The 71,806-nt window shown below is 32.9% G+C and overlaps 6 protein-coding genes, 1 long non-coding RNA gene and 1 pseudogene across 8 annotated transcripts; 5 read left to right on the forward strand and 3 right to left on the reverse strand.

Annotated features, from left to right (window-relative positions):
• The first annotated feature begins 11,155 nt into the window (after window positions 1-11,155).
• Window positions 11,156-12,164, forward strand: LOC112703697 (uncharacterized). Its single transcript, XR_011880647.1, has 2 exons — window positions 11,156-11,451; window positions 11,521-12,164. It is a non-coding gene; the product is annotated as an uncharacterized lncRNA (long non-coding RNA).
• A 2,324-nt stretch (window positions 12,165-14,488) lies between these two features.
• On the forward strand, window positions 14,489-16,132 carry LOC112703717 (epoxide hydrolase 2). Its single transcript, XM_025755293.3, has 3 exons — window positions 14,489-15,209; window positions 15,289-15,530; window positions 15,629-16,132. Exons 1-3 carry the CDS (start codon window positions 14,736-14,738, stop codon window positions 15,876-15,878), a joined length of 966 nt encoding a protein of 321 aa, XP_025611078.1. The 5' UTR covers window positions 14,489-14,735; the 3' UTR covers window positions 15,879-16,132.
• Window positions 16,133-16,342: 210 nt separating this feature from the next.
• On the reverse strand, window positions 16,343-18,902 carry LOC112703727 (oxaloacetate tautomerase FAHD1, mitochondrial). Its single transcript, XM_025755305.2, has 7 exons — window positions 18,610-18,902; window positions 18,284-18,449; window positions 18,100-18,152; window positions 17,631-17,693; window positions 17,329-17,379; window positions 17,092-17,209; window positions 16,343-16,806 (listed from the first exon to the last, which is right to left on the reverse strand). Exons 1-7 carry the CDS (start codon window positions 18,712-18,714, stop codon window positions 16,691-16,693), a joined length of 672 nt encoding a protein of 223 aa, XP_025611090.1. The 5' UTR covers window positions 18,715-18,902; the 3' UTR covers window positions 16,343-16,690.
• Window positions 18,903-19,412: 510 nt separating this feature from the next.
• On the reverse strand, window positions 19,413-23,218 carry LOC112703707 (lipoamide acyltransferase component of branched-chain alpha-keto acid dehydrogenase complex, mitochondrial). The gene is made up of 8 exons (XM_025755281.3): window positions 22,784-23,218; window positions 22,206-22,349; window positions 21,877-22,002; window positions 21,337-21,785; window positions 20,949-21,196; window positions 20,661-20,749; window positions 20,125-20,352; window positions 19,413-19,626 (listed from the first exon to the last, which is right to left on the reverse strand). Exons 1-8 carry the CDS (start codon window positions 22,949-22,951, stop codon window positions 19,513-19,515), a joined length of 1,566 nt encoding a protein of 521 aa, XP_025611066.1. The 5' UTR covers window positions 22,952-23,218; the 3' UTR covers window positions 19,413-19,512.
• Window positions 23,219-30,285: 7,067 nt separating this feature from the next.
• On the forward strand, window positions 30,286-32,192 carry LOC112758916 (inositol transporter 4-like; annotated as a pseudogene).
• A 15,559-nt stretch (window positions 32,193-47,751) lies between these two features.
• LOC112759000 (inositol transporter 4-like) lies at window positions 47,752-60,004 on the forward strand. The gene is made up of 5 exons (XM_025807840.1): window positions 47,752-48,291; window positions 48,375-49,088; window positions 49,215-49,679; window positions 57,894-58,676; window positions 59,909-60,004. Exons 1-5 carry the CDS (start codon window positions 47,752-47,754, stop codon window positions 60,002-60,004), a joined length of 2,598 nt encoding a protein of 865 aa, XP_025663625.1.
• A 1,844-nt stretch (window positions 60,005-61,848) lies between these two features.
• LOC112703743 (lipoamide acyltransferase component of branched-chain alpha-keto acid dehydrogenase complex, mitochondrial-like) lies at window positions 61,849-68,903 on the reverse strand. Of its 2 annotated transcripts, none has more exons than XM_072207048.1 (6): window positions 68,660-68,903; window positions 68,112-68,255; window positions 67,723-68,013; window positions 67,328-67,574; window positions 67,040-67,128; window positions 61,849-62,793 (listed from the first exon to the last, which is right to left on the reverse strand). In XM_072207048.1, exons 4-6 carry the CDS (start codon window positions 67,545-67,547, stop codon window positions 62,764-62,766), a joined length of 339 nt encoding a protein of 112 aa, XP_072063149.1. In that variant the 5' UTR covers window positions 67,548-67,574; window positions 67,723-68,013; window positions 68,112-68,255; window positions 68,660-68,903; the 3' UTR covers window positions 61,849-62,763. The 2 variants fall into 2 exon arrangements, with proteins under 2 accessions (XP_072063149.1, XP_072063180.1); XM_072207079.1 differs by lacking the exon at window positions 61,849-62,793 and adding an exon at window positions 65,626-66,218.
• Window positions 64,355-66,171, forward strand: LOC112703733 (inositol transporter 4-like). The gene is made up of 5 exons (XM_072203443.1): window positions 64,355-64,637; window positions 64,688-64,893; window positions 64,978-65,691; window positions 65,780-66,021; window positions 66,084-66,171. Exons 1-5 carry the CDS (start codon window positions 64,355-64,357, stop codon window positions 66,169-66,171), a joined length of 1,533 nt encoding a protein of 510 aa, XP_072059544.1.
• Window positions 68,904-71,806: the final 2,903 nt, after the last annotated feature.

Genomic DNA, 71,806 nt, shown 5'->3' on the forward strand with positions numbered 1-71,806 from the left:
TATTTTTTTTTCTAAAAAAATAAATTTACTGTTTTTTTTTCTTTTTCTACCTTTCTCTTCTTTCATCTTATTCTCTTTCACTTTCTCTTCTTTACTTTTTCCATGAAAATATGAACACCCATAATTTAATTTATTTAAAATTGTTTATTCGCATAAACATCCTAATAATAATACAATATAATTTTTGTATATAATTTTTTCTCAACAATAACATAATGATATACTAAAAAGAGAAATAAAATTACAATGATAATAATGTATATCTCTACTCTTTATTGATATACTAAAAAGATAAATAAAATTACAATAATAATAATAATGTATATTTTTACTTTCTATTAACTCTCCTAATAAATAAAAAATAAAAACTCTCAATCTAAATCTATATTAATTTATAAACTTCACTTGAATGATATCATTATATATGATGCCTATTTATATACTCGAATATGCTAATTATCTTAATTATTAAGTCATTCCTAATAACAACAACTAATATCTCTGTAAGATTCTAACACAAGAAATTGACGGTTTCTTTTACTACATGATAAGCATGCCAACATACGATGACATAATTGTGATAAATTCTAACAACAAATTTTGATTATCTTGTGTAATTGATAAAACTTCTAAAATCTTCTAGCAATTTGATAAACTTTTATTCATTCTTTCATAAAATTTCAATTCTTCACCATTGGTTATCAAATTGAATAAGTAACTTTGTTATTCATGAACATTCTAACCATCTTTAAGAATTTTAATTCAACTTAAATCTTTCAATTTGGTTATTGAAAATTAATAAGTTTAGTTTAATTTTCAACACTTTCTCTTAAATTAAATTTGACAAAAACTTTTTCTTTCTCTTTCGTCTTGATTTTCAATGTAACAATACTAATTATTTCTTTCTTCTCATATGTTGATCCTTCGATCTTTATGTGCAAAAGTCTTTTGGATATTAAAACATCTTTCAATTTCTAGTTCTTCTTTATAAATCTTTTTGTAATCTCTTCATCTGAAATTTCTTCATCCTCTACTTCAATAATAAAATCCATCTTCTCTTTTTATTTTGCTTCTATTATATTTTATTGTAGCCAACTTTTCCTTTCTCTTGAATTATTGTTACATGATATCTGTAACACCCTATTATCCTAAACTTTACCTCTAATCATAAAATGAAGAATAAAAAAATATCACGATAGTTCTAACACTCATATAGTAGTATATATAGAAAAAAATAGTAATATGAGAAGTTCGATGAAAAAATTAATAAAGCTCAAAATTTAGACACAAAAACACGAAACATTTACACGATAACTACAAACTTAAAGGAACAAGATACAACATGATAATGATACAAGATCTCAAAGTATATAGATATATATAAGTTTGATAGCCAAAAGAATACTAGCCGCAGTCTGCGGAATTTAGGCCGACTAGTTAAATATAGATATAATAGAATTTTTAGAAAGTTAAACAACAACATATGTCTCTCAAATAAGCCTCTAAGGCAACAAAGTATAAGATACAAAAGAGAGAGAGAACTACGACAAAATAGCCAAAATACAAAGAGATAACAAAAGATCTTCCACTCTGTCACCATCCCGCAACTCACCGAGGTGGGTTGCGACCTGCATCTAAAAAACAACAACATATGGTATGAGAATCGTAGGTTTTCAATATAGTAACAGTGTCCAGTAATGTAAGATATAAGGTTTCGGGATGCCAAAGACAATGCTAGAATTTCACATCAAGTATAAGATTCAAGCTTATAAAACAATTTAATAAAATCCTTAAATAGACCATTTATCTTATGGAATTTCTAAGCTAACATTTACGCTGCTGTCCCACAGTCTTCACCAGTCTAACCTCCATGCGATTCCATCGCCACCGCTTACCGAACCTCCTTAATCCCAATAAAAAACACAAGTAATTGCATACAAGTAATAATACACAAGTAATATTCATATATAGCGAGTAAATCAAGAAGCAATTAAGCATGTTATATAGTTAGGCATAGGATGCAAGTAATAAAGCAATCAAACACATAGAAAATACACATGATGAATGCCTGTCCTATTGGCTGTGATATCACATTGTTGGTTCAACTGCCAACTCGACATATTCCATAGAAATATCGCCTTTCGGTCACAAATAAAAATGGGTACCCCCAAGGATATAGTGCCCGGCTCACTTTCCTAGGGTTATAGTGCTCGGCTCACTTTTGTGACTCGAAAGGTTACGAGTGGGATATTCTGCCACAAACCTCACATCTCAACGTAAGCGGGATTAACCACCGTCCTTACGCCGACGCCACGACCTTGACAAGCGGGATTAACTACCGTCCTTGCCAGGCGCATAGCGACTTAACAGTCTCAGTATAAAACAGTATATATATCAATAGTTCTTAGTGATCACTTTCAGTACTCAATAAATTTCTCATTCAACTCCAAGTTCCAAACTCTACTTAAACATTATCAGTTCTCAAGTCCTCAAGTTCATCCTCAATATAATACTCCGTCACAATACCCAACTAGTCCGTCTTCAATACTTCAGAAATCTAAGTTTTTGTCTTCTAAACTCATAACAGAAAATCACTCATTTAATTCACTGACTCATTTTTACTAGTCTTAGAGTATAATTTACTAGTTAAGAGCCTTAAATAGAAGTTAAAAAAGTTTAGAAAATTAGAGAACCCTTGAAAATAAATAAAAAATTCACCAAAACAGGGGTCATGTGTATGCATGCCCCTGTTCCGCGTATGCACGAGCTCAAATTTGGGGGGCCGCGTACGCAGCACCATGCTTGTGTACGCGAGATTCCCAGACAATGAAGAATGTCCGTGTTGCGTGTTACAAGTCGCGTACGCAAGGGTTAAAAATGAGCTTCTGCGTACGCACGCTAGTGCCTGCGTATGTGAGATCACTTACAGAAGCCAACGTCTGCGTCGCGTGCACTGTTCTGCGTACGTAAGCACTTCCAAACTTAGAAAATTTTTGTAAAGTTGCAGAAATTAGATTTTTATACAAAACTTTAAATGCACATAACTTTTTCATTTCAAAATATTTTTCATTCATTCTTTGAACGTCTTAAAGCGCTCGAACCCAACTCTCATGTAAATTAAGTTTCATAAAAAATGGGAGTCCATCGGCTAAATTATGCCTCGCCAAATTTTGTCAAAAATAAAGTTTTACAAGATGTGACAAGTTCTCTAGTTTTTCCGAAACTTCAAACCACACTAAACCAAAACCATTCAAAACCATCCGAGTATCCATAATTGACACTCTCAATCCATCTTTTATTCATTCACTATCAAAACCACTTAATTCTTACCAATTTACTTAAATTCCTATCAACTTCATCATCATAAATCATCATCACTACAATCCAAATCCATAATTATTCTTATTCATCAATTCAATCAATAATCAAAACTCACCATTCACCACTATTTAATATCAATATCAACCACAAGGTTCAATATCCAATATCATCATCAATATTATTATCAAACATTAACAATCACCGTCATAATTCATCAAAATCATCACAATCATCAATAATCATCATACATCAACAACAATCCAAGCTTATCATAAGGTCCACTAGCCTAAGATTCATGAAATATTACTATTACATAGAAAAAACTAAAATCGTATCTTGGCCAATTTCCAATATGCACAAAACACCAAGATTTGAATCCAACAAGCTTTCAATCACCAACACCATTTTCAAACGTCACCAAATATCAAGCTATACATACCAATATCACCAACATCAATACCTAGAATTCACAATATATCAAACCACAAGAATTTTTAAGAAACCTTACTTTAACCATAGAAATTGGAAATGAAATCTAATAATTCCTCACTAATAGTTGGCACCTAAACAACCAAATCACAAAAATCACTCAAAAACCAAACTTAAAATTTGAAATTTACTTAGGACAGAAAAAGGGAATATAAAACTCAAAAACATACCAGCAAAGCTTAGTTAGAACTGACAAGCTCGGCAAGAGGTTTGCATGGCCGCAAACAGCATGCAAATTGGAGTACTGTAACTCGAGTTATGATTGATTTAAGATGGATGTGAATAGTGTTTGGTGGCTCTCTTCTCTTCTCACTTATCAGCTGCTAGGTTAGTGTGTTTGATGAGTTATGAGCTGAATTGGCTTTGTTTTTGAGTATTTACATGTTGGGCTTAGGTCCAACTTTGACCTGGTCCAATCTGTTAGTGTTTTTAGCTCGTTTGACTCAACTTTGGGCCAAACCTTTAAAATTAGCGCTCGGTTTTTAAATTTATATATTTTCTTAAATTTTTCTATAGTTTTTATTACTCTCATATAGTTCCAGACAGACTTAATCCAGTACTGGTGGCTAATTTATCGGTACGCATTTTTACGTAATTATCCATAGAAAATAATATTTTTCCACTCGAAAAAATTTACTGAATTCAAATCTCTCCTTTAAATTTTTAAATTAAGACTTCTAAATTTTAAACTTATTTCGAACAAATTTAAATTATTATTTTATTTTATTTTAATTAAATGATTAATTAAATCTTGGTTTTTATAGTATCTTTTCAAGACTTATTTTTTATACTATTTGATTGTATATATTGCTACAATCTCTTTTCAACAATCATGGCTTGATTAAACATCATGTCAATTTTTTTTACTCTATGAGATTGTTGTGATTGACAACGATTTCTTTTTTATTCAACAAATTTTAGGCCATCTTTTTTTGCATGTAACTCTGCATAAAGTATCTTTATATTTCTAATATGAGATTCTGATATTATAGTCACCATATTATTGTATTTTGTAAAATTTTGCAAAATACTAAATAAATAATTAATAACTAGTGAATAAATTAAATGAGAGCGAAAAAGAATTAGAGAATCAATATTTCTAATTTAGAAAAATAAAAATATTTAGGGTACAAATTAAAATGCTTATCTTAAAGGTTTTGGCTCAAAACTGAGTCGACGGACTAAAACAAGTGAACCGAATCCAAGTGGGCCCAAGCTCCCATATATACACCCATACTCACATTTCACCACTTCCTTCTCCATTTTATGAGAGAGATTCGAAATTGAGAGAAGTGAAAGAGAGAAGAGAAAACCCTAGCTACCCTTACCTTCAATCTATCATAACTTTTGTTACAGAATTCTGATCGCCGTACCGTTTGCAGCCACGCGAATTTTGTCTTCTCCTATTCAATTTTATTCGAATATTTTGGTGAGTAACTCAAAATCCCAGTTCCAATTTCTCTAACAATTCTGAATTCGTATTTTTGGCATGGATATTGAGAATTTTTTGTGATTTTGATGTTATAGGGGTTTTCTAACTTATGTTCTTAGTGGTATCTATCACTAATTTCAGAGGGTAAAGGTAAGGAACTCTTTTTCTCTCTTGGTTCATCAATTTATATAAACTCTAATTTTGATTTTGTGCCAAAATGTATAATATGGTGTTAGATTGATTAATTGGAAGCTTGAATTAGTAGAATTTTGGCAAAGAAAGCTTGGAAGCTTGGAATTGCGACATTAAGGTATGGATGGTAGTTTTTAATAGGTATTATGTAAGGTTATGTGAAAACCTAGGTTACTTACTCCTAAGGATAAGTTGAATGGAATTGATTGTTGATGTATTTGAATAATGGCTAGTATGAGTATCATGTTGGTTGATGTGTTTTTGACATGAAAATGAGAGTGAAAATAATGAGTTTTTGATGAATTGAGAGGTGCTATGTGATATTGTTGCAATTGGATATTGTGATGTATGTTGGTTCTATGTTGCATGAAAATGAGTATGTATGTTGAAGCTTTGATTGAGAATTGGGTGTATGAATTGTAATGTGTGTAAATTGGGTCAAAGACTATAATAGGGTGAGAAATTTTCTATAAGGTAAGTTGAGGTAATTGGTGTGAAATATTGTATGAGAATGAGATATTTGATGATGAATGTTTGTGAATTTTGTTTGTAGGAGTGTGTATGTTGAGGTTATCTTGAGAAATTGATTAAATGGATATTGAACAATCAGAAAGGGTAGAAAATTAATAAATGTATGTTGAGGGAGATTAGAAGTAGTATTGGAATATTTTTTGAACTGAATTAGAATTGGAACTGGTGAAAATTGTTATGAAAAAATCTTTGGGTAAAAACGGATTTTTGACGAAATTTGATAGGCCATAGCTTGGCTCTTGGACCTCTCAATTCTGTGAAACTTATTTTAGATAAAACTTGGGTTTGTCTATTTTATGGAGTTCGAAGAATGGACGAAAACTAATTTTTAACGAAAAAGTTATGAACATTTAAAAATCTGATTTTAAAATTGAATTTTTCAGAAGTTATAGAAAATTGAGGTCATGCGTATGCATGAGGGGGTAACAGAAGAGAAATGCTCTCATGCGAGTTTCATGCACACGCACAAAAACGAAGTTGTGTGTACACACGAGACATGCGTACGCACAACCCGCATTTCCAGAATTGAATGTTTTTCGTGCGTGTTCCGCATGTACGTGCAAAGGGGGACTTGTGCGTATGCACGAGGCATGCGTACACACAACTGTCCTGTTTTTTAAAGATGGCAGATGATTTTTAACTATTTTTGCCTATCCAATCCACTGTTTTGCTTTTGTAACTCCTATTTGAAATTCGATAGCTATTTTCTATGATTTGGAACGAATCTTATGTCTCTAAATCGTTTTCTTAACACTTTAAACTTCTGTAAATCCTATAACGATTATAGAGGATAATGAGAATGAGATGATATGATTGAATGACGAGACTGAGTTGATTCGAGAGGATAATGAGAATGAGATGATATGATTGAATGATTGAATGATGAGATTGAGTTTAGGTTTAATTACTCTGTTGGTCCCTATAGTTTCACAAAATTTTTAATTAGGTCCCTATACTTTTTTCCTTTCAATTGAGTTCTTGCACCAAAATTTTTTTAATTGGGTTTCTGCACTTTTTTTCCTTTTATTTGGGTCCCTGCACTAATTTTTTTTTAATTGGGCCCCTATAAAATTAAGTCAATTACTACTAAGAGGAACCTAATTGAAAAAAAAATTAGTACAAGGACCCAATTAAAAGAAAAAAGTATAGGGACCTAATTGAAAATTTTGCGAAATTATAGGGACCAATAGAGTAATTAAATCTTGAGTTTATTCGAGAAGATAATGAGAATGAGATTATATGATTGAATGATGAGATTGAGTTGATTCGAGAGGATAATGAGAATGAGCTTGATTAGTATTTGAGCTTCTGGGGTAGATGCAAGGATTATGGTATTGTCTCGCTTGCTCCCAGTCAATATTTGAGCTTCTAGAGTAGATGCAAAGATTGTGTGTTTGTTCCGCCTGCTCCCGGTCGGTATTTCAGCTTCTGGGATAGATGCAAGGATTGTGGTTTTGTCCCGCTTGTACCTAGTCAGTATTTGAGTTTCTGGGGTAATATTCATTGATTGTGGTTTTGTCCTGCTTGCTCCCAGTCAAAATTGAGACTTTGTTGATCCTCCGTCGTAAGATATGGCTGGGCACTTACTTTTCCAGATATTTTTTCCATGGATATTGATCAATGAATATGAGTTTGAACTTGGGGATACACACACCGAGAGACTGTCAAGGGTTAGCTATCGGACATGTCAGGTTTAGCTGTATAATCGACAGATGAGCTCATTGGCCATAGGATAGGCATACGCCTTTTGCATTTGTGTGTATTGTTTGGGTGTGCATCTTATATCTGGCTTGCCTTTTTTAATAATTGTATCTATATGCTAATTGAACTAGTTACTTTACATGTTCTCTCCATTTGTGTATTCTTTGTATTGTCTTGTATGTGTTTGCACAATTGAGAGTTCTGGTGACGCTGAAGGTTGTTCTTGATGAAAGGTGGTGATTGAGGTTTGTGGAAAAACTGAGAATGAATTAATATTAAAATTAAATTTTAATATTAGATTATTAAATGAGTTGGGAATCTATGATATTGAGAGAAGATGATGACTTGTTAAGAGAAAATTGAGATTTAAAGATCACTAATATAGTTGAGATTTAGTTTATCTACCTTGATCGGATTAGTAAGAACCCTAAACTTGAACTTTGTGAGATTGGAGATTAGGATTTCCTAGCGGGTTCATGTGGTTTTACATAGTCTCTATTTAAAATTATTGTCCTGCTGAGAATCCCGTAAGGAATGATGTTCTCACCCATTTCGGAAATTATTACTTTTCAGATGTTGGTCCCAGCTCTTCCCCGTGAGCAAGAGGTTTAATTAGAAGGATAGCGAAGAAGACTTTTTATTCTATTTTAATTTTTAGACTCTCTCCTTTATACACTTGTTTTGAAGACTTGCCTTTAGAGGCTTATGATATATTTTGGAGAGATAGATTATGTTTATCCAACTGTTTTAATATTGTAACTCTAGCCGGTCTAATCTTCGCGAGGTGAGACTAGTTGATACTTATATATATGTATATGTCTCTTTACTCATATTCTTTCTTCAAGTTTTTAATGATCTACTTTTCTTCCGACGCGCTTATATATATACATTATCGAGTGTGAACAATCGACAAATTGTCTTCTTCTTGAATGTTAAATCCTTTCACAGGCTTCTAGTATAATATTACTTTCTATATATACATATTTATATCTTAATCTTGTGTCGTAGTACCAAACCATAATTAAATTATGACTTAACATAAAACAATAATGGCAGAGTGTTACATACCTTATTGACATCATGTGAAGAACTCTCTCCCAGTCTCCCCCGTCATTTTTATACAGCCTTAATTGAACATTTTTTTAAGTTGCAGCGTGAGCTCCTTTTCATAAAGTTGTATGTCAACAAAATTTTAAAATTATAAGTTTTTTAGTGGATAGATATTATCTTCCAATTACTTTGATTTTCTATTGATTTGAAAAGATCATTATAATGACTATAATAAATCAACATGAGAATATAATATTTTTTATTTTCATCGCCTCTCAAAAAAAAATTTCGTTTACTTGACAACTTCTCTAAGAAAAATATTCTTGTTTTCACAAACACTTTAAATAAAAAAATTATTCTTACAAAATTTTTCAACTTTTCATTAATTGATGCTAAATTGAACTGATTCGATAAATAAATAACTGTGAGAGAATTCTTTCATAACTTACAAATTCTAAAATAATTGGCTTGAATTAAATAAGTTATGATACCAAATGAAAATATGAACGCCCACAATTTAATTCATCTAAGATTTTTTACTTACATAAACACCTCAAGAACAATATAATATAATCTTAATATAATTTTCTCTTAACAATAACATAATAATATACTAAAAAGAGGAACAAAACTACCATAATAATATATATCTTTGCTCTTTATTAACTCTCCTAATAAAAAAAATGAATACTCTCAATCTAAATTCGTATTAACTTAGGAACTTCACTTGAATGATATCATTACATATAATATTTATTTATAAATTTGAATATACTCATTTTCTTAATTACCGATGGTCATTTTTAACAACTCCATCTAATATCTCAACAAGATTATAGCACAAGAAGTTAACAACTTGTTTTACTCATAGTTTTGAAAACTAAATCAGATAAGTTAGTTGAATAGATTGAATCGTGAACAAAAAACTTTAATATAAATGTCAATATATAATAATATAATTGTGATAAATTTTATTCATAAATTTTGACTATATTTTTTAATAATTTGATCAATTTCAACTTGTCAAATTTAATACAACATATATTATCTTTTAGTAATTTAATCAATTCTTATTTTTTTCATGAAACTTTTATTTTTTATCATTAATTATCAATTTGAATAATTAATATGTGTCATTTATAATTTTTTAAATATTATTTATACACTAAAAATAATTATTAAAATTAATTATTATTTATTTATATATAAATATATACATATTTTAATTTATTTTTAATATATATTTTATATTTAAACTCCAGATAATAAAATCTTGACAATGTGTACAATAAGATAATTTATTGGCCCACGATGGATTAAAAAATAAAAACACCTCTTAAACTCTAATAACTAAAAACTTTTACTCCCATTTTTAAATTTTAACAATTTCCTATCCACTAGACCACTACCAAACCCCTCAAAATATATGACAAAATAAACATCATATTTCAAATTTTAATCCCCTAATTTTAAATTTTAAATTTTAACAATGTAACACCTTGTAGTCCACAGCTGCACCGTGCCTTTTTCACCCATGCTTTTTTCTTACGTGTCCATTGATAGATGTTCAGTTCAATAGGTTAACAGATGATTATTGTAATTCTTACGAAAATGATTAGTTTAAGTATATATAATTAATAAATGTTGAATGTTCATTTGATTAAATAGCCAGATGGTTATTTTAATTATTAAAAGTTATGAAAAAGATTAAGCTTCTTGGAAAGATTTAAAGTTATAAAAATCTTAATAGTGATTTATAAATAATGTAGCCACTCAAACAAATTTTTCGAATTTTGTTCTGTAATATAGAAGCTTTTAAGCAAAGAAAGTGAAATGTTTAATTACTAATCCTAATTATTATTGTTCTCCATTAACGTGGTTGTGAGGAGTGATCTACGTATGATACGGCTAGCTACTTCTATCCATTTGTTTGTGACAGATAAAAACGAAGTGATGATGAAACACGCCGGTTGTGGGAGGGGGCCGCACGGCCGGCACCTTGAGATGCTTCTAGTGAGTGATGTGACGCAAAGTGCGTGACGGTACTGCTCGTACGTTAGCGGTATGGTCCGATGCTCTGGCGGCGACGACTGATGTTGCTGTCGAAGCTTTTACCAATGAGAAGGGAAGAGAGTAAACAAGAAAGAATTCACATCACATGAAAGAGAAAAAAGACGTTTTTGTGACGTACGTAACTATAAATTTTTATTTGTTTTGAATTTTAAATTAAAAATTATTAATAATTAATTAACTTAATTATCATTTGATGTTAATTTTAATTTTATTCATATTATACACATTATACACTATATTTATTAGCTCTCTATATTTTTTTTTTATATTTTAATATATATTTTACATTACTAACTAATTTTAATAAGTCTTTTGGGTTAGCAATGACATTGGGAATATAAAAGATATGAAACACGAAACGCATTTAGTGGATTTACCAAGAAGGCAACAACCCCAACTGCCTTTCCACCCTTGAGCCCCAAATCGAAACCGAAACCCAAAATAAAACAACATAAACCATTTTCTCCCTTTCTCACTAGTCACTACTACACACGAATGAAGAACAAGTGATTTCAACCTAACTTTTTCCCTTCAATTTCTGCCTCTAATTACAAATCTACCACAAACCCTTCATAATGACCACTAAATCCCCAATTTTTCCCATGCCAGACCCCCAGCACTTCAGTGACTACGGCTTCGACCCTCAACTCAACTATTTTCAGGTCTCTTTATTCTTTTTGTTTCCATTTTCTATTATTATTTTTATTTATTATTATTATCATTAAAAGCAGGTATTGGAAGAAGCCATGAAGCACAAGAGGCACCCAGAAAGATCCATAGACTCCATACGCTTCAAGCTTCACAAGCCTGACATTCCAAACGAACTCCATTCCATTTCTACCACGAAGAAGCCATGGTGGAAGAACTTGTTCAAATGGAAGTGGACCCACCGTCACCGTCACCGTCACCACCAAGGCCTTCAGCAGCAACCCCATCAACCTTCCAGGGCCTCCATCTCTGGCCCCGTCTACTTCACCCACACCAGAACCGGACCCACCACCTCCCCCTACCGAACCACCGCACGTCCATGTTCTGGTCCACTCGCCGGCGCCGGAACCTTGATGCCGACGGCCAAGGGTGTGGGTCACGTTGGTGTACCCTATCCGGGTCTCAGGGAGCTTAACATGGAGCAGCAGAGGATGTCTACCTCTGCCTTGCCAGTTTACTTGGTCACTTGAATAAACATGGCAAAGTTTGGATTTTTAATTTGTCGTGAATGTCTTTTTTTCTTTTTTTGGTTATCTGAATTATCTATCACTATTTCCTTTTTCACTTGGGAACTTGAAAAAGGGATCATGCGTGCGGTTTAAAGCCAGAAATGTTTAGGTGTCTTACTTTGCAATAATAAGAGAAATTTCTTCTTGTGTTGTTTGAATATAGTAGTATTTCTGCATTAGTAAGAAATAATCAATAAGACCACATAATCATGAATCAGTATATCTGCATGGTAGCAATAGCCGTAGAGTATTAATATTAAGGACCGGTCAAAACTCTGCAAAAATAAAGCATCAAGTGACAATGGTAGTGGGCAGTGCCACTGTCATTCTGTCAAGGTGGTAAATAGCATTCATGTGAAGCAATAAAGCAATATATATTTGTGGGCTGTGCCTGTGGGGACAAAAGCTGGCAACTGAAACAAGGTGGGAAACAAAATTTCTTAACAAAACCTTTGGAAAATTTTTTTCTAAAAGTGAAAATCTTGATAAAGTAAGTAAGTAATATTTTAATCACTTTTGAATTTATTGTATTCATTGTTTTTGAGTTTTATTATCTTAATTTTAGAATGATTAAAATATTAATTTATAAATATTTTTGTTGTAGAAGAGTTTTGATTTAAAATCTTTTAAATTTATAAAGATACTTTCATATAAATATTTTTATATAAAGATAATATTTTAAATTGTTAGATGAATTAATTAAATATATTCAATTAAATATGTTAAATTATTTAATAATTTGTAATATTATTATTATATAAAATTATTATCATGTAAATATCTACCTTAATTTTAAGATAATTCACATTAATAAACCGTTTGAGATTTGAGATTTAAAATTATGCAAATATCCTAAATACAATTTAATTACACGTCTGTCTTATTTACATATTTATGTAAATCGAATTAATTTGATTTGATTTACGCTATTTTACATATAAATCAAATCAACTTGATATTTATGTTTTAAAGTTAACATAGAATAAGTAAATATTAACTTAAAAGTAGAAAATGTCAGCAATTTGTATCAATAGTAAATCGAATAAAGCTGATTTAATTTATTATATATGTGTTGTTTAATAGTAAATCGAATCGAGTACATTGAAAAAACATTAATCGAATTTAATTAATTCGATTTATATAGAATTACTTTAGGATATGCATATAAGCTAATTTATTTTAAGATATTTGTGTAATAGTAATCTTCATTTAATTTGTTTGTGTGATTTACTCTTAATTTTATGTGTAGTAGAACTCCAAAAACAACCAGTAGTAAGGTAATTTTTTTAAAAAAAAGTGGACCTTAGGTAGCGTTTGGTGAAGAGATAGAGACAGAAAGACTGAGACTGAGAGACAGAGACTAAGAGACAGGAATTGAAATAAATCTCAGTATTCTGTTTGGTGTAAAATGGGAGACAGGAATTAAAACAAGAATGAAACTCTAATTTAATTTGCACAAAGGGTAAAATTGGAATTAATTAATTAAAATGAAAGTATTTTAGGTATAAAATGTTATTAAAGTTTCAGTCTCCATCTCTAAAAATTTCAGTCTCCTATGTCCCTACTTTTTGGAGGTACTGAAATACTGAAATTTTAAAGACAGAGACAAAAATTTTAGTACCAGTCTCTGAACTAACAAATACGATACTGAGTCTCAGTCTCTCAGTCTCTGTCTCAATACCTCAAAACAAACGCTACTTTACAGATGAATGAATAGTACCATGCAAAAGACAAATATTAGACAGTGGTGATGATATTCAGATTAGCGATTAGAGAGGATTGTACAATAACAAAGTCATTTTTCTTTTGAAATCGAGAAAGGGCTCTGCATGTGCCATTGTGCCTTGCAAAACACTGTTACCTTCCCTGGAGATTTTTTTATTTTTTTGTTCAAGTTCCCTGGAGATTGTATCATTTTTGCTTTCTTTTATGTTTTGGGGCTGGGCTTCCTAAAAGAGGCAATGCAATACGAGCACAAGGCCAAGCAGAAACAACAAATTTTGGTGGGCAACTGGGCTGGGCACTACAGGCTTAACTTAACTGGGCCGCTCCTGGTATTGCATTTCCTCTTGTAATGATTTATACAGTCATTGCAGTAGCGATGAAAGTGAAACACGCTTAAGTATATAATTAAAAATCTGAGTTTAAAAACAAGTTGGCACGTATGGATGAGGGTCTGTATTTCTTAATCATTTTTTTTGAATTTGATATTTACTAGAGAATAGAAATAAAATTTGCTTATTTGGGAGGATCGCCCATTTTAACTCTGCAGTATCTAAGGAATTAGTCATTGGACTTCCAGCCTACTCAAAAATCTGAGTAGAAAAAACAAAAAATGCTAATTTTGCACAAAAAAAAATCTTGAGTCTAGAAAGCAATGCGAGTCAAATGCTAAGGGGCAGAAAAAACAAAATGGAAACGTGCTTCACGTAATCACATAACATCCAACGTATAAATTAAATTAAAAAGCCACAAAGCAGAAGCGACACGCTAGAAATTGATATTATAATCAGTTATAATAACAAGGAAGGTCGAGCAAACTCAAAAAATATTTACCAAACATACAAAGCAGATCAAAGCATCAACATCCTTATCTAATTTCTAAAGCAAAGAATCTAGTATTTTGCACTGTATAGTCATGACGCAAAGTATATTATATATCTTCTTATTACAAGCTTAAGACCACACGCACATACAATCATAGAGAAAGAAAGAGACAGTCAACAATAATGGAGGATGGGATAGAGCACCGTACGGTGAATGTGAATGGCATAAACATGCACATAGCTGAGAAAGGTGAAGGGCCTCTCATCCTATTCATCCATGGCTTCCCAGAACTATGGTACTCGTGGCGCCACCAGATAGCCTTCTTTGCATCCCGAGGGTACCGCTGCGTGGCCCCCGACCTCCGCGGCTTCGGGGACAGCGATGCACCCAGCAGCCCGAGCGCCTACACGAGCCTCCACATCGTGGGAGACCTCATCGGGCTGCTGGATGCAGTAGCCGGAGAGGAGGAGAAGGTGTTTGTGGTTGGACATGACTGGGGAGCCTTGACTGCTTGGAGCCTCTGCATGTATCGGCCTGAGAGAGTGAAGGCTCTTGTTAACTTGAGCGTTGCCTTCACTCCCAGACACCCCATGCGAAAGCCCCTCCAAACCTTGAGAGCTGTTTATGGCAACGACTACTACATCTGCAGGTTTCAGGTACTTGTTCAATTCATTGTATTCCTTGGATCTGATTATTGATTCATTGAAAGTTGATGTGGTTTGATGGTGAAAACAGGAGAGTGGAGTTATAGAGGAGGAGTTTGCTGAGATTGGAACTGAAAGAGTGTTGAAGGAATTCCTGACATATAGGAACCCTGGTCCGCTTTATCTGCCTAAGGGTAAAGGCTTTGGTCATCCAACTGAATCTCCCATTCTGTTGCCATCATGGCTTTCTGAACAAGAATGCAAATACTATGCCTCCAAATATCAAAAGACTGGCTTCACTGGGGGATTCAACTACTATAGGAGTTTGGATCTGTATGTTCCTTAATTTACTATATATCACCTACTACTACTACTACTTCCTTTCTTTCTTTTTTCTATTTTATTTGATTTTGTTATTGCTATATGTGTAGAAACTGGGAGCTGACTGCACCGTGGACTGGTGCTCAAATCAAAGTTCCGGTGAAGTTTGTGGTGGGGGATGTTGACCTGACATACAACGCGCCGGGCGCCAAGGACTACATTCACAAAGGAGGCTTCAAAAGAGATGTGCCGCTTCTGGAGGAGGTGGTTGTTCTTGAAGGTGCAGGCCACTTCCTCCACCAAGAAAGGCCTCATGAAATCAACAAACACATCTATGACTTTTTTCGTAACTTCTCATGATCATCTGCACAACTCCTCCTCCTCCTCCTCCGCTTGCCTTCTCTTCTTCCGTTCCTGCCACCTGTGTTCCTTTATCATCCGTTTCTTCTCTCGTGTATTCTCATAGTCTGGATTCTGGAATGTGTATGTGACTCTATTGTCCATTAACAACTCTGGATGCGCATGTTTTATAAAAATAACAGTGTGATTCAATATGCTGATGACAAATGTATTTCGTGCTTGATTTCGTTATTCAGATATATTTGGTCCCAAAATACCTACCATCTTTATGTGCTTGAGCTATCAAATTAAGGGTAGGACTTGAAGAGAGAGAGACAAATTATCTTTGAGCTTGAAACCTAGACATTAACAGTACACAAATTCATCCCATCTTATGTCGAAATTCAAACTTGTCAGCTAAACGATATTATATCATGAATCATTTCTTCCGAAAATTAAAATGGTTGGATATAGGGAGCAAATGATTTTATGTCTAAAAATAATAACGGATACTTCATATGCACCAATTGTCAGTTATATCCACAGTATTATGCTATGCAATAATGCATTATTTATGAAGATACACATTTAGGCCAAACAAGACCTGGCTATGTCCATAGAGTGATAATTATTTTCCACTGTAAAGAGATCACCATTTTCAAGTGAGATTTCTGAAACGGCTTGCACTGCCACCGAGAATGGTCATAAAATAAAAATCAAATTTGCAGACTTTTTATGATGTTCCCCACTTTGTTGCTCCTTGTTGGCAAGGGATGCCATGCTGGTTGCTGCAGAATTGAAGCACCTCCTGGGGTAATCAAAAGCACAACATATCAAGAGCTTGAAGGCTTTTTTCTTTTTTCAACATTGAATTGCACGTCGACAAGGCCTGTAATGCCGGCGGTTATTGTTTGACCTTCTTTCACAGGGCCAACACCTGGAGGAGTGCCTGCACATCATCATAATCTATGTTACAAGAGCAAAGGTTAAACGAATTCCCAATTCAATGCATCTAACTCTGTAGCTAACTCATGCAACATTTTGGTTGACATTTGTTTTGAATTAGAAAGAAATCTTAAGTTCTTAATCCATCCCAAAAGATATGGTTATGTATTTTGAGCATCACAAAGAATATTTTCAACAGCAGATAACATGCCAAGGTTATTAAAGACATTTTCTGATCAAGTAAGATATGGCTCAAGTATAATATGCTGTTTAAGTATTAATGCAATACCAGTTAGTATCACATCTCCTTCAAACAATGTCATGACAGAACTTATGTGACTAATTATAAATGGGATCTTAAAGATCATGTCCTTGGTTGAGCCCTTTTGCCGAATCTCCTCATCTACCTACATCAAAACAAATCCATTGTCGGTCATCATTCTAAGGTTTCCGAATTTCCAATATGCCATTGACATTAAACAACCACAATATCATGATGAGGTGTTAAAGAGAGAAGATCCCAAACCTTTAACCACAATTCTAGATCATCCGGGTTTGGCACCAGATTCTTTGGCAACTGCATAAAATTTGAAAATAAAAAATAGTATACTTTAAGAATATCGCTTAATTACACGAGCATGAGCAAAACAAGATATGTGTGGGTAACCATTACCCATGAAAACTTTATTATCATTGACTAAAAACTGAAAATTGCAATTTATAGCTCTTAATTCCTTAATCCTATCCTAGTTAACTTATTTCTCTATTATTGCATTAAAAAAAATTAGTTTCCGAGCACAATATGCATAATGGGATACAGTTTCTTACAATTGAACTAATTGGTGTGAAAGTGTCCTGGCCTTTTGCCAAAGTCCATGGAAGACCTGCAGACTAACAGTAAAAAGTGGGGAAAAAGAAAACCACAACAATTATTAGGCTATGAAAATATCCGTTTTGAATGATTAATTTAGGAGAACACATACAAAGAGCAAAGGGAATTAAGTATTAACACAGATCATTTCTTACCTGTTTGTCTAAATTCCACCCTGAATATATATATATATATATATATATATATATATATATATATATATATATATATATATATATATATATATATATATATATCATGCAAGTAAATCTTTATTCCTTATGCTTCATCTATTTATCTAACTACTCCCTCCATCATCTTTCTAAGTTCACCATTAAGTCATACAACTTCATAAGTCAAGAAACTACCTAGAAGATGATGTCCATAATATCATTGAGAGTTACACATGGATTGGGAAAAAGTTACCTTTGCAGTAGCTTGCAGATCCCTGGCAGTCATATCCAGTGCAAGTGCATAACCTGATATAGAGAAAAAAAAAAGCATCTTTAATAATCCATTGTCCTAAGAGCTGAGTAACCTCAGGCATCACATGAATATATCCTATAAACACGAAATAAGTTTCATAGAACCTTAGGAGAAGATTATTTACCAGCAACATAATGCATGGCAGATGATTGGGGGACATCACGAGCTTTTTTGGCGATGACGACAGCCAGCTCGACCTCATGATGCAGAGATCCCTCATTGTGTGGGATTTGAATTGTTCCGCCATTTGGCAAGTAAGAGGAAGTTGGCTTCAGAAACAACACCGGCTCCTGAAAAACACTGGCAAATTTAACATATCCAATAGCTGGTTGGATTAAAGTTGCAATCTTTTAGGAGTGAATTTGGTGGAAGATGGATGAGATGATTAAGATTTAGGAGGGAATTGAAGCGACTGATTGGGAAGAGAAATTAGAAGAGAGAGAAAGAGACCTTGGGAACGGCGTTGCCTAATTCTTTAGCATGGGCAGCGTAGTTTCTGCCAACGGCGACGATCTTGGTGCTCAGTTGCAGAAGCTTCTCACAGGCTGCTGCCATTTTCCGCCAAGCAACTCTTCTTCTTGGCGGCTTTATTTTCTCACTAGTTAATGTCAATGACTATCCCCTACACGACATGTCGTTTCATGGTAAGTGGTTAAAACTTATGGTATTATCTAAGAATTCATAGTAAAAATGTAAAATTGACATACTAGATATTTATGAAAAAAAAAAAAAAACTATGTGTATGCTAAAACTTAACGACTAAATTTATTATTATATATTTATGTATAATGTATATTTTAGTTAATTTATTTTTAATATATATTTTGTATTTTAATATGTATTATATATATGTTATTGATTTAATGACTAATTATATATATATATATATATATATATATATATATATATATATATATATAAAATAAAATCTCTTCGTTAGAATACTAGATATTTATTTTTTTGACTAACTTATATTTGTTATTATTATAAATATTTAATTTATAAGAAATAAATTAATAAACATGTTAATATCTATTAATATATTAATTTAGAATAAAAATATGTATATATATTATTTTTAATGTATATTTCTTTTGTATTTTTTTATGATGAAAAAAAAGACAAATTTGTTATTTTTATTTTTTATCAATTATTTGCTTTTTCTAAATATATAAAGCTCAATGCACTCATTTGTATTTTCGATATCTGGAAAAGTTACTCAATGGAGCATTTCCATAACCTCTATACTCAAATTTTAAATGTTCTCATTCATGTATTTATTATTATGATTAATATAAAGATCAACATTGTATACAACAATTCCAGCTTTTGTTACTCTAAAGTAAAAATATTTCATTTCAAATGCAACATTAGGAGCTCTGGATTTTCAATTAATTGTTTCCACTCATTGCAAAATCTTGAAACGGTTGCTCCATCCAAGACTCTATGATCTGCACCAACATTAACCTGGAAGCAAAAAAACACATCAGAGTGCATAAAGAGTAACAACATTTGATTGAAAATATAGGATAGTTGAGAAATATTGTAGTCATAGTTGTGCTTATACTTTAAAGCCAAAACAACCAAAAAAAGAAGTAAATATTATTGTTGGTTATTACATCTATGTTATCCAAGTCTAGCTATTGCTGGATCATAAAATTCATTCTCTAAGTCGAAGAACTATCTTCCAAGGGATGGAATAAAGGACCAAGTTCTCTATAAAAGGACATATTTCTAACCACTAACCATGAAACTAGAAAACTCCAAAGCACTAACTACAAAATTAAGGGATTCATTAATCACAATCTTTCCTTTCTCTTCAGCAAAATGACAAACTCAGCAGTCATCTATAAAATGGATATGCTAAGCTTTGAACTATAGTCTTAGGAGACTGTATCTACTTTTTTTTGTTTTTTTCCCCGAAAACGTCCATATAATTTGCCACCATAGATATGGAAGACTTACAGTCATGAGTGATACAGGATACACATTTCCATTGCCATCAAACTGTGGAATTTTCTGAATTCGACCAATGGCAATAATGGAGACTTCAGGCAGGTTGAGAAGAGGGGAACCAAACTTTCCACCAATTGCTCCAATGTTGCTTAAAGTAATCGTCCCACCAGATATATCATCAGAAGTTAACTTGTTCTCTGAAGCCAATTGTTGCAGTCTTGCCAGTTCTTTGGTTATCTTAGTAAATAAAGAAAATAAGATTAGCATGAGAAGGCACAAGAATGTCTAATAGGCACGCAAAGGTTTGCACTATACATGATGGCAACTGAACCCAACCACATTATAGCCTCATGTCAGGCAGTTACATTTGACCAAGAAAAAGCAAAAAAAGTTAAGTCAAGAACCGAAGTATATGATGTTCAAGCAGTTCAAATTATGACACATATTTATCTTCCAGACCTCTCTAAGTGATCAGTAGTAACGGATATGCACTTTGATCAAAATAACAATGTGTGCATAAAACAATCATAATATTGAAAACTAACCTCCAATATTGAAAGAGACTGAACATTCTTTATGTTTGGTACAACTAGACCATTTGGAGTAGCCATGGCAACTCCAATGTTGTGTGAACCTATAGCAAGTAAACCTATCTTGTCAGATCCAAATCGACGGCTAATGCCTCAAATAAACCATTGAATTAACAGACACCACATATTAACCAACTCTAACCAGAAAAGCATTCAATCTACCGAAATTCAAACACATTCAACCTTCAAATAAGGCTAGCAAGACATATCGAGAGTTCAGCCTGTAATGTTTAAGAGACAGACCTTTGAGTATGACCTCCATTGAATCCTCTTTGAAGCAACTATTCAAAGCGGGGTACTTGGTGAGGGCCATTGACAGTGATTTGACTAATATTGGCAGAAAAGTGTGCTTGACATCTGGATAAGGATTGTTTTTCTGAAACGCTGTTTTAAGCTCCACTAGAGCATTGCAGTTTATCTCGTCTACATAATGGAAATGTGGGACCTTGGCAGCCAGAGACATTGATTTTACCATTGCTCTTTGGTATCCCCTAAAAGAGAATAGAGAAGAAAATAATTAACTTCCAAACTATTGCAACATTCAAGTTCGTCACAGTTTTCTTTCCAGGTTGACATACATCATTGTCTCATAAAAAAGACACAGGAGAAAAGGGGTTATGGACGCTTTTACCTTAGGGGAAGTATCCTATCCTCTGATGGTGATTTATACTCAGGTGTCACGGTATATCCTTCTGCTCCTCTAGGCTTCTCTACATTATCAGCATCCAAAACAGCAGATACACTTACAATGATTCCCTTCTTAGCAGCAAAATTGAGCACATCTTCTTTCAGTACCCTTCCATCTTTTCCAGTTCCACATACTTCATTTATGTCTATACCATGTTGCTTTGCCAGACTCCTTACAGCAGGTGTTGATAATACTGCAGCACGTTTCCTTTTTTCAAGATCAGAATCTAGTAATTCTGCATTATTTGAATTACCAAGAGCCGCTATAGCAGATGCAGACTCATTGACTAATACTTGATCAGAATGAAGTGACTTTGTAATTTCTGAATCACCGACAGTCGCCGAAGGGAATGCAGTCTCATCAACTAATATCTTCAAAAGAGTTTCTCCAACCTACAATTGTACCCAACAAAAGCTTAAATATATTTGTAATTAGTTCTGATAAAACAAAATAATATAAGATTTTTGAGATTTCAAATCTCACCTTTACAATATCTCCAGGAACATGGAGAACATGTGCAACTTTTCCTTTGTAACGACTTGTGATTTCTATAGTAGCTTTATCACTTTGAACTTCACAAAGTGGTTGAAAGTCCTCAATATAGTCCCCCTGCAAAGATGACATAATGAATTGTTTAGAAATTCTATTTGGAAATGATGGTTATGTCAAATTTAACACAGAATGGCAACCCACAACCAAATTTTGAACAAAAAATTACATTTGGCAAAGCAAAACTTTGAATGTTTATCAGATTTATGGACCATAGAGCCAGTTTTCAATTGACAATAGAGCAACGTTAGGAATTCACTCACCTCTTGGACATGCCATTTGAGAAGTTCACATTCTGCAATACCTTCCCCAGTTTGTGCCAACGGCACATCCACGATCTTACCGGCCGGAAGTTCTAGTGCAGGTTGAGTAGAAAAGCAATGCCTCTTCCAATGTAGAAAATCGAACTACAAAATGGAAATTCAATGAATATGATGAAATAAACACTCAAACTCACTCCAATCCACATAGAAAGGCTTCCAAAAATATATCAAACTTGTCATTACTTTTAAACATTATGCAGCCACCAATTATAACTATAAGTAATGGGAAACATCACAACAGCATCTCATAAATTAACTGTATCAAAGTCTAAGAATGAAATCGGTGTGACTATAAAGTGCGAAATAGAAGGGGAAACAACTGATCAACCTAGCTAGTAAAAGTAATGGCAGTAAGAATTAACAAAAATTAATGTGATTCTTGATCAAATAAAAGTTGAAGCAAGTGAGCATCTACGAAAGCAGAGAACTTTATGAAATAAAACAAGTTGGCATGACGATTTAAATAAACCCAAGGCCAAGTGATGAAGCTGATTGATAAATAGAATGGTGGAACTCACATCAAAATAAGCATAAGTTGTAGAACGAAGAGCAAAGGCAGAAGAAGAGAAGGTGTGAGAGTGAGAGAGAGGTGAGGGCAGCGGAGCAGAGGAGGTTCGGCAGAGAGATGGGCGGAGAACCCGGCGGGCGGAGGTCCAAAGCTTCCTGTGAGATATGCGGGTGAGCATCGTCAAAAGAGGGTCTTACGTGTAAATGACGTGTGCCTTGTTTGGTTGTTGATTAAATTGCTTTTGGAGAGAAGAGAGACGTTTGGAATTGGATTATTTGACAAATGGATAAAATCGATACAGATGTAAATTAATAAGTATATCCTATGACATGATGATAGATCGCCAAAGCATGGTGCTTTGTTACAAGCTGACACAGTGACAGGTTGCTGACTGATTGGTGTATTCACATGGATAAGGACTCATTATAATAAGAGCAACTCAAGTAGAGAGATCTATTGTTTATGGCTCATTTCATATAAAAAAAAATAATTTTATATTAATTTTTATGTTATAAATAATAAATAAAGGCTATTTTTTTCAATAAAAGAAATTCATTTTGATTTCTATTGTGATTCTACCAATTTAATTAAGATAAGAATAAATTAATATAGTTATTGTTTTGAGAGTTACTTGAAATTAGGTTGTTTTGGGTCTGAACGTGAAGTCCAAACTCTTTTTGGGACAGCGTCCAATGTCTATTAGAATTGAGGTGCCGCCATTTGAGTTCCTCGTGAGGAAGTGGAAGCGGTACCTGCAAGAAATTCTGATATTTAAGTTAGCAAAGATTTTAGACAGATTTTTAGTAGATTGGGTTCCAAGTATACTTGACGGTGTCAATATATTTATAGTAGTAGATGTAGAGTCAATAACCACCTTTTAGAATAGCTCAATCTTTAATGGTGAATAACCATTTCTTTTAGTTAGGCAAGTTGTTGAGATCTCCTTTTTAGATGAGTAGGAGAAATTGTAAGAGTTAAGTTACTGATTCGGACAAGTAGCGCTTGTATAACATCGTCGCAAGAGGTTGGATAGGTGTTGATTCAGCTGATGTTTGTTGATTGGGCTTTGTTTATTTTGAGCTTGGCCTGGTAATAGGTATGGGTATGAACAGTGCCCCTCCTTGAGACCAAATTCCACTAGATCGGACTCAAGCACTACCAAGTCGGATTGCCTTATTGCGGTGTCGGTTATCACGTCGGGTAAACCGCCTTTTGAGGAGTTAGGTCGGATTCTCGATGTGTTTGCGAATTTGAAACATTGCGTCTTTTCATAATCCTTCACACGTGTCTTACGGTTACTTTGGGCAGCGTTTGGTTTATGTATCTCTTGAAACATAGACATTAAAGACATGAACACAAATTATTAGTGTCTATGTACTGTGTTTGGTAAACATTGAACAAGACAATAAAATTAGAAAAAGTCCATATTATACTTATAAAAAAAATATCAGCCACCATTGTAGTATCATCCACCATCTCTGCCATTACAAATTCATTATCATACACGATTCACCACAAATCAATCAGCAAAAATTTTACAAAAATCAACAAAAATTTTTATTTTTCAACAGAAAAATAAAAAGGGAGAAAAAGGTAACTGAAGAGCAAACTGTGAAAAAGAGAAGAACCAAGGTAGAAAAAGAGGCGATAATGGCAAACTCAAAGAGGAAGAGGGAGAGACGGCGTGGATATCGCGAAGAGGGAGGAGAGGCGACAGGTGCAAATGTGGACAAAGAAGGAGACGTAACAGCGGCGGCAGATCTGGACGAAGGAGGAGACACAGCAGCAGCGCTCGGATCTAGACGAAGTGGGAGACGCAGCGGCGACAGCACACGGATCTGGACGAAGGGAGAGATGCAGCGACGGTGGTGGCTGCGGCGACAGTGGATTTGAACGAGGAGATGCAGCGCTGACGGCAAATCTAGACCACGGGATGCAACGGCAGAAGGAGGGAGGAGGGAGGAAAGAGAACAGTCACGGTGGATGGAGAATGGGAGAGAGAAAAAAGAATTAGGGTTAAGAAATTAATAAGGGGTAAAAGAGTAAATAAGTGTGTCTAATTGCTTGTGTCTCTGTGTCTCAATATTTTGGGAGTACACTGAATACATGTATTTTGTGTATGCTTGTGTACTAACGTGTCCATAAAAAATTTATGTCTCAACAAACAAATATAGGACATGTTCTAACATGTCCATGTCTTTGTGTCTGTGTCTTTGAAACCAAACGCTGCCTTGGTGACTGTGTACATCATAAATGAGGTGGGTAAATTTACCATTTTATTCCTAGAGTCTTATAAATACTCAACCCCTTTTCTTTTTTTTTTTTCTTTTTGCTTCTTCTTCTTCTTTTTCTTCTTTCCTCATTCTTTCTCAAAGCTTTTTATTTCACTATAACCTCATTCCCAATTTCTTTTCAAGATTTTCTCTATCTTGAATTTCTACTTCAGATTTTTGTTCGTGTTTGCTCAAAGGCTTTCGAAAAGTTCGTGTTTTGCTGTCAAGTACATTCCTTCATTTGTGCCTCCATCAAGGTTGGTCTCACCTTTTTTGTTTTGGTTTCTGCACTCCTGTTTCTTGTTGGATAATGTGCTTCTGACGTTATTGTTGTTGATGTTTGTGTGAAAAAATAGTTTCTTAGTGGCAGTTATCAATGTTCCTTTGAAAATGCATCTTCTGCGTTCTTTTCTTTCTTTGAAAATTATTATTTTTCTATGGATTTATATGTTGAATGCGAGGATTTGCTTTGTGCCCCCAAATGGTTCCATTTTTACTTCTGAAAACGGTGTCATTTCTTACTCTAGTAATGTGGTTTGATTGTTGTGTTTGCAAGAGGGTTTTAAAACTATGATTTTTTTTGTTGAAAATTACTCAACCTCTTGCGGACTTGTCTGGAAGGTGCCCGACCTTTCTTTCTTGACAAAAAAGATGATCCTATTTTTAATCTATACTGGGAAGAGTTTCCCACTATTATTAAATACAATGTTGAAGATTTAGACGAGGTAGAGGAGTGTGTAGTAGTCCTGTTCTAAGAGTGTTGGGGCCAAGCTCCTAACCTTGACACCAAAAAATTCTTACTAGGAAACCTGACCTATATCTATACCAAGCTAGGTAGTACTTCTTTGCCATCTGTAGATATCTTCTTGTTGGTGTTTTGTTATACTTATATAACCTGGACGTTATATTTGGTTTTATAGCAAGGATGACTAGTGGGTCACATGCTTTGAAAGGTTTGCGTCAGGCCAAAAAGAACGCCACCACCCGAGCTATCCAATTGAAAGAGGCCGACAAGTTGGGTGACCTCTTTTACTCCTCCAAGTCAGGCTTGGGTCCTTCTCAATTAGTTAAGATTCTTTTTTATCCTTCTTCTCCTCCTCTTACTCCCCTGCTGGGTTTGATGTTCAAACCACTCCTCCTATTTCTCCTTTTCCTGAGCCGACTTAAAAAAAGCATAAAACTTCTGAGTCCGACAGTATGTATGACCATGGTTTTAATGCTGTGGCCTTTTGTGAAAAATACATCCTCCCTCATAGATTTATAAGTATGGATGATATTTTCATAAAAAATATCTCCAAGTGTTGGCCCAAGGCGATATTAGAACGACTAGAGTTTATTCTACTTTACTAAAATAGCTTGAGGAGACTTTCCTTGGTGCCACTCAGTGAACTTTGACTGAGATGAAGGTTGAGATGTCATCTTTGTGGGAGGCCAAGTAGGAATGGGAGAAGGAGAAGGAGGCTTTCGTTTCCAACCTTTCAAAGTTTCAGTAGAGGGAAAAGCAAACTGAAGCTGCATGTGTCATGGCGAAGGGTCTGAAGAAAAAGGCTGAGAAAAGTTATACTCGGGTCTTCTAGGAGAAGCAAGATTTGAAGAATGAGATCGCAAGATTAAAGGAGGAGTATGTAAATCTTAAAGAGTCAGCCATTTGAGGTATGGATGAAATGACCAACAACCTAAAAGCTCAATTCCGTGTTCTGGCTCCCGAAGTGGACTTCTCTCCTATCGACCCTGATAAGGTTGTTGTCAATGGGAAGATCATCAATCCCATGGATGATGATAGTCCTTTTGGTGACCCAAAAATGTCGGGTGATGAGTAGATATTTTATACGGTTTTTGGCATTGCTTTCATATAGTTTTAGTATGTTTTATTTAAGTTTTATTATATTTTCATAGGTTTTAGTGTAAAATTCACATTTTTGGATTTTACTATGAGTTTGTGTTTTTTTATGAAATTTCAGGTATTTTTTGGCTGAAATTGAGGAGTTGGAGCAAAAGTCTGATTCAGAGGCAGAAAAGCACTACAAATGCTGTCTGGATCTGACCTCCTTGCACTTGAAAGAGCTTTTCTGGAGTTACAGAAGTCCAAATAGAGAGTTCTCAATGGATATGGAAAGCTAACATCTAGAGATTTCCAGAAATATATAATAGTTCATACTTTGCTTCAAAATTGAAGGCTCAAAACTGGTGTTCAACGCCAGCCTCATGCCCTATTCTGGCATCCAGCGCCCAAAGGAGATGAGAAGAGCATCCAACGTCCATAAAGGACCTCCTAGCCAGCGTTCAACACCCTAGAGGCCTCCTAGCACGTGAATCTCAATCAAGCTCAGCCCAAACACTCACCAAGTGGGCCCCATAAGTGGATTTTAGCACTAAAAGACTGTTTTACCCTTCTTATGTAATCCTTAGTCATTAGTCTAGTATTTATTTGAGAACTTTTACATTCTAAGCGAGTTGAATTCAGCCTATTTTTGAATTACACATTGTATTTTCTATCAGTATGAGTTTTTAAACCTCCTAGGTTGAAGGGATGAGCTCTGCTGAGTTTTATGAATTAATAAAGTACTATTGTTCTTTCTCAATTCGTGTTTGATTCTCTATTCTAAGATGTATCTTCGTTCTTCATTCTAAGACTGCGTGCTTGACAATCACCCATGTTCTTCTTGGGTTCATGTGAATACGTAACTAGAAAGCATTGAACCACTAGCTTGATTATACATCTTTTAGACGGCTAATCCACGACTTCTTTAGGGACTTCTCGAGACACCAGTTCAGCCGAGGTATGGAGAGATTAGAATCTTTGTGGTAGAGGCTAGAATCCAAAGGCACATCATTCTCTGATCTGGAAGATTTGACCTTGTCTGTGGTGTTTTAAGTAGGATCACTAAGGAGAATGAGCTGCAGGAGCTTCACCCTCAATCAGAATGGATCCACACTAACCCCGGGATTCAGATCTGGAGGAGCATTGGCGACCTCTAAACCGACGTTGATCACATACAGCCTGCCATAGAAGAAATCATTCATAGTTGAAGAAGGCAGTAAAACCGGATTAATCCAGAAGAATAAAGTATCTCCAAGCCTTAACTATTTTCTTATCATTGCAAACATATCAACTTAGTTAAGTTCTCTTTATTTTCTTTTTATGCATTTAAACAAATCCAACAACTCTTTTATCTGCCTGTCTAAGATCTATAAGATAACCATATCTTGCTTCAAACCATAATCTTCGTAGGATCGACTCTGACTCGCTCAGGTATTACTTAGACGACACAGTGCAATTGCTGGTTCAGTTGTATAAAGTGTGAGAATTCGTGCACCATCGGATGTCCGAACTAAAGAAACCTCTTAAAGCTTCCCGACTTAGATAGATGAAGACCTTATCTCTTCTTTAATTCCTCTTGCCAAGAGACCTACTCAGACACTTCTTGTGACTCAAGATGAAGTGTCGCCAACCTGACCACTCGTGATCATGATTTTCTTGATTTATTCTTACAAATTATTTGGTATTCTCTGACCCGGTTTGTGGGTCTTTAAACATTTTATTTTGTAATAGTTGTAGTTGAATATTTTGCTTTATGATTTAGGTTTTTTTAAAAAAAAATTTTATAATTTACTTTGCGATAGTTTTTATATGCACCATGAAATATCGTCTCGATATTTTACTTTGAATTATTTGTTATAGCTACTTTCGAAGTTTCGTAGTTTTGTAATTGATAATTCTCTTTTTGACAAATTAACTGTGTAACAATAATTTCTTATATATTCTTAATCTTTAGAGGTCATATTATATTTTATATATTATTTTTGTTTGTTACATATATATATAAAAATGAGGATCTAGAAAATATTGTGATATAACAAATGAAGATAAAAGATAAAAACATAACGGAGTGATATATTTAATATGATGCTAATTGGAATAACGTTTTACTCTTCTCTTCTCTTCTATATATTCTCTCTTTAACATGGTTATTCGGAGCATAACCTCTTTAGAACACATCATCATATCCAACAATTTTTGAGGTACATATATTATTATTCTCTATCAATTTTTTATTAAAAACTAATAATTTATTTTAAAAATATTAGAGACTAAATTAAAATTTAGTATAAATGATTTTTTTGAACACCTCAACAAATAAATATTCACTCTGAAACATGTTTCGAATTGATTAATTAACTCTTGCTGTTGGTTAAAGACGGGAGAATACATTTTGAATATAATAAAATATTAAAAATTTTTAAAATATTAAAGTGATATTGGTCTCCTTAAAAGTATATTGCCAGCACAATTTTATTTGTCTTTCCGAATAAAGTAATAATAAAATTACATAACTTGAAGGGCTGACTTTTATATATTGGTTAAAATAAAAAAATAAGCAGCTATTTTATTCTTATTTTTTATTTTATTTTATTATTTTGTTAGAGAACTTAGCTTTACTTAGATTATAAATAGATAAGATACATTAAAAAACAGATCAATTTTAACAAAAAAAAAAAAACAAAAAAATAAAACAAGAATTGAATAGGATTAAGAAAACTAATATACAGTTAAGACAAGATTGAATATAATAAAGACAAATTTTGGGATCTTGTTGTTTGTTAAGGATATGAATATATTAGCTGCCATTAATGTGAAAGATTTATATATAAAGGAGAAAAAATACAGAGTTTGAACCAATCATACAAGACAATAACTTCGAATTTCCAAGACAAAAGAAAGCATAATACCACACAACTGATCTGAGAAACTTTTTGTAAAAGTTTAACATTAAAGTGCTGTGATTTCCATAGTAAAGTTTATTTTCTCTCAACTTTTTCTATAGTACAAGTACGTAAGATATTTTATTTGTTTAATTTATCTCAATTTTTTTTATTGTACTTTTCCTTTATATATAAATAAATAATAATGATATGATAGGATATATTCCTAATTGTTTCTGTGTTGCTGATCACAACTCTACATGGTTAATTAGAAACAATAATAATTACCTTTTTGATAAGGTGTTAAGATCGGAACAAGAAAGAATAGATATTATTGATTAATTATTGTTGAGATCAAATTTTATTTTATAATTGAAAGTCTGCATGATGTTATGAAATGTAAGAGATTAATTGCATGCATAAATAAACAATGATTGATGGAATAATAATATTTTCAGCGTAGAGTGCAAGTGGTAGAGGTAAGCTAGAAATCATCAATAGGGTTGACATTAAATTAATAAGGTGATCAGTAAGAATGGAAGGAGGGCCAGAGGCAGCGAGTAAGCAAGAGTTCACGGAATTCTGGAAAAGAGCAACCAGTTCGCCTTATATCATGCGCCTTGCTCTATCGGCCGGAATTGGAGGTCTCCTCTTCGGCTACGATACCGGTGTTATCTCAGGAGCCTTACTTTACATTCGCGAGGACTTTGTAGAAGTTGATAAGAAATTATGGTTGCAGGAAGTCATTGTAAGTATGGCTGTAGCAGGAGCCATCATTGGTGCTGCACTTGGTGGATGGATGAACGACATGCTCGGCCGTAAGACCTCTATCTTGGGGGCTGATATTGTTTTCTTTCTTGGCGCAATAGTCATGGCTATTGCCCCTGCTCCTTGGGTCCTCGTCGTTGGAAGAATTTTGGTTGGTTTTGGAGTCGGCATAGCTTCAATGACTTCCCCTCTCTATATCTCAGAAGCCTCTCCAGCTGCCATTAGAGGAGCTCTCGTTTGTATCAATGGTCTCCTCATCACCTTTGGCCAGTTCCTCTCCTACCTTATCAACCTTGCATTCACCAAGGTATATATATCTATTCGGATAATAACTAAAAAAGATTAGATAATTTAACATATTTGACTAAACTATTTAACATAATATACAGACTCCTGGAACGTGGCGTTGGATGCTTGGGGTGGCCGGTCTTCCGGCGGTGGTTCAGTTCGTTTTAATGCTGACCCTTCCTGAGTCACCGAGGTGGTTGTACAATCAGGGGAAAGAAAATGAGTCAAGAAAAATCCTGGAAAAGATTTATAGAGCAGACGAGATTGAACGGGAGATAAAAGCAATGAGAGAAGCCATAGAACAAGAGAAGCAAGAGGAAGGGTTGATCGGTCAAACTCTTGGAGAGAAAATAAAGGTTGCTTTCAGCAACGTTGCTGTTCGAAGAGGATTGTATGCAGGCGTGACTGCTCAAGTCGCTTAACAATTCGTTGGCATCAACACCGTCATGTATTACAGCCCAACCATTGTTCAGTTTGCCGGCATTGCATCAAAATCTACCGCACTTGCACTCTCCCTCGTCACATCTGGTCTCAACGCTGTTGGATCTATCCTCAGCATGCTTTGCATCGATAAATATGGAAGGAGAAAGCTTATGCTCCTATCCCTTATTGCAATAATCATTTGCCTCCTCACTCTTACTGGAGTTTTCTATCAGGCAGCTACCACCGCTCCTCCAATTGACAATGTTGACACCCTCAGCTTCGGTGCTAATGCTACATGCCAGGCTTATCTTGATGCCCCTAATGTCTCTTCATGGAACTGCATGAAATGTTTGAAAGCTGAATGTGCCTTCTGTGCCAACACTGGGGGCAATGTAAGTTCATCACTTCCATCTCTTTCAACTTATATATATCTATGTATTAGTCTAATCTAATCTAACATAATAAATGAACATGATGCAGCATCTTCCGGGAGCATGCCTGGCGGAAACAAAGGAAGTCAGAGCAGTGTGCGGTGAGCAAAAGCGCGTGTGGTTTTCTGATGGATGCCCAAGCAAAATTGGAGTGCTTGCAGTTATAGTGTTGGGACTATATATCCTAGCCTACTCTCCTGGAATGGGATCAGTACCTTGGGTTTTGAACTCAGAGATTTATCCATTGAGATTCAGGGGAATTTGTGGAGGCATAGCAGCAGTTTCAAACTGGTGTGCTAATCTCATAGTGAGTTTGACATTCTTGTCACTCATCCATGCACTTGGGGCTGCAGGAACATTCCTCCTCTTTGCTGGGTTTTCCACAATTGGGCTCATTGCCATCTATCTATTGGTACCAGAGACCAAAGGGCTTCAGTTTGAAGAGGTCGAGAAGTTGCTTCAGAAAGGTTTCAACCCTTGCGATTGCACCAATCCAAAGGCAGACGAAGAGAAAGCAAGTACTTGTAAATAAATAATATGATATGATGAAGCTGCAGTTAGTTATCTTTTCATAGAGATCGAGAATTGGATGATTCTCTCTTCGAGGAATAGAAATTAAAGGAGAAGATAAATATAATTGATGTTTCAATGCGTGCGTTCTCTTCTTCAAAATTTGTACTGACAGAGCGATAGAGAATTTCTCCATGTATGTCAAATTTGTATCCAACACATTAAATTAGAAAAGAGGCACGTTGTATGAATACTTTTATGAAAAAGTCCAAAGAGCCAGCCGTTTTATTAAAATCTGGCCAACAACAAAAAAATAAGTAATTCTATACTATTAGATGTAATTTTATACCATTAAAAATCATTAATAATAGCTAATTAATGACTACAAATCACAAACCTTATTGGTCCCCTAGCACTTCTTTACTTTTATTTTTGTTTTCTTTACATATTTGGCTTTTTCATAATTACAAAAAAAATTGCAAAACATCATCTTTATATAATTTTTTTTTTTTACAATAAGTCAATGACGGATTATACTGCCACCATAACAATATAAAATATTAAAATTGTCAAATATTTTTATATTTCACACAAAAATATATAAAGAATTTAACCTCTTATTTATTCTATTTATTTTTATTATTAGATTAAAACGTGATCATATAAAAAGAGAATACAATTTCTTTAAAAAAAAAGTTCTCAATATATACATTAGAAAGTTCAAATCATTTATCTTTAATAAAAAGTTTCAAATTAAGCACATAATTAATATATTTTAGAGAATTAGGTTAAAATTTTCATAAATTATTTTCTTTCTCCCAAGTCTTCATTCCAAAGCGAGTCCAATACCACGTTGCAATTTACAACTTCAACAAAAACTCACCTAAACTAACATAAATTAAGTTGTTATTTCAGTGCATGCGTACATGACCTTTAGACTTTAATTTTACACAAGCTAAATAAATTATTGAATTTTTAAGTAACATATACGTTATTTAGTAAATTGGTGGTACTAAGTATTAAAAGTCAACACTTAAAAGAAAAAACAAGAAGTGTATGTCAGTCACCTAAAATTTTTTTCTTAAAAATTTTAACACCTTACTATGTTGTTCATCAGTTTAATTAACTAATATTAACTTAACATTATATTAAACTAAACATCATTATTTGCAGCCACTACAAATAAATAAATAAAAACCTAGGCCATTACGGATTCTGAACAGATAAAAAAGATTTCATCTAAACTTATATTACGCTTGAAACCTTTACTAATTTTTGCCCCTGGATTGGAAAATCAACAGTATCGAGTCATTTTATTTAGAGTAAAGTGACAATTAGATTTCAAAGATTTTGACTTTGGACTAATTAATTTTTAAAGAAAAAAAAGTATTAATTAACTAGATTCTACATGATAGTAAATAATAGATATGTATATCGTTCTATATCAGTAGATAGTGCGAAACGAAACAAGTTGTTCATATATTTTGTTATCTACAATAGTGTGTATTTCGTTGTTGCTACATGAGCATGAGAAGAATGTAATTTTAGATAAGAAAGGATTCGTTATCTTTTAAGTTTGTTTATAGTCTTCAATAACTGCTCTTTGTTTACCATGAATTTTATGAAAATAGATAAAGTTTCGTTCGAAAAGTTGTTATCTACGTAGTAATTTTTTATAAATAAATACGTTATAATAGTTAATAATACATATAAGTATAATTATTAAGTTTTATGTAATGAATTCATAGAAAAATAAAATTTGTCTATTATTTTTTATTATAAAAACTAAAATTAATATTTTTTTAGAGACTAATTAATGCGATATCAAGATCATTTCTTATAGATTTTTCATTTGGTTTTTGATGTAGAAGAAGCTAAGAGAGAACAGGGCAAACAGCACTGCAACGCGAACAAATAGCATGGTGGGTTCTATAAAAAAACAAAATATCAAGTGGGTTGAAAGAGTTTGGGTTCCACTCCCACATGCCATCCACACTCCCTCTTCATGCCATTCCATTTTCTTGCACATTGACTATTGTAGACTTTCTCGGTTTCTTTATTGAACCGTAAAATATTTAGTTCTTTGTTTGCAAAGCATTCCAGACTAAATTATAATAATATAATTCAAATAATATTTTTTATATCAATTCACTTTTTCAGATGCAGTTTCTGATAACTTGATACAAAAATTCATTTGCATTAGTACTCTTTTTGTCAAGCTACTCACTACATTGCTTGATACAGTTGGAAATTTGAAACACTTCCGTTATTCGAATATTTTTTACACAAATATTCAATAATCAACAGATTTTATATGGCTTTTGTACAATTTGCAAAATATTGTTGCTTTCAAATTGTGTGTCCAAAGTCTGTGAATTCAATTGACTTACACTTACTTTTTCTGGATATTATTGGTATTGATGCATAAGCATCTTAAGTATTTTTTTGGGGCAATTTTTATAGAAAATTTATGACTTTTGCTCGGTAATTATATGATTTTCAATGTTATTCTAGTAGTATTTTGATTTTCTTGGTTTCATGATTCTTGTAGAGAAATGTTAGAAAAAGAGAAGCAAAAGCACAAGAAGAAATCAAGAATTGAAGACAAACATAGAGAGAATTTATGGATGCTGTCAACCTTGACCTCTTCACACTCCAACGAGCATAACTTGAGCTACAGAGGTCCAAATTACATGGTTCAAGCAGCATTAGAAAGCCATCTTTCAGAGCTTTTCAACGATATAATAGTCTATGATTACTCTTTGGACTCACGGTGCTAAACACCAGTCTGCCTCCCAGCACCACTACCCTCCGGGTGGCTCGGCGCTAAACATCAGACTCGTAGCGAAGGTGATAAATTTGCATCAGAACTGGCGCCAAACGCCACCCAAGTGGTGCTAAACACCAACAACCCAACCCAAGTCCAATCTCAGGCTAATACAAAGGAAGTAACACACAACTCTCTCCTTTCTTCCATCTTCTCTTTATTAGTTTCAGGTTTTATATTAGATTAGGATTTAGATTTTTTTACACTATGGACAACTAAACCTCCATTGTTAAGGTCAAGAGCTCTATTTATTTTGATGAATTAATATTATTGTTCTTTTATTTTGATTAATGCGTTATTTTTATTTAAGAATTGAGTTTGTTCTTCATCTTAAGGATTAGAGTGTATTGAAAAATAACCCTAATCTAAATTGAATCCCTTTGAATCTTGAAAAAGTTAAATAATTGGAATTAAAGCTTGAAACTCTTTTCTCATAATTCTTCAATTACCTTTACCTAGATTTAATGTGATACGTGATATATAATCAAATTACTTCTGGGTTCTTAAGAATTGTGTGGTCTTTAAACCAGAGTTCGAACTTAATCTTTTAGCATAATTAATTGATCAAGAAATTGACGGTTAATTAGGTTAGAAGAGATTGAATTGCCAATGAATTGGAATTCAATCACTTGGAATTTACCATGAATTAAATCTTTGCATGATTAAGGTAGATGACAATAATTGTTAATCCTGAAATTTAAATATCTCTGATACCTTAATTAACTATCTTGATCACATTATTTTCTTAACCAATTTTAGTTTACTCTTGTTTAATTCTCTATTTCATGCTATTTACTATTGAAACTCTAAATTTTGATTGTCTGACTAGAATAATCAATTGACTATTACTTGCTTAATCCGTTAATTCTCGTTGGATCGATACTCACTCACCGTAAATTTATTACTTGGTACGACTCGGTATACTTGCTGATAGTAAGTGTGGAAATTCCGCATCAGGTGGCCATTTGATAGAGATGCCACCACACATTGCTTAAACAGTTAGAATGCCAAAAAACTAAAATCATATCATATCTAATTTTTTTAAAGCAATCTGATCACACCTCATAATTTAAATCTAGTTTTGAATCACCTAAATTCATAAATCTACTATTACCTAAATTAAGTAAAGAGAAAAGAAATTGAACTCACCAATGACTACAAAAGAAGCACAAGGGAACTATATATATAACAGACACTGGACAACATTTACACGGTTTAAACAAGGTCTTTGGACTTATTATTATTACAATACTAGTATCACCCATATCACACTCTGGACTACCTTAACTATTCGGCTAATTTCTTTTTGAAATGGAGAAAGGAATGTGTTATTCCTTGGTATGGATAGTTTGAGTGTTTATTTTTTAATATAATGATAAGAAATATGAATTAGATTTTATAATAAAATTTGATCGATACACAAATATAACCCACAAATTTGGGATTTTAAAATAAAAAAATTATAAGTACAAACCTGACCCTCAGATTTGCGAATCTAACTCTCAGATTTTTTTTTCCTTCTCTTCCACAATTTTGTGATACAGAACTCATCTCCATGATACAATAAAACACACATTCTTCTCTAATATTAAAAATAAAGAGTGTAATTATTCACCAAGTATCTTGACCACCTTTTCTCTTTTTATGGGAAAAAAATTTAAATAAATATAACATCGATCATCTTACTAATAAAATCACTCATACAGAAAAATGTCTTGGATTTTAGTCTCAGTTCACATTAGCAATGGCAATTATTAACGGCGTTCTATGTTGTTATCACCTCATATTTTAAAAAATTTGAATTCATCAATTTTCGATTGAAATAAATATCTAGCAACAAATTAAATTATTCTTGTGCTTTGTTGTTATAATAAATGTGAATTTTCCTTTTGTTATAATGATTCTGAATAAACTTTTGGTATACATAACTTTGAATAATCTACCTTTCAATCTCGTCCGCTTTGTAACTCTTTTGGATTTTTCTTAACTCCATTTTCTTCCCTAGTTGTACAACCACCTCGGTGACTCATGTAGATTCAACATTAAAACGAACCGAACCATTGTTAAAAGTCCAGCCACCCCAAGTATCCAACACCACATTCCAGGAGTCTGCACAAGTTAATCAAAATAGATAAGATGTGGACACATTATTTCTAATAGTTTAGTCAAATATTTTAAATGATCTAATAGTTTTTATTAGTTATTATCTAAGCAGATATATCTTGGTTGATAAGGTAGGAAAGGAATTAGCCAAAGATGATGAGGAGACCATTGATACAAACGAGAGCTCTTCTAATGGCAGCTGGAGAGGCTTCTGAGATGTAGAGAGGGAAAGTCATGGAAGCTATGCCAACTCCAAAACCAACCAAAATTCTTCCAACAATGAAGACCCAAGGAGCTTGGGCTATAGCCATGACTATTGTGCCAAAAAATAAAACAATATCAGCCCCCAAGATAGAGATCTTTCGGCCGAGCCTGTCGTTCATCCATTCACCAACTGCACCACCAATGATGGCTCCCGTTACATCCATACATATAATGACTTCCTGTAACTATAATTTCTTATCAACTTCTACAAAATCCTCGTGAATATAAATCAAGGCTCATGAGATAACACCGGTGTTGTAGCCAAAGAAGAGACCTCCAATTTTGACAGATAGAGTAAGGCGCATGACGTAGGGCGAACTGGTTGCTCTTTTCCAGAATTTCGTGAACTCTTACTTACTTGCTGCCTCCGGCTCTCCTTCCATTCTTATTGATCAACTTAATTTAATGTCAACCCTATTGATGATTTCTAGCTTATCTCTACCACTTGCACTCCAAGCTGAAAATATTATTATTCCATCAATCATAAATCAATTGTTATTGTTTATTGATGCATGCAATTAATCTCATACATTTTATAACATCATGCAGACTTCCAATTATAAAGTGAAATTTGATCTCAACGATAATTAATCAATAATGTCTACTCTTTTTTATCCAAATCTTAACACCTTACCAGAAAGGTAATTATTAATGTTCATAATTAACCATGTAAAGTTGCGATTACGAAATCAGAAATGCTTAGGAATATATCCTATATATCATTATTATTTATTAAAAGAAAAAGTATGATCCAAAAAATAATTGAGATAAATTAAATAGACGAAACATGTTACATACTTGTACTACAGAAAAAACAGACAGAAAATGAGCTTTGTTATGGAAACCACACCACTCTAATGTTAAACTTTCATTGTATCTCTCTAATTTGTGTATTTGAGATCGATCTTATGTAGAATGAAAGAGTCGCAGAAGATCCCTCAGATTAGTTGTGTGGTGAGAATATATAATATGACTTCAAAAAACTACGAATATATAAGAAATTATTGGTACATACATCTATATATGGGACTGTTGTGGTGATTTTCAGTATACATCTATAACACCCTACCACACAAAGCCTTATGCTTAAGTCTTAAGACAGAGGTGGTGAGGTATTACGACCTCTAAAAGTATAATTATATATATAATATAGTGAAAAAAATTTATAACTAGGAGCCTTTGAAGAAAAAGGTAAAGCAAAAATCGGTAAAACGAAATGCGCAAAACTCACAAAGCGATAAAGTAAACGAAGCAAGATAGAGCAAGCTAACGAGATTATATACTAAGAGTTCCAAAATACAAATAAAAAAACTCAAGACTCGGCTCACGAAGATAAACCGGCCCAAGCACATAAGTGTATATACATGTATATATAAGAAAACCCAAAAGAAACTCAGAATACAAAGTTACAGAACCTATGTCTCCAAAATAACCTCTAAGAGGAGTTAATACAATATATATATATATATATATAGAAAAATAGTATCTATATAAATGCATATAACCAAAATAAAGCCCCGAAAGATAGGGATCTTCACCAATCAGAAGCTTCCAGCATGCCTCAGTGAGGAGCCTCACGTCCTGTATCTGAAAACCACAAAATCCACATGGGGTAAGAACCGAAGGTTCTCAGTATGGTAACAATGCCCACATAACTAACATATAAGGTCCCAGGAAAGCCAAAGGCAATCCTAGAACTTCTGACAAAAGATTTAAACTTAAAAGTGAAATCTAAAACCATAAATTAAGGAGAGGTATCTAAGTTTAAGAATTCCTGATTTTTATCACAGTTCTAACCTAAGTCCCTAAGTTCACCACCTTTCCTCCAACCCTCTGAAACACTGATGCACAGACAAACAAAACAGACAAGTCAAGCACATACAGAAAGCATGTATATCAAGTAGGAAATTAGCAATTAACTTGAATAAATAATTAAGCACGCCAAAACAATGCACACTCAAACAAAACATACAAATGCACATGATGCATGCCTTTCTTACTAGCCATGAGCTCACATGTTGGTTACTTTGCCAAAACCCGACACATCTGGTAGCTAACCCAGATATTGTCCTCTTGAAAACCGGTCGGTGGTACACCACCACAAATCCCATCATTGCGAGCGGTACACCACCACGAACCTCACAAGATCTTCAATTCGAAAACAACACACACACATGGGCGGAAAACCACCATGAACCCCACATAACATTTTCTTTAAAAACATGTGGGTGGTACACCACCATGAACCCCACAAAGCATTCACTTTGAAAAACATGTGAGCGATACACCACCACGAACCCCACAAAGCATTCACTTTTAAAAAACATGTGGGCGGTAAACCACCATGAACCCCACATAACATTCTCGACACTGGGCAAGCGGTAAACCACCACGAACCTTGCCAAGTCAAGCTCAAACAATTTCATTTTCAAAATCATTATATATTATTCATTCATATCCATTCATAATCATTCAAAGTCATTCACTAAGGCCAATTTCATCATATACCTATCACATTTACACACTTCTCATTCATAATTCACCACTTCTCAAATTTTCTTCATCTCCAAGTTACTGCTTCTCCCTACCTTCTACTCTCCACTTAACATACAATTGAGATTTAGGGGCTAAAAGAGTGAAAATAGAGGTTTAGAAGTTCAAACTTACATTTTAAAACATAAAACTCATTTTGCTGATTTTAGGGATCACGTGTACGCATGGAAGTGCAATTTGCCCATCACGCGTACAAATTACCTCATCCGCGTACGCATGAATGCAAAACAGAAATGCCCATCCGCGTATGGAGGGGTTTGCGTACGCATGCATTGCAGATTAATCAAAAATGGCTAAGTCTTCAGAATTTCCATTTTACACACCGAACTTCTCACACGCATAACTCTCTCATTTTAAAATATTTTTCATCCGTTCTTCGAACGGTGTAAACTTCACGAACCCAATGTTTATATGAAATATGTTTGAAATAATTTAGGGGTCTGAAGCTGAGTTATTATTTTCCAAAGTTTTGCCAAAAATAAGATTTTCACAAAATTCATCAAACCTCTATTTACACCAATCTCATTTCTCAATACCAAAACTCTAAGCTTTTTGCCAACATCTAAACACGCCAAATTCACATATCATTACTCAATTCATTTTATAATACCCTAATAAACAAATCCAATAAACCTACCATCCCCAACACAAAATTAATCAACTCAACTTCATAGTTCATACAAGATTCATAATCATACATTCACTATCATCATCATGGTTCATCATTATTAACAATTCACAAATTCTCAACATTATCAACTCATTCTCAACTATTTCACATTCAATTCAACATAATATACAATAATATACATCATCATTATCATATCCAACCATTCAAGTTCAATATACATAATCATCATTCAATTATCTCTATCAAACACAATACCAACACCACGACCAATATGGCACCAACAACAACCTCAAACTCACTCATCCTTATGCATATCAATCCATCACAACCATCATCAACAACAACATTTCAATCTCATCTTACTGTTAACTAGCCTAAGTTTTCACGACACATTATATTTTAGTTACGAAAAACCGAAATCATACCTTGGCCGATTCCTCCTAAATGCCCAGAACACCACAATTTATCACCGTTCCAGAAATACCCAAAGCTCCAAACCTCTTTCAAACAAAAATTCAACAACAATTGTCCGTTATCAAGCTTCTAAAACCGTTAATTGACCACCAATTCTATCAATTTGTCTCCATAACATATAATTTAATCTAATATCACATATACATCACTAAATCAACACCCCATTTCCTATATGAATAATTTCACAAGGGTTAGAGGTTTTTCACCTTACCAACAGAAGCTAGGGACAGAACCCAGCAAATCTACAAAGTTAATTTGCTCCTAAACACCAAAATTCAACAAATTCTCAACACCAAGGCTAAAAAAATATCAAAACTGAAATGAGAAGATCTGGGTAAGAAAAGTCAAGTTTCTTCCCAAATTTTTTGGTTTTGTAGAGGATTTCGAGACAAACGCGTGACCACTGACGGCTCATCATTCGGAGCTCTGGATCAAAAGTTACGGGCATTTGAAAATCAAAGTAAATAGTAACTTTCACTTCTCTTCTCACCACCGTTTCCTTACTCTCTCTCTCTCTCTCTCTCTCTCTCTCTCTCTCTCTTTCTCTCTCTCTCTCTCTATTCCTTGCAGCATGTTTCCCTTTCTTTTGGGGAAGAAAGGCTGAGCCTTGGATTATATACTTGGGCCTTGGCCCCAATATGGATCCGGTCCGACTGATTTGGCCCGTTTGGCCCAATCTTGGGCTAAATTCTTTAAAATTAGTGTCAAAATTTCTATTTTAATTTTCTCTACTCCATTAAACTATAAAGTTTTATTTTCTAATTTCTTGATTAATAATTATTTTATTGGCTAATTATTTATTAACTTTGCGAATTTTACATCCTACCCCCCTAACAGAAATTTTGCCTTCGAAAATTCATTCTCAAATCTTCATATATGCTCCCTCAGATTCAACCGACCTCTTACCATTCATTTTACCATTTTCCCAACATTAATTTAAACATTAATTCACATTCTCCAGTCTTAGGTACAAAATCATAAGCTTAATCAAATTGAAGCCTAACCTATACCCGTTTATTTCACTCTTAACTTCGTCTAGCTCTTTTTCAACGACTATAAATTTCCTTATCCTATATAAGTTCTATCTAATTCAATTCAAATCTCAAGTCCTTCACCACTATTTCAAACACTAAACAATTGCTCTATCTTTTAGTCTGAGTCAAATCATTCTAGCCTAAACCACACACTCATGCTTTCCATCTTTGACCCTAAGTCAGCCCTCAAAATCATTCTATATCCCAAGTCTATTCTCTCTCGTCTCTAAAACCCTAGAGCCACCAAAATTCACCGCGCTTTCACAGCGTTACTCTGATCATGAGCCACTAAGATTCTAAATCATTCACTTACTCTGCCAGAACACTCCTTGAATCTCTCCATCTTTCTAACTAAATGTTATCGACCTTCACGCTAGCCGCACGAGTCCTAATCCCTAGGCGTCTCCACCACCTAATCAATTATTGCCTCCATCACAATTCCTAGGTTATCTGCTCCATTCCTTCAGTAGTAGCTCACACAGCAGCAAACATAAATCCAGCCGTATCACCTCACTCACGTCCATTAGACGCCCTTTGGGTCATGTCCATACCAAACAATTGATATTAAGGTGATCAGTCTTAATACCTCAAGTCTAGAGCTCCAAATTTTCAAAAGTATGCTCATGAACATTTGTGCTATATATGCCAAGCCAACATCCTAAATAGCATATACACACAGCCATAGTATGCTCAGAAGCATAGTCAGTCCATTCTCAGGCTCTACGGGAATGAACTACTCTGATACCATAATGTAACACCCTACCACACAGATCTTTATGCTTAAGTCATAAGACAGAGGTGGTGAGGTATTACGACCTCTAAAAGTACAATTATATATATAATATAGTGAAAAAGATTTATAACTAGGAGCCTTTGAAGAAAAGGGTAAAGCAAAAATCGGTATAACGAAAAGCACAACACTCACGAAGTGATAAAGTAAACGAAGCAAGATAGAGCAAGCTAACGAGATTATATATTAAGAGTTCCAAAATACAGATAACAAAACTCAAGACTCGGCTCGCGAAGATAAACTGACCCGAGCACATAAGTGTATATACACGTATATAAAAGAAACTCAGAATACAAAGTTACAGAACCTGTGTCTCCAAAATAACCTCTAAGAGGATTTAATACAGTATGTATATATATATATACACACACACACACACACACACACACACACACACACATATATTAGAGATAAATAGTATCAATATAAATACATATAACCGAAATAAAGCCCCGAAAGATAAGGATCTTTGCCAATCAGAAGCTTCCAGCATGCCTCAGCAAGGAGCCTCACATCCTGCATCTGAAAACCATAAAATCCGCATGGGGTGAGAATCGGAGGTTCTCAGCATGGTAACAGTTCCCACATAACTAACATATAAGATCCCGGGAAAGCTAAAGGCAATCCTAGAACTTCCGACAAAATATTTAAACTTAAAAGTAAAATCTAAAATCATAAATTAAGGAGAGGTATTTAAGTTTAAGGATTCCTAGTTTTTACCATAGTTCTAACCTAAGTCCCTAAGTTCACCGCTTTTCCTCCAACCCTCCAAAACACCAATGCACAGACAAACAAAACAGACAAGTCAAGCACATATAGAAAGCATGTATATCAAGTAGCCAACTAGCAATTAACATGAATAAACAATTAAGCACGCTAAGACAATGCACACTCAAACAAAATATACAAATGCACATAATGCATGTCTTTCCAACAGACCGTGAGCTCACGTGTCAGTTACTTTGCCAGAACCCGACACATCCAGTAGCTAACCCGGATATCGTCCTCTTGAAAACCGGTGGACGGTACACCACCACAAACCCCACCATTGTGAGCGGTACACCACCACGAACCTTGCAAGATCTTCAATTGGAAAACAACAGACATACGTGGGCGGTAAACCACCACGAACCCCACATAACATTTTCTTTAAAAACATGTGGGTGGTACACCATCACGAACCCCACATAATATTTTCTTTAAAAACATGTGGGCGGTATACCACCCCGAACCCTACAAAGCATTCACTTTGAAAAACATGTGGGTGGAACACCACCACGAACCCCACAAATCATTCACTTTTAAAAAACATGTGGGTAGTACACCACCACGAACCCCACATAACATTCTCGACACTGGGCAAGCGGTAAACCACCACGAACCTTGCCAGGTCAAGCTCAAACAATTTTGTTTTCAAAATCATTATACATTATTCATTCATATCCACTCATAATCATTCAAAGTCATTCACTAAGGCCAATTTCATCATATACCTATCACATTTATACACTTCTCATTCATAATTCACCACTTCTCAAACTTTCTTCATCTCCAAGTTACTGCTCCACCCTATCTTCTACTCACCACTTAACATACAACTGAGGTTTAGGGGCTAAAGAGTGAAAATAGATGTTTAGAAGTTCAAAATTACATTTTAAAACACAAAATTCATTTTGCTGATTTCAGGGGTTAGGCATACGCGTGGGCCACGCGTACGCATGGGAGTACAATTTGCCCATCACATGTGCGTATTACCTCATCCGCATACGCATGCATGCCAAACAGAAATGCCCATCCGCGTATGGAGGGGTTTGCGTACGCATGCATTGCAGATTAGTAAAAAATGCTAAGTCTGCAGAATTTCCATTTTACACATCGAACTTCCGACGCGCATAACTCTCTCGTTTTAAAACATTTTTTATCCGTTCTTCAAACGATGTAAACTTCACGAACCAAATTTTCATATGAAATAAGTTTGAAACAATTTGGAGGCTCAGAGACCGAGTTATGGCTCGCCAAAATTCAGCCAAAAATCAGATTTTCACAATCATCAAACCTCTATTTACACCAATCTCATTTCTCAATACCAAAACTCTAAGCTTTTTGCCTACATATAAACACACCAAATTCACATATCATTGCTCAATTCATTTCATAATACCCCAATACACAACTCCAATAAACCTACCATCCCCAAACCAAAATTAATCAACTCAACTTCATAATTCATACAATATTCACAATCATACATTCACTATCATCATCATGGTTCATCATTATTAACAATTCACAAGTTCTCAACACTATCAACACATTCTCAACTATTTCACATTCAATTCAATACAATATATAATAATATACATCATCATTATCATATCCAACCATTCAAGTTCAATATACATAATCATCATTCAATTATCTCTATCAAATACAATACCAACACCACAACCAATATGGCACCAACAACAACCTCAAACTCACTCATCTTTATGCTTATCAATCCATCACAATCATCATCAACAACAACATTTCAATCCCATCTTACAGTTAACTAGCCTAAGTTTTCACGACATATTATATTTTAGTTACGAGAAACCAAAACCATACCTTGGCCGATTCCTCTTTAATGCTCAGAACACCACAATTTATCGCCGTTCCGCAAATACCCAAAGCTCCAAACCTCTTTCAAACAGAAATTCAGCAACAATTATGTTATCAAGCTTCTAACACCAATGTCAATTGACCACCAATTCCATCAATTTGCCTCTATAACATATAATTTAATCTAATATCACATATACATCACTAAATCAACATCCTATTTCCTATATGAATAATATCACAAGGGTTAAAGGTTTCTCAACTTACCAATGGAAGCTAGGGATAGAACCAGTAAATCTACAAATTTAATTTGCTCCTAAACACCAAAATTCAACAAATTGTCAACACCAAGGCTCAACAAATATCGAAACTAAGATGAGAAGATCTGGATGAGAAAAGTCAAGTTTCTTACCGAATTGTTTAGTGAGTTTTGTAGAGAATTCCAAGACAAACGTATGACCACTGACGGCTTGTCAATCGGAGCTACGGATAAAAAGTTACGAGAGATTGAAAATCGAAGTGAATAGTAACTTTCACTTCTCTTCTCACCGCCGTTTCCTCTCTTTCTCTCTTGCAGCGTGTTTCCCTTTCTTTTGGGGAAGAAAGGCTGAGCCTTGGGTTATATTCTTGGGCCTTGGGCCCAATATGGATCGGATTGGCCCGTTCGACATAATTTTGGGACCAAGTTCTTTAAAATTAGTGTCAAAATTTTTATTTTAATTTTCTCTACTCCGTTAAACTATAAAGTTCTATTTTCTAATTTTTTTATTAATAATTATTTTATTTACTAATTATTTACTAACTTTGCAGATTTTACAACATCTATACATATTTTTGTTTGTTACATATATACATAAAAATAAGGATCTAAAAAATATTGAGATGTAACAAATGAAGGTAAAAGATGAAAACATAAGGGAGTGATATATTTAATATGATGCTAATTGGAATAGCATTTTACCCTTCTCTTACATTCCATATTCTCTCCTTAACATGGTTACTCGGAGCATAACCTCTTTAGAATACATTATCATATCCGACAATTTCTGAGATACATATATTATTACCCTCTATCAATTTTTTTTATTAAAAACTAATAATTTATCTCAAAAAATGTTAGAGACTAAATTAAAATTTAGTACAAACAAATTTTTTTGAACACCTCAACAAATAAATATTCACTCCAAAATATGTTTCGAAATGATTAATTAACTCTTGCTGTTGGTTAGAGACAAAAGAATACATTCTGAATATAATAAAATGTTGAAAATTTTCAAAATATTAAAGTTTGGTCTCCTGAAAAAGTGTATCACCAGCACAATTTTATTTGTCTTTTCGAATAAAGTAATAATAAAATTACACAACTTGAAGGGTTTGACTTTTATATATTGGTCAAAACAAAAAAATAAACAACTAATTTATTCTTATTTTTTATTTTATTTTGTTATTTTGTTAGAGAACTTAGCTTTACTTAGATTATAAATAGATAAGATACAAGAAAAAATAGATCAATTTTAACAAAAAATAACAAAACAAAACAAAACAAGTATTGGATAGGATTAAGAAAACTAATATACGGTTAAGACAGGATTGAATATAATAAAGGAAAATTTTGGTGTTTTTTTGTTTGTTAAAGATATGAATATATTAGCTGCCATTAATGTGAAAGATTTATATATAAAGGAGAAAAAATGCAGAGTTTGAATCAATAATACAAGATAATAACTTCGGATTTTTGAGACAAAAAGAAGCATAATACCACACAACTGATTTGAGAAATTTTTGTAAAAGTTTAATATTAGAGTGCTGTGATTTCCAAAGTAAAGTTCATTTTCTCTCAGCTTTTTCTATAGTACAAGTACATAACATATTTTATCTGTTTAATTTATCTTAATTCTTTTTTAGATTGTATGTTTCCTTTATATATAAATAAATATTTAGATTGTATGTTTCCTTTATATATAAATAAATAATAATGATATGATAGGATATATTCCTTATTGTTTTTGTGTTGCTGATCACAACTCTACATGGTTAGTTAGGAACAATAATAATTACCTTTTTGATAAGGTGTTAAGATCGGAATAAGAAAGAATAGATATTATTAATTAATTATCGTTGAGATCAAATTTTACTTTATAATTGAAAGTCTGCATAATGTTATAAAATGCATGAGATTAATTGCATGCATAAATAAACAATGACTAATGGAATAATAATATTTTCAGCGTGGAGTGCAAGTGGTAGAAGTAAGCTAAAAATCATCAATAGGGTTGACATTAAATTAATAAGGTGATCAGTAAGATGGAAGGAGGGCCGGAGGCAGCGAGTAAGCAAGAGTTCACAGAATTCTGGAAAAGAGCAACAAGTTCGCCTTACATCATGCGCCTTGCTCTATCGGCCGGAATTGGAGGTCTCCTCTTCGGCTACGATACCGGTGTTATCTCAGGAGCTTTGCTTTACATTCGCGAGGACTTTGTAGAAGTTGATAAGAAACTATGGTTGCAGGAAGTCATTGTAAGTATGGCTGTAGCGGGAGCCATCATTGGTGCTGCACTTGGTGGATGGATGAACGACATGCTCGGCCGTAAGACCTCTATTTTGGGGGCTGACATTGTTTTCTTTCTTGGCGCAATAGTCATGGCTATTGCCCCTGCTCCTTGGGTCCTCGTCGTTGGAAGAATTTTGGTTGGTTTTGGAGTTGGCATAGCTTCCATGACTTCCCCTCTCTATATCTCAGAAGCCTCTCCAGCTGCCATTAGAGGAGCTATCGTTTGTATCAATGGTCTCCTCATCACCTTTGGCCAGTTCCTCTCCTACCTTATCAACCTCGCATTCACCAAGGTATATATATATCTACTCGGATAATAACTAAAAAAATTAGATAATTTAACATATTTAACTAAACTATTTAACATAATATACAGACTCCTGGAACGTGGCGTTGGATGCTTGGGGTGGCCGGACTTCCGGCGGTGGTTCAATTCGTTTTAATGCTGACCCTTCCTGAGTCACCGAGGTGGTTGTACAACCAGGGGAAAGAAAATGAGTCAAGGAAAATCCTGGAAAAGATTTACAGAGCAGACGAGATTGAAGGCGAGATAAAAGCAATGAGAGAAGCCGTAGAACAAGAGAAGCAAGAGGAAGGGTTGATCGGTCAAACTCTTGGAGAGAAAATGAAGGCTGCTTTCAGCAACGTTGCTGTTCGAAGAGGATTGTATGCAGGCGTGACTGCTCAAGTCGCTCAACAATTCGTTGGCATCAACACCGTCATGTATTACAGCCCAACCATTGTTCAGTTTGCCGGCATTGCATCAAAATCTACCGCACTTGCACTCTCCCTCGTCACATCTGGTCTCAACGCCGTTGGATCTATCCTCAGCATGCTTTGCATCGATAAATATGGAAGGAGAAAGCTCATGCTTCTATCCCTTATTGCAATAATCATTTGCCTCCTCACTCTCACCGGAGTTTTCTATCAGGCAGCTACCATCGCTCCTCCAATTGACAATGTTGACACTCTCAGCTTCGGTGCAAATGCTACATGCCAGGCTTATCTTGATGCCCCTAACGTCTCTTCATGGAATTGCATGAAATGTTTGAAAGCTGAATGTGCCTTCTGTGCCAGCACCGGGGGCAATGTAAGTTCATCACTTCCATCTCTTTCAACTTATATATATATATATATATATATATATATATATATATATATATATATGTATGTATTAGTCTAATCTAATCTAACATAATCAATGAACATGATGCAGCATCTTTCGGGAGCATGCCTGGCGGAAACAAAGGAAGTCAGAGCGGTGTGCGGTGAGCAAAAGCGCGTGTGGTTTTCTGATGGATGCCCAAGCAAAATTGGAGTGCTTGCAGTTATAGTGTTGGGACTATATATCCTAGCCTACTCTCCTGGAATGGGATCAGTGCCTTGGGTTTTGAACTCAGAGATTTACCCATTGAGATTCAGGGGAATTTGTGGAGGCATAGCAGCAGTTTCAAACTGGTGTGCTAATCTCATAGTGAGTTTGACATTCTTGTCACTCATTCATGCACTTGGGGCTGCAGGAACATTCCTCCTCTTTGCTGGGTTTTCCACAATTGGGCTCATTGCCATCTATCTATTGGTGCCAGAGACCAAAGGGCTTCAGTTTGAAGAGGTTGAGAAGTTGCTTCAGAAAGGTTTCAACCCTTGCGATTGCACCAATCCAAAGATAGACGAAGAGAAAGCAAGTACTAGTAAATAAATAATATGATATGATAAAGCTGCAGTTAGTTATCTTTTCATATAGATTAAGAATTGGATGATTCTCTCTTCGAGGAATAGAAATTAAAGGAGGAGATAAATATTATTGTTGTTTCGGTGCGTGCATTTTCTTTTTCAAAATCCATGCTAATAGAATGATAGAGAATTTCTCCATGTATGTCAGATTTGTATCCAACACATTAAAATAGAAAAGAGGCATGTTGTATGAATACTTTTATGAAAAAGTCCAAGGAGATAGCAATTTTATTAAAATCTGACCAACAACAAAAAAGTGAGTAATTTTACTCTATTAGATGTAATTTTATACCATTAAAAACGATTAATAATAGCTAATTAATTACTACAAATCACAAAACTTATTGGTCCCCTAGCACTCCTCTATTTTTTTTTGTTTTCTTTACACATTTGGCTTTTTCATAATTACAAAAAAATCACAAAACATCATCTTTATATAATTAAATTTTTTTACAATAGGTCACTAAGGAATCATACTGCCACCATAACAATATAAAATATTAAAATTGTCAAATATTTTTGTATTTCACACAAAAATATATAAACAATTAATCTCTTAAATTTTATTCTATTTATTTTTACTATTAGATTAAAATTTTATTCTATTTATTTTTACTATTAGATTAAAACGTGATCATATAAGAAGAGAATATAATTTCTTTTAAAAAAAAAGTTCTCAATATATACATTAGAAAGTTCAAATAATTTATTTTTAATAAAAAGTTTCAAATTAAGCACATAATTAATATATTTTAGAGATTTAAGTTAAAATTTTCATAAATTATTTTCTTTTTCCCAAGTCTTCATTCCAAAGCAAATCCAATACCACATTGCGATTTACAACTTCAACAAGAACTCACTTAAACAAACATAAACTAAGTTGTTATTTCAGTACATGCTTGCATGACCTTTAGGCTGTAATTTTACACAAACTCAATAAATTATTAAATTTGTAAGCAATATATACGTTATTTAGTAAATTTGTGGTACTAATTAATTTTTGAAGAAAAAAATATCAATTAGTTAGATTCTACGTGATAATAAATAATAGATATATATATTATTCTATATTAATAAATAGTGTGAAACAAAATAAGTTGCTCATATATTTTATTATTTAGAATAGTGTGTATTTCGTTGTTACTACATGAGCATGTAAAGAATGTAATTTTAGATAAGAAAGAATTCGTTATCTTTTGATTTTGTTTATAGTCTTTAATAACTGCTCTTTTTTTTACTATAAATTTTATAAAAATAGATAAAGTTTTATTTAAAAAATTGTTATTTATATAATAATCTTTTATAAATAAATATGTTATAATAGTTAATAATATATATAAGTACAATTATTAAGTTTTATGTAATGAATTTATAGAAAAATAAAATTTGTCTATTATATTTTATTATAAAAAAATAAATTAATATTTTTTTAGAGACATTAATGTGATGTCAAGATCGTTGCTTATAGATTTTCATTTGGCTTTTGATGTTGAAAAAGTTAAGAGAGAACAGGGCAAACAGCACACCAGCACCAACAAATGGCATAGTGGGTCCTATAAAGAAACAAAATATCAAGTGCATTCAATGAGTGTGGATTCCACTCCCACATGCCATATTGACTATTATAGACTTCTCGATTTCTTTATTGAACTGCACAATTTTTAGTCCAATTGTTAATTTGTTATTTATGCATTAGACATAGGGAGTGCGAATCAAGGCATTGCAATTAGATGTAAGGACAAACTTAGAAGGGATGAGTAGTGGCTCATTCTTTTTTAGGGATGGACATACGGGGGGAGAGTGGAGGTTTCGGTTCCTAGCTTTTTTTAAAAAAATTAATAGTAATAAGTTATTAAGTATGATTTAATTTTTTAAAAAAATTATTTATTATTTAGTTTAATATAAATAAAAGTCTAATCTAACTTAAATATTAATGATTTTTAATATCTAAAAAGTAAGTGATAACATTAAAAAAATTTGAAAATATATTATTACTAATATTTTTAAATTAAATAAAATTTTTCAAATCTCATAAAGTGAATTTTTTTTCTTGTGAGCATCCTTCTTGATTCATTTAGTATTAATTCTTTATGTTTTAACTACTACAACTGATAGATTTTTTTCAGTTATGAATGTTGTGAAGAATAACTCAAAAACAAAATGGAAAATGAATTTTTGCTAATTGTCTTTTAATTATATTAAAAAGAAAAATTGTTAAAAAATTTGACACAGAATTCTATTATCATGAATCTTATGGTACGAAAAATCGGCCACTTCGTTAATAAAAAATACATACATATTTTTTGTATTTTAAAATATATTCTCTATCAGTATATTTTTGTAATACATTTTATATTATATAATTTTTTGTATAATTTTTTAATATTATATACGTTATTGGCCCCCATGATAATATTTCTGGATCCGTCCTTGTCCTCCTCCCCCCAAATTTTAAGAAATTATATTTATATATGAGATATGTGTTTAAAAAATAAAAAAATATTATGTAAGTTAATAATTTTATATGTATTATTTTTCACTATGTGATAAATTTATGTCTTAATTGTTTATTTCACTAATATTTTTTACTTAACTAATTGAATATCATACCCTCAAGTCTTTGTACCTTTCAAATTAGTTTTTACATAGTAATCTCTATATTTTAAAAAAATCATTATTTTTTTATATTAATATATTTAACATTTATATTATTATATTAATAATGACTTGCGTAGTTATATTTTGGTAATCACATTATGTACTTTAGATATTATTTTCTTATAAAAAATACTCATTTTTCTTCTAAATTTAAATTGTTAAAAGAAAAAATTTTATAAAAATATCTTGTATTCTATAGGGGTACTGTATCTTTCAAATAATTAATAATTTATTTTCAAATCTTTTAAAATTTTTTAAAAAATTAATTTTAGTTAATAAGATATGTGATAATTTTAACTAAATACGCTATAAATTATTGGTATTTTATAATTTTATAATATATTATTGATATTGTTATATTTCTTTTATATAATTATCATATTAAAAAAATTATAAAAAAATTATAATTATATATATATATATTTTAATAAATTTTTTAAAAAACTAATTTTAATAATTATATATTAATTATCTTTAAAAAAAATTATCTAAAATCCGGTCTCTTCGTATTAAAATTTTTGAATCCATCCCTAATTATATGCACAAAAAATCCAAAATGAGAACCTAGACAGGCACGTCACTTAGCCAGCTATATAAATTTTAAAAGTTAAAACTAAACCATAACACCAAATGAATTAGGCCACGGCTTAACTTGCCAAACGTCCTGATAGCCAGTAAGTATCAATACAAATATTTATTTGTTAATGAAACGAAGAATGACATATACACTCTACGTTAAATTAAATTTTGGGTTCCTGAAAAATAGAAACTTTTAGTTGGGGAAAAGATTAGATGGTCTAATAACGTTTAAACTTTGAACTATTAAATGATTTTCATAACAAAATTTATTTTAAAAATTTTTTTAATAATTATTAAATCTTTCTTATTTAATTTTATTTATTAATAAATTTTTTATATATTATTTAATTTAAAATTTATTTTTTATTTTATAAATCATTATTTTTATTATTTATTATTTTTGTTTTTATAATTGTATCATTACCAATTAAAAATAACAACAAAATAATTTTTTTATTAATGGTAACCTCCATAAATAATTTTTTGATAGTATGAATCAACGAAGTTTTATGTGATTTATTATTTTGATCCGTTAGATGCGATAAAAAAAAAATCATATTTGCTGTTAATTCAATTAATTTCCTTTGACACCAATCAACTATTAGGTAACAATTAATATCAAATAACTTAATTGAAAATTTATATTAATTGATTTAATAGATAAATAAATCAGTTTTTGTGAATACCAATCGATTGGATATGCAATTAAGAATGAAAATATGGGTATTGAGTATCCAATCGATTGAATATATATAAAAATTGGTTAGAGTGCGAGCACGGAAGTATATATTGTGTGTTTAATTTCCATGTTCCTACTTCCAGATTTTGAAAAAAATCTCCAAACTAAATCAGTTAACTACTGCGTTTGTAAAGCCTTCTAGACTAAATTATAATAATATAATTCAAATAATATTATTAATACCAATTAACTTTTTCAGATGCAGTTTCTGATACTTTGATACCAAGATTCATTTGCATTAGTACTCTCTTTGTCAAGCTACTCACTCACTACATTGCTTGATACAGTTGGAAATTTGAAACATTTCTGCTATTCGAATATTTTTTACACAAATATTCAATAATCAATAGATTTTATATGGTTTTTGTACAATTTGCAAAATATTATTGCTTTCAAATTGTGTGTCCAAAGTCTGTGAATTCAATTGACTTACACTTAGTCCCTCTAGATATTATTGGTGTTGATGCATAAGCATCTTAAGTATATATTTTTTTTTTTTTGGGACAATTTTTATAAAAAATTTATGACTTTTGCTCAGGAATTATATGATTTTTAAGGTTGTTCTATTAGTACTTTAATTTTTTTTTTTCATGATTGTTGTAGAAAAATGTTAGGAAAAGAGAAGCAAAAGCACAAGGAAAAATCAAGAATTGAAGACAAGCGCATAGAGAATTCGTGAATTCTGTCTGACTTCTTTACACTCCAACGAGCATAACTTGAACTACAGAAGTCCAAATGACGCGGTTCCAACGGCATTAGAAAGCCAACTTTCAGAGCTTTCCAACGATATAATAATCTATGGACTCATGGCGCTAAATATCAGTCTGCCTCCCAGCACCACTACCCTTAGAGTGTCTCGGTGCTAAACATCAAACTCGTAGCGAAGGTGATAAATTTGAATCAGAACTGGCACCAAACGCAACTCAATTGGTGCTAAACTCCAGCAACCCAGCCCAAGCGCAATTTCATGCTAATACAAAGGAAGTAACACGCAACTCTCTCCTTTCTTCCGTCTTCTCTTTATTAGTTTCAGGTTTTATATTAGATTAGGATTTGGATTTTTGCACTATGAGCAACTAAACTTTCATTGTTAAAGTCAAAAGCTCTATTTATTTTGACAGATTAATATTATTGTTCTTCTATTTTGATTAATGCATTATTTTTATTTAAGAATTGAGTTTGTTCTTCGTCTTAAGAATTAGAGTATATTGAAAAATAATCCTAATCTAAATTGAATCCCTTTTAATCTTCGAAAAGTTAAATTATTGGAAATTATAGCTTGAAACTCTTTTTTCATAGTTCTTCGATTACCTTTACCTGGATTTAATGTGATATGGTTGATATATAATCAAATTATTTTTGGGTTCTTAAAAACTGTATGGTCTTTAAATCAGAGTTCGAACTTCATTCTTTAGCGTAATTAATTGATCATAATTGACGGTTAATTAGGTTAGAAGAGATTGAATTGCTAAGGAATTGGAATTCAATCACCTGCCTTTGCCATGAATTAAATCTTTGCATGATTAAAGTAGATGACAATAATTGTTAATCTTAAAATTTAAATATCTCTGACACCTTAGTTAACTATCTTTATCATATTATTTTCTTAACCAATTTTAGTTTGCTCTTGTTTAATTCTCTGTTTTCATGCTATTTACTATTGAAATTCTAAATTTTGATTGTCTGACTAAAATAATCAATTGACTATTACTTGCTTAATCCATTAATTCTCGTTGGATCGATACTCACTCATCGTAAATTTATTACTTAATACGACTCGGTATACTTACTGATAGTAAATGTGAAAATTCCGCATCAGGTGTCCTTCTGATAGAGATGCCACCACACTTTGCTTAAATAGTTAAAATGCCAAAATACTAAAATCATATCATATCCATTCTTTTTTAAAAAGCAATCTGATCACACCTCAGAATTTAAATCTAGTTTTGAATCACCTAAATTCCTAAATCAACTATTACCTAAATTAAGTAAAGAGAAAAGAAATTAAACTCACCAGTGACTACAAAAGCACAAGGGAACTATATATACAACAGGCACTAGAGAATGGTGACGACTGGTGCGAATTTTTAAAACTACAAACTAATCAACAAGTGTATCGGGTCGTATCAAGTAATATCTTAGGCGAGCGAAGGACAATTTTATGAGGATTGATGGACCAAATGATAATAATTGAGTGATTCACTTAGTCAGACAAGTAAAATAGGTGTTTTGAGTTCAAAAGTATTAAATAATAATTCAGGGATTAAGAAAGCAAACAGTAACTTGGGTATAAAAAGTAAATTATTGAATTTTTAAGTAATATATACGTTATTTAGTAAATTTGTGGTACTAAGTGAAAAATCTTAAAAGTCAACACTTAAAGGAAACACAAAAAGTGTATGTTAGTCACCTAAATTTTTTTTCTCTCAAAAAATTTAACACCTCACTATATTGTTCATCAGTTTAATTAACTCATATTAACTTAACATTATATTAAACTAAACATCATTATTTGCAGCCACTATAAATAAATAAAAGCCTAGGTCATTATTCTTTTGGGTTCTAAACAAGAAAAAAAGATTTCATCTAAACTTATATTACGCTTGAAAGTTGTACTAATTTTGCCCCTAGATTAGAAAATCAACAGTATCGAGTCATTCTACTTAGAGTAAAATGGCAATTAGGTTTTTCATGATTTTGATTTTGGATTAATTAATCTGTGAAGAAAAAAAATTACAAATTAATTAGATCATTCATGATAGTAAATGATAGACATGCATATCCAGTGGCGGATCTACGGGGGGCCTAAGGTGGCCATGGTCCCCCCAAAATTTAAAAAAAAATAGTAAATAGTAATAATTAATAATATTAAATTTATTTTTATATATAATATTGAAAAAAATATAAGTTACAAAATTTTATAAATTAAAATAATTAAAAACTGCACTATGTATTAGATATTTGAATTATTGTTGCTCTTGTTAACAAATAGCTCATTCTAATAATTAATAAAAATGGTTCTATTATACTAGTCCAAGCCCATACTATTAATTAAAGTAACACTAGTACATTTTTCAAATATTTGTTTCAAGCCATTAGAGGCATCAGCGCCACTTTTCTCTCTCTTTTAGTGGTTTCCAAACTTTTGGTCTTCTACTCTTCTCATTTTAATTTTCTTTTCATACCAAAACAAGACATATGAAGAAAAACCATTGAAGAGAAGTGAACAACAAAATATTAACCATTGAATGCACAACAAAGATTCAAAGAGGTATATTTCAATTTTTTTAAGTTAATAACAATGTCAAGTATTATTTATATTATTTATTTAAATTAATTTATTTATTTTTTTTATAATGGACAGTGTTCAAAGATTGAAGTGAGGGCAAAACTCAATAGAATTATTTTTGGGTGAGAATTGGAACAAAAAAATAATCAGGTAAATCAATAACTTTATTTTTGGTTATTATATATTTGTGTTTCTAAAATTATTTGTTATTGCTCAATAGGTTTAATATTTTTTTAAAGAAAATAATATATATGCAATTATTTTTGTTTTTTTTTTTGTTAGATAGTTCAAGTTAAGTTAAAAATGTCAAAGATGAAAACAATTCACTCATTTTTCAAGAGAAAAGAGAGAATATATGATGAACAAAATTCAGCTTCAGATTCTTTGAGTAATGTTCAAAATATTATTGAGCAACCTGTGACATAACTTGTTGAGCAAGATATTCAACCCCCTGCTTCCAAAATAACAAGGACTGAAATAGATCAAGTTAATATTGATACATTGATGCGTGATCCCGGAAAGCGTCCGCAAATTTGGAATTATCCTATCAATCAACAAGATAAAATCCGTAAAGCATACATAAAGTTTGGACCATATCAATTTATTATGGATGAGTACCCTCTTTTTGGTCTAGAAAGTCATCCTCGTCATTTCAAAGCTCATTGATTTAAGAGTTTTTCTTGGCTAGAATATTCGCCAGAAGTGGATGCTGCATTTTGTCTTCCATGCTATTTATTTTCTAGAAAATCAAGTCCATTCACATCAGGAGGATTTCGCAATTGGAAAAAAGTGAATAATGGAAAGGATTGTGCATTTTTATCTCATGTGGGTAAATCTCTTAATTCTCCTCATAATATTACTGTTAAGTCTTGTAAAGATTTGCTCATCAATTACAGCTAGCTCTTGTTGCCGCGGCTAAAGAAGTTGTTGATGTTCATGCTTTTTTCCAAAGTTTGAGTAATATTATCAATGTTGTGTGCTCTTCTTGCAAACGCAATGATGAATTACGATCTCCTTATGCAACTGAAATTTCCCATTTAGTTGCAACTAATCAAATTGAAACAGGAAGGGGAGCAAATCAAATTGGCACATTAAAAACATCAGGAGATACTAGGTGGAGCTCTCACTTCAACTCAATTTGTAGCCTTTTACGTATGTTTGGAGCAATAACTTCAGTTCTGGAAGATTTGGCTACTAATGGATCTACATATTCTCAACGTGGTGATGCTACTTATGCTCTTAAATCTTTATTATCATTTGATTTTGTTTTCATTTTGCATATAATGAAAGAAATCATGGGAATCACTGATAAACTTTGTCAAGCATTGCAACAAAAATCTCAAGACATTTTGAATGATATGCATCTGGTTTCTAGTACAAAGTCATTGATTCAACAGTTAAAAGATAGTAGTTGGGGAGCACTTTTGGAGAAAGTTAGTTCTTTCTGCAATGATCATGCTATTCAGATACCTGATATGGGTGCTTCTTTTAGTGACATAATTCGGTCTCGTCGTAAAAAGGATGTTGTCACTGTTGAACACCACTATCGTGTTGACATTTTTACTAGCGTGATAGATTTTCAATTGAAAGAGCTAAATAGTAGATTTAGTGAGCAAGCAACCGAGCTCCTCATATTGAGTACATCTTTAGATCCTAAAGATGCTTTCAAGTTATTCAGTGTTTGCAACATGTGCAATCTTGCAAAGAATTTCTATTCTTTAGATTTTTCTGAGCAAGAAAAGATTCAATTGGATTATGAGTTACAACATTATGAACTTGATGTGGTTAAAGCTCCAGATTTTCAGAATTTGTCTACTCTTGCTGAATTGTGTCAAAAATTGACAGAGACAGGAAAATCAAATATATATCCTTTAATTGATAGATTAATTCGTCTTGTTTTGACTCTTCCTGTGACAACAGCAACAACTGAACGGGCCTTTTCAGCTATGAAGATTATTAAAACAAAGCTTCGAAACAAGATGGAAGATGAATTTTTAGCAGATTGTATAATTGTATATATTGAAAAGGAAATTGCTTCAAAATTCACTTCAGAGATGATAATTGATGATTTTAGTTCCATGAAGCATCGTCGAGCAAGTTTAAAAATATCAAAATCTTAAAGTATGTAGTTGAACATTGACTTTTATATAATATAATAACTTTTTTTATATATATGCTACAAATCATATTTTGTTAATTTTTTGTTATATTTTATATTTAATTGGCCCCCCTCTTATGAAATTTCTGGTTCCGCCACTGTGCATATCCTTACGAATCGAAAGAAATTGCTCATGTATTTTGTTATCTATACTGGTGTGTATTTTGTTGTTGCCACATGAGTATGGAAAGAATATAGTTTTAGACAGAAAATGATTCATTACCTTTTGAGTTTGTCTATACCCTTTAACAACTGCTCTTTATTTATCATGATTCTTATAAAAATAGATGAAGTTTTGCTCGAAAAGTTATTATCTACGTAATAATCTTTCATAAATAGATACGTTATATTAGTTAATAATATATATAAGTATAATTATTAAGTTTTATGTAATAAATTGATAGAAAAACAAAATTTATCCACTATTTTTTATTATAGAAGACCAAATTGATACCTTTTTTTTTTTAGAGACTAATTAATCTGATGTCAAAATCTTTATGCTTAATTCTCATTCTATTCTGTTGGTTATTTGGAATGATACTTGGATAACTAGAATTCCGTAGTATATATCATATAATATATATAGAGGAGACCTATGTCGTTTGATGACATGGTTTGTTGTGCAGATTTTGAAATTTATAACTTTATTGCTCGGTTTAATTTGTAGCATGAGTGACTTGTTCACAAATCACAATTTCAAAAATAACGTGATATATTTTTGCTTATGGATTTTTCATTTGATTTTTTATGTAGAAGCAGCTAAGAGAGAACAGGACAAACAGCACAGCAGCGCGAACAAGTGGCACGGCGGGTCCTATAAAGAAACAAAATATCAAGTGCGTTGAATGAGTGAGGGTTCCACTCCCACATGCCATCCACACTCCTTCCACACGCCATTCCATTTTCTTAGACACATTGACACTATTTTAGACTTTCTTGGTTTCTTTATCGAACCGCAAAATTTAGTCCAATTGTTAATTGTTATTTAAGCATTAGATACAGGGGATAGGGGTGGTAATGAGTAGGGTATGATATGGTTTAGAGCTAATCTTAACTTTATTCTCAAATTGAGAATATTCCAACTCTAATTTTACAATGAGTTTTTATATATGAGGACTTTTTTAAATTAAAAGTAATAACTATTAGTATCAATGGACAAGCACTCACAAATTTTTACAACTAAATAACATTTTTATTAAGAAAAAGGTATAGGTAAACAACTCCTAGCCAGCTAATTTTGAGTAGATTCCGGTTGATTACCTAGCAAAGATTGTTGTACTAAAAACGTTATTCAACAGTGATTCAAGGTGCTACATTTTGAATCAATTACTAAGGAAGTGTTATTAACATAAAAGAATCACTAATTAATACTATATAGATTTTCTGTGGTTATTATGAAATTGAAAATACATATGCATGCAAGCCTAATTTGAAGCAAGTTGAATGATGATAAACATGGTCAACAAATTCAAAAGATGCATAGATTAGTGGGTAGCCATTCATTGGCATGCATGCTTTAATTTTGTTATTTGTGAATTATATCTCTACCTCACCACCCACCACAAAGTTCTCACTATAATGATAATAATAATAATGAGTGGCTTCAATAGCTTTTTATGTAAACCACCTTAGCTAGAAACATATGTATGTTGCTTAGGTAGAAGCATTTAGGTAAAGTAGCGAGAATACGTGTTGTTATTTGTGATTGCAATGCATGAGAACCCAAAATACACCAAATATGATCTGGCTAACGCTATACAATAGCTAAAGTCTCATTTCACACACATGCTCACTAAGTATAGAGCTAGTAGCTTTCCATCTCTTTGATGATAAAACCAAACTTCTGGTATAATGCAGCATATATGCATCTTTCTTATTTTTATCAATTGGGTAGAGATAGTGCCTATATGCTTCTACATATTTGGAAAAATGACGAAGTCAGATCCAAAAGAAGTAAGGTGTGGGCCATTATTTTGATCAATGTGTATATATCTCACACGCTTTAAACAAGGTCTTTGTGCTTATTATTATTACAATACTAGTATATCCCATATCACACTCTGGACTACCTTAATTATTTGACTATTTCATTTTTGAAATGGAGAAAGAGAATGTGCTATTCGTTGGCATGGATAGATCGAGTGTTTTTTTTAATATGGAGATAAGAAATTTGAGTCGGATTTCATAATAAAATTTTATCAGTACACAAATATGACCCAAAATTTGTAATTTTAAAATAAAAAAATAATAAACACGAATTTAAAGGATTTGTGAGTTTAAAAAAATAAGAAACCATCAACACAAACCTGATCCTCATATTTTTAAATCTGGCCCTCAGATTTTTTCTTCTTCATCTCCATGATTCAATAAAATATACATTCTTCTCTAATATTAAAAATAAAAAGTATAATTATTCATCAAGAAGTATCTTGACCCTTTTCTCTTTTTATGAGAAAAAAAATTAAAATAAATATAACATCGATCATCTTACTAATAAAATCACTTATATAGAAAAATGTCTTGGATTTTAGTCTCAATTCATATTAGAACTAGCAATGATTAAGGGCGTTCTATGTTTCCTATCCCAATATACACGTATAGTTTATAAGTCTTGATTTACAACTTATTAGTTATTACCACCTCATATTTTAAAAAAGATTTGAATTCAGCAATTATTCAATTGAAATAAATATCTAGCAACAAATTAAATTATTCTTGCGCCTTGTTATTATAATAAATGTGAATTTTTCTTTTGTCATAATGATTCTGAAATAAACTTTCGGTATACATATAATTTTGAATAATCTCCCCTTCAATCTTGTCCGCTTTGTAAATCTTTTCCAAAATTTTTCTCGACTCCTTTTCATTCTCCTAGTTGTACAATCACCTCGGTGACTCATGTAGGGTCAACATTAAAACGAACTGAACCACTGCCAGAAGTCCAGCCACCCCAAGCATCTTCAAATAGTTTAGTCAAATACATTAAATTATCTAACAGTTCTTATTAGTTATTATCTAAGCAGATATACCTTGGTGAATGCGAGGTTAATAAGGTAGGAAAGGAATTGGCCGAAGATGATTAGGAGACCATTAATACAAACGAGAGCTCTTCTAACGGCAGTTGGAAAGGCTTCGGAGATGTAGAGAGGGAAAGTTATGGAAGCTATGCCAACTCCAAAACCAATCAAAATTCTTCCAACGATGAGGACTCAAGGAACTTGGGCAATAGCCATGATTATTGTGTCAAGAAAGAAAATAATATCAGCCCCCAAGATAGCGGTCTTACGGCCAAGCCTGTCATTCATCCATTCACCAACTGCACCACCAATGATGGCTCCCGTTACAGCCATACTTACAATGACTTTTTGTAACCATAATTTCTTATCAACTTCTACAAAATTCTCCGAATATAAAGCAAGGCTCTTGAGATAACACTGGTGTCATAGCCGAAGAGGAGACCTCCAATTTCGACAGATAGAGTAAGGCACATGATGTAGGGCGAACTGGTTTCTCTTTTTCAGAATTCCGTGAACTCTTACTTGTTGCCTCCGGCCCTCCTTCCATTCTTATTGATCACCTTAATTTAATGTCAACTCTATTGATGATTTCTAGCTTACCTCTATCACTTGCACTCCAAGCTAAAAATATTATTGTTCCATCAATCATAAATCAATTGTTATTGTTTATTTATGCATGCAATTAATCTCATGCATTTCATAACATCATGTAGACTTCCAATTATAAAGTGAAATTTGATCTCAACGATAATTAAAGCAATAATATCTACTCTTTCTTATCCAGATCTTAACACCTTACCAGATCTTAACACCTTACCAGAAAGGTAATTATTATTGTTCCTAATTAACCATGTAAAGTTGCGATCACATACTCAGAAATACTTAGAAATATATCCTATATATCATTAATAATAAAATTACATAACTTGAAGGGTTTGACTTTTATATATTGGTAAAAATAAAAAAAATAAAAATAAGCAACTATTTTATTCTTATTTTTTATTTTATTTTATTATTTTGTTAGAGAACTTAGCTTACTTAGATTATAAATAGATAAGATACATGAAAAAACAGATTAATTTTAACAAAAAACAAAACAAAACAAGAATTGGATAGGATTAAGAAAACTAATATACGGTTTAAGACAGGATTGAATATAATAAAGGAAAATTTTGGTCTTGTTGTTTGTTAAATATATGAATATATTAGCTGCCATTAATGTGAAAGATTTATATATAAAGGAAAAAGAATACAGAGTTTGAAGCAATAATACAAGACAATAACTTTGGACTTCCGAGACAAAAGGAAGCATAATACCTAGTGGTCGAAGCCATCTCTTTCCTATTCCTTTTCCAGTGCCATGCGAGGAAGCTACGAAGCTGCATCTGAACCTCCCTGCCCGGGAGGCTCCCATCGCTAGGCTAGCTCCATATAGGCCCCATAGAACCATCCAATCTAGAGCGAGCCTCAAAGCAAGATCTTTCTCCTACCTTTGCCTTTGGGATGCTACCTATGCTTCTCACGGCCCTCGAACTATCAGGACGGCATGATAACAACTCGAACTCCAGATTGAAATGTATCTGCTAAGGCGTTCTTGGTGATCCCGCCCGGGGACGACTAGATAGAAGGAGGAGAGGGGGAATGCTGGATCGCTAAAGTTCTATATCCCTAGAGCGGGGATGGTTACTTTTTGTAAAAGTTTAACATTAGTGTGCTGTGATTTCCACACAAAAGTTTATTTCCTCAGCTTTTTCTATAATACAAGTACGTAACATATTTTATCTGTTTAATTTTTCTCAATTCTTTTTTGGATTGTACTTTCCTTTATATATAAATAAATAATAATGATATGATAGGATATATTTCTAATTGTTTTGGTGTTGCTGATCACAAATCTACATGGTTAATTAGTTAATTAGGAACAATAATAATTACCTTTCTGATAAGGTGTTAAGATCGAAATAGAAAAGAATAGATATTATTGATTAATTATCCTTAAGATCAAATTTTACTTTATAATTGAAAGTCTGCATGATGTTATGAAATGCATGAGATTAATTGCATGCATAAATAAACAATGATTGATGGAATAATAATATTTTCAGCGTGGAGTGCAAGTGGTAGAGGTAAGCTATAAATCATCAATAGGGTTGACATTAAATTAATAAGGTGATCAGTAAGAATGGAAGGAGGGCCGGAGGCAGCTAGTAAGCAAGAGTTTACGGAATTCTGGAAAAGAGCAACCAGTTCGCCTTACATCATGCGCCTTGCTCTATCGGCCGGAATTGGAGGTCTCCTCTTCGGCTACGATACCGGTGTTATCTCAGGAGCATTGCTTTACATTCGCGAGGACTTTGTAGAAGTTGATAAGAAATTATGGTTGCAGGAAGTCATTGTAAGTATGGCTGTAGCGGGAGCCATCATTGGTGCTGCACTTGGTGGATGGATGAACGACATGCTCGGCCGTAAGACCTCTATCTTGGGGCTGATATTGTTTTCTTTCTTGGCGCAATAGTCATGGCCATTGCCCCTGCTCCTTGGGTCCTCGTTGTTGGAAGAATTTTGGTTGGTTTTGGAGTTGGCATAGCTTCCATGACTTCCCCTCTCTATATCTCAGAAGCCTCTCCAGCTGCCATTAGAGGAGCTCTCGTTTGTATCAATGGTCTCCTCATCACCTTTGGCCAGTTCCTCTCCTACCTTATCAACCTCGCATTCACCAAGGTATATATATATCTACTTGGATAATAACTAAAAATAATTAGATAATTTAACATATTTGACTAAACTATTTAACATAATATATAGACTCCTGGAACGTGGCGTTGGATGCTTGGGGTGGCCGGACTTCCGGCGGTGGTTCAATTCGTTTTAATGCTGACCCTTCCTGAGTCACCGAGGTGGTTGTACAACCAGGGGAAAGAAAATGAGTCAAGGAAAATCCTGGAAAAGATTTACAGAGCAGACGAGATTGAAGGGGAGATAAAAGCAATGAGAGAAGCCGTAGAACAAGAGAAGCAAGAGGAAGGGTTGATCGGTCAAACTCTTGGAGAGAAAATGAAGGCTGCTTTCAGCAACGTTGCTGTTCGAAGAGGATTGTATGCAGGCGTGACTGCTCAAGTCGCTCAACAATTCGTTGGCATCAACACCGTCATGTATTACAGCCCAACCATTGTTCAGTTTGCCGGCATTGCATCAAAATCTACCGCACTTGCACTCTCCCTCGTCACATCTGGTCTCAACGCCGTTGGATCTATCCTCAGCATGCTTTGCATCGATAAATATGGAAGGAGAAAGCTCATGCTCCTATCCCTTATTGCAATAATCATTTGCCTCCTCACTCTCACCGGAGTTTTCTATCAGGCAGCTACCACCGCTCCTCCAATTGACAACGTTGACACCCTCAGCTTCGGTGCTAACGCTACATGTCAGGCTTATCTTGATGCCCCTAATGTCTCTTCATGGAATTGCATGAAATGTTTGAAAGCTGAATGTGCCTTCTGTGCCAGCACTGGGGGCAATGTAAGTTCATCACTTCCATCTCTTTCAACTTATATATATCTATGTATTAGTCTAATCTAATCTAACATAATCAATGAACATGATGCAGCATCTTCCGGGAGCATGCCTGGCGGAAACAAAGGAAGTCAGAGCGGTGTGCGGTGAGCAAAAGCGCGTGTGGTTTTCTGATGGATGCCCAAGCAAAATTGGAGTGCTTGCAGTTATAGTGTTGGGACTATATATCCTAGCCTACTCTCCTGGAATGGGATCAGTGCCTTGGGTTTTGAACTCAGAGATTTACCCATTGAGATTCAGGGGAATTGGTGGAGGCATAGCAGCAGTTTCAAATTGGTGTGCTAATCTCATAGTGAGTTTGACATTCTTGTCACTCATCCATGCACTTGGGGCTGCAGGAACATTCCTCCTCTTTGCTGGATTTTCCACAATTGGGCTCGTTGCCATCTATCTATTGGTACCAGAGACCAAAGGGCTTCAGTTTGAAGAGGTTGAGAAGTTGCTTCAGAAAGGTTTCAACCCTTGCGGTTGCACTAATCCAAAGACAGACGAAGAAAAAGCAAGTACTAGTAATTAAATAAAACGATATGATATGATATCATGAAGCTGTTAGTTCTCTTTCTCCATGTATGTCAATTTGTATCCAACACATTAAATAAGAAGGGGCACGTTGTATGAATATTTTTGTTTTTATTTTCTCTACACATTTTAGCTTTTTTTAGGAATGGATTCCCCAAAAATAATCTAAATTGTGTATTAACATCATTGTATGTTCTGCTTTTTCATAATTAAAAAAAAATCACAAAACATTGCCTTTACATAATTTACTTTTTTTTTATACGTCAGTGACGAATTATACTGCCACCATAACAGTACAAAATATTAAAATAGTCAAATATTTTTGTATTTCACACAAAAATTACGAATACATAAAGAATTCCACCTCTTATTTATTCTATTTATTTTTACTATTTAGATTAAAAAGTGATCATACAAGAAGAGAATACAATTTTTGTTAGAAAAAATAAAATTTTCTCATATATACATAAGAAAGTTCAAAAAATTTATTTTTAATAAAAAGTTTCAAATTAAGCACATAATTAATATATTTTAGAGAATTAGGTTAATATTTTCATAAATTATTTTCTTTCTCGCTAGTCTCCATTCCAGAGTAGAGTCCAATACCACCAGTCCAGCGAAAGAGAAAAATGGTAAGTCAAGAACTAAAATATATGTTGTTCAAGCAGTTCAAATTATGAATCATATTTATCTTCCAGACCTCTCTAACTGATGACATGCAGTTTCATCGAAATAACAATGTGTGCATAAAGCAATCATAATATTGAAAACTAACCTGCAAGATTGAAAGAGACTGGACATTCTTTATGTTTGGTACAACTAGACCATTTGGAGTAGCCATGGCAACTTCAATGTTGTCTGAACCTATAGCAAGTAAACCCATCTTGTCAGATCCAAATTGACGGCTAATGCCTCAAATAAACTATTGAATTAACAGACACCACATATGAACCAACTATAACTAGAAAAACATTGAATCTACCAAAATTTAAACACATTCAACCTTCAAAGAAGGCTAGCAAGACATATCGAGAGTTCAGCCTGTAATGTTTAAGAGACAGACCTTTGAATATGACCTCCATTGAATCCTCTTTGAAGCAACTATTCAAAGAGGGGTACTTGGTGAGGGCCATTGACAATGATTTGACTAATATTGGCAGAAAAGTGTGCTTGACATCTGGATAAGGATTGATTCTCTGAAACGCTGTTTTAAGCTCCACTAGAGCATTGCAGTTTATCTCATCTACATAATGGAAATGTGGGACCTTGGCAGCCAGAGACATTGATTTTACATTGCTCTTTGGTATCCCCTAAAAGAGAATAGAGAAGAAAATAAATTACTTCCAAGCTATTGCAACATTCAAGGTCGTCACGGTTTTCTTTCCAGGTTGACATGTATCATTGTCTCGTAAGAAAGACACGAAGAAAAAGGGTTCAGATTCATATGGATGCTTTTACCTTAGGGGAAGTATCCTATCCTCTCAATGTGATTTATACCAGGTGTCACACTCTATCCTTCTGCTCCTTGAGGCTTCTCTACATTATCAGCATGCAAAGCAGCAGATACGTTTCTAATTATTCCCTTCTTAGCAGCAAAATTGAGCACATCTTCTTTCAATACCCTTCCATCTTTTCCAGTTCCACATACTTCATTTATGTCTATACCATGGTGCTTTGCAAGACTCCTTACAGCAGGTGTTCATAACACTGCAACACGTTTCCCTTTTTCAAGATCAGAATCTAGTAGCTCTGCATTATTTGAAATATTTGATCAGAATCAAGTGACTTTGTAGTTTCTGAATCACCAACAGTCGCTGACAAATAGAACAATGTAGGAATACAATCACCTCTTGGACATGCCATTTGAGAAGTTCACATTCTACAATACCTTCACCAGTTTGTGCCAACGGCACATCCACGATCTTACCGGCCGGAAGTTCTAGTGCAGGTTGAGTAGAAAAGCAATGCCTCTTCCAATGCAGAAAATTGAACTACAACATGGAAATTCAACGAATATGGTGAAATAAACACTCAAACTCACTCCAATTCACATAGAAAGGCTTCCAAAAATATATCAATTTTCATTACTTTTAATTATTATGCAGCCACCAATTATAACTATAAGTAATGGGCAACATCACAACAACACCTCATAAATTAACTGTATCAAAGTCTAAGAGCGAAATTGGTGTGACTATTTAGTGCGAAAATAGAAGGGAAAACAATTGATCAACCTAGCTAGCTAGTAATGGCAGTAAGAATTAACAAAATCAATGCGATTCTTGATCAAATAAAAGGTGAAGCAACTGAGCATCTGCGAAAGAAGGGAATAAACAAGTTGGCATGACGATTTAAATAACCCCGAGACCAAGTGAAGTAGAATGGAGAAACTCACATCGAAATAAACATAAGCTGTAGAATGAAGAGCAAAGGCAGAAGAAGAGAAGGTGTGAGAGTGAGAGAGGTGAGGGCAGCGGAGCAGAGGAGGCCCGGCAGAGAACTGGAAGGAGAACCCGGCGAGCGGAGGTCCAAAGCTTCCTGTGAGATCTGAGATATGCGGGTGAGCATCGTCAAAAGAGGGTCTTACGTGTAAACGACTTGTACTTTGGTTGTTGAAAAGTGATGAGTGCAATTAAAGTACATAAAATCGATGCAAATGTATGTACATAAGATGTAAATTAATAAGTATAGGAACGTTTTCACATATACCAGTATAGTTGACTGGTATATTGGTATCTATCGATTTTGGACTGTTGAAATATTGTATAAAATATGTGGAAGGTTCAGATGTTGCAGAATAATTTCAGCGTGGCATTAGCATTGTTAAGAGTAGGGTGAGGAAATAACGGGATGTCTCTTTAACGGAAGAATGAATTTTAGAAATTGTAGAACCATGCCCTTAGTATAGGTACTCTACCATAGCGGTTTAGTCGCTCTCTGTAGGCAGCTTCGTTGCAATTGCAGGGCCTGTCCCCGTGTGACTTAGGTGCGGAATTAACGGACCACAGTAATTGAGCCAGAATTACGAAATAAATTACAGCAGTGGAAAGACCCAATAATTTTTTCATTTTTTTCAGATTAGGGATTAGCCACCTCAATTCTCCTTCCCCTATAAGTGAACCTCCCACTTACTTACACAGTTACACTATCTAATACCCCTTCTACTAGGCACTGACTCCGATTTTAGGAATAGCAAAATATCTGCACTATTAAATGATTTTAATAATAAAATATATTTGTAATTTTTTAATAATTATCAAATAATTTTATTTAATTTTTATTATTAATTAATTTTTCATATATGATTTAATTTTAAAATTTATTTTTTATTTTATAAATTATCATTGTATCATCAATCATTATCTATCCTATTTTTAGAATTATATTATTAAGTTACCACATTAAATAATTAAAAATTAAATTAATGATAAATTAAAAAATTAGTAATTTTAAGATCGAAAAAAATAAGATTAGTTTTTAAATTAAAATATAATTAAAATATTAAAAATAAATATTAATAAAACTTAATGATAAAAATCTAAAAATAAAATAAATGGTAGTTGATAAGTTATAAAATAATAATTTATAAAATAAAAAATAAATTTTAAAATTAAATAATATATAAATAATTAATTAATAATTAAAATTAAATAAAAGTTATTTATAATAATTAAAAATTTACAAATATATATTTTATTATTAGAACCATTTAATAGTCTAAACAATTTGAAATCATCTAATCATTTGCTTTGGCTTTCCCCTCCCTTCCTCCTTTGCCACGTCTTTATCTTCCATAGCCGAAATTCTCTATCATTGTTCCCTATTTGCCACCTTATGACTATACCAAAATTTTGACCTTTTATTTTTTTTTTCTATTTCTTTTGAAAATATATACTTTCTTCCCTTAATCACAAACCCTTATTCAGTTTTTCGTCCTTATTTTTTTTTATCAGAGTGAGAGATTAGAGATTTTGTAACATCATAGATAGATAGCACTTTCAATATCAGAGTGTGGCTCAAGAACCCTAATCCCTCATTAAACAATATAAAAAAACTTCGAATATAATTCATCCGAATTTCGGTCCAATTTTGTCATTCTCCATATTTTAAAACTACCCGAACCAATAAGCCCATCAGCTCCAAGCCATTCAAAGTTGTAGCCGATCAACCACGTAACAATATTCATCCAAGTAGCCGATGCTTTTTTCACTACACTTTTAGTTATTTTACTTATTTTTATGGGATTGTTTCGGAATTTCATATCACAAAACAAGACAAAAACTTCACTGGGTACCGTGTTGTACATGACATATCGCTGTACCATTAAAGCAAATGGTATATGTGAAAATTTTCCATAAGTATATCCCATGATATGATGATAGATTCATTCATCACGAAAGCATGGTGCTTTGTTACAAGCCGACAGGTTGCTGACTGATTGGTGTATTCACATGGATAAAGGACCCGTTATAACTTGGGAAAATTGTAGCTGATTTTTTTTAATATGAAAAAAACATTGGTGTCTTTGTTGAAAATAAGATTATTTGGTGTAATTACAGGTAGGTAAATTTTATAGGTAGAAAATCAACACGTGAAAGCGTGTTGGACAAGTAAAAACATTCTGGTGTGTTGCCAGGGCTGTGCCACCCATCACTGCAAGCTACCTCATCACGCTCTCATGCGTATTTCCAGCGCCTGCCACGCCTCTGATGTCCTGTCACCATTCTTCCGATGTGTTGAAACTGACACCCACAACGCGACAAAACACCTCCCTTCCCAATATTGAGCCAATACACTAATGTAGTTTTCTTAAAAAAAACTACATTATTAAAATTTATTATTTTTAGTCATTAATTTATTTTTTTAGTATAATAATTGAATAATATATTTTAGTTTATATTTTTAAATATTAATAAGTAATTAATAAATAAAAATAATAAATTCTAATATTATTTTAATATTTATTTTATAATAAAGTAATTTTTTTGTTACACATTGTTTTTCGATGCAACAGATTAAAAAATTTATTATAAATTTAAATTTTATTTAAAAATATATTATTAATTAATAAATTATTATATGTATAAGATGAAATTTAAATTTTTTACATTTATTTAAGAAGATATAAATTAATTATTTTCGCATTAGCTATCCTAAGTATTATGTTGCATTTGCCCTAGTTTTAAGTGAATAAGTATAAATAATCAAATTTCAACTAATCATGGTTAACTGGTTTGTTTAACTCTTATTTTTTTAGAGAATTTATGGTTAAAATTTATTGTTTATAATTTAAAATTTATAGTTTAATAATTAATGTAAACTAGCAATTTCAAAATGTTATTAATATTGACTTAAAATTCATAATTAAATTCTTTAACTTTTTTTTTACAAAATTGTTATTTGAAGAAAGAAATATTTTTTTATTTCTTAAAATATAGGGTGAACTGGTGAAGTACGATTTTGGTCTCTAAGGTATAGGCCAAAAAATTTTATCGTCCTCAACCTTTTTTTACATACAAAATCGTCCCTAAAGTTTAACTTG

The sequence above is a fragment of the Arachis hypogaea genome, chromosome 1 (assembly GCF_003086295.3).
Source record: "Arachis hypogaea cultivar Tifrunner chromosome 1, arahy.Tifrunner.gnm2.J5K5, whole genome shotgun sequence".
NCBI lineage: Eukaryota > Viridiplantae > Streptophyta > Magnoliopsida > Fabales > Fabaceae > Arachis > Arachis hypogaea.

What these genes read in the sequence shown, in the direction of transcription:
- LOC112703717 (XM_025755293.3), top strand. Translation starts at nt 14,736, where the DNA reads ATGGAGGATGGGATAGAGCACCGTACGGTGAATGTGAATGGCATAAAC. An exon ending in ACTACATCTGCAGGTTTCAG is followed by an intron (nt 15,210 to 15,288) that starts GTACTTGTTCAA and finishes TGGTGAAAACAG; the next exon opens with GAGAGTGGAGTTATAGAGGA. An exon ending in TACTATAGGAGTTTGGATCT is followed by an intron (nt 15,531 to 15,628) that starts GTATGTTCCTTA and finishes CTATATGTGTAG; the next exon opens with AAACTGGGAGCTGACTGCAC.
- LOC112703727 (XM_025755305.2), bottom strand. Translation starts at nt 18,714, where the DNA reads ATGGCAGCAGCCTGTGAGAAGCTTCTGCAACTGAGCACCAAGATCGTC. An exon ending in ATCTGCAAGCTACTGCAAAG is followed by an intron (nt 17,694 to 18,099) that starts GTAACTTTTTCC and finishes TTTTACTGTTAG; the next exon opens with TCTGCAGGTCTTCCATGGAC. An exon ending in AGGAGATGTGATACTAACTG is followed by an intron (nt 16,807 to 17,091) that starts GTATTGCATTAA and finishes GATGATGTGCAG; the next exon opens with GCACTCCTCCAGGTGTTGGC.
- LOC112703707 (XM_025755281.3), bottom strand. Translation starts at nt 22,951, where the DNA reads ATGCTCACCCGCATATCTCACAGGAAGCTTTGGACCTCCGCCCGCCGG. An exon ending in TCAAATGGCATGTCCAAGAG is followed by an intron (nt 22,003 to 22,205) that starts GTGAGTGAATTC and finishes TCATCTTTGCAG; the next exon opens with GGGGACTATATTGAGGACTT. An exon ending in TTCCTGGAGATATTGTAAAG is followed by an intron (nt 21,786 to 21,876) that starts GTGAGATTTGAA and finishes GTACAATTGTAG; the next exon opens with GTTGGAGAAACTCTTTTGAA.
- LOC112759000 (XM_025807840.1), top strand. Translation starts at nt 47,752, where the DNA reads ATGGAAGGAGGGCCGGAGGCAGCGAGTAAGCAAGAGTTCACAGAATTC. An exon ending in TCAACCTCGCATTCACCAAG is followed by an intron (nt 48,292 to 48,374) that starts GTATATATATAT and finishes CATAATATACAG; the next exon opens with ACTCCTGGAACGTGGCGTTG. An exon ending in ATGCTTTCAAGTTATTCAGT is followed by an intron (nt 58,677 to 59,908) that starts GTTTGCAACATG and finishes TTTTTTATGTAG; the next exon opens with AAGCAGCTAAGAGAGAACAG.
- LOC112703733 (XM_072203443.1), top strand. Translation starts at nt 64,355, where the DNA reads ATGGAAGGAGGGCCGGAGGCAGCTAGTAAGCAAGAGTTTACGGAATTC. An exon ending in GATGAACGACATGCTCGGCC is followed by an intron (nt 64,638 to 64,687) that starts GTAAGACCTCTA and finishes TTGGCGCAATAG; the next exon opens with TCATGGCCATTGCCCCTGCT. An exon ending in ATAGCAGCAGTTTCAAATTG is followed by an intron (nt 66,022 to 66,083) that starts GTGTGCTAATCT and finishes TTGGGGCTGCAG; the next exon opens with GAACATTCCTCCTCTTTGCT.
- LOC112703743 (XM_072207048.1), bottom strand. Translation starts at nt 67,547, where the DNA reads ATGTCTCTGGCTGCCAAGGTCCCACATTTCCATTATGTAGATGAGATA. An exon ending in AATGGAGGTCATATTCAAAG is followed by an intron (nt 67,129 to 67,327) that starts GTCTGTCTCTTA and finishes TACTTGCTATAG; the next exon opens with GTTCAGACAACATTGAAGTT. An exon ending in AGTCTCTTTCAATCTTGCAG is followed by an intron (nt 62,794 to 67,039) that starts GTTAGTTTTCAA and finishes TAATATTTTTAG; the next exon opens with CTTGGAGTGCAAGTGATAGA.